The sequence below is a fragment of the Gordionus sp. m RMFG-2023 genome, chromosome 1 (genome assembly GCF_954871325.1).
Source record: "Gordionus sp. m RMFG-2023 chromosome 1, tfGorSpeb1-WG-v2, whole genome shotgun sequence".
In the NCBI taxonomy this organism is placed as follows: Eukaryota; Metazoa; Nematomorpha; class Gordioida; order Chordodea; family Parachordodidae; genus Gordionus; species Gordionus sp. m RMFG-2023.
The window spans coordinates 9392930-9465018 of NC_088775.1; the positions used below are offsets into that span (position 1 = coordinate 9392930).

Below are 72089 nucleotides of genomic sequence, written 5' to 3' on the forward strand. Positions count from 1 at the left end.
AGGTAAAACCACTTACTTAAACGCCCATAGGAAATAAAAGGAAAGGTAAAAAGCTATGCCCTATTAAATAAAAATATGATTATGGAAGCTTTATGTTAGCCATGTTAATTTTTTTAAAATTTATATTTAGCATTTATGACCATGAGAACCTAGAAATAAACTTATGATTAAATAAATAAAAATTACCATTACAAATACAATCACTTATCAATACAACTAGTTCCTAATATTATCCAATTTTAAATTTTACGTTTCTACATTCATTTGTAAAATATGAAAAGATTGATAATGATAATATTCCATAATTTTAAGATCATATAAAATTAATTATTTTCGCTAAATCGCTTATATAAAATTTTAATCACATTTTTAAAATAATTCTGGGAAAATGAAAATTTTAAAAATTTATGGATATTATTTTAATATATGAAGGGTTCAGAAAATTCTATAGGTTTACTATTATAAACATTAATGTCAGAATTTCATGAAAGTATTCGACGTATTTTTGAAGGTATAAACATATTACTTTAATTTTAAATGAAAAATTTTTTCATTTTCATTAGCATCTTCTAACTTTTAATAGATATATATTTAAAGATATACTAATAATAAATTTTATTCTTATTATTACCACCTCCTACTTTGTTAATTTCTATATTTATAATTTAAAACTATTTGGTAAATGTAAAAAATCTATTATTAAAATTAAATTTATAAGCATAAGAACTATCATAAAAAAACTATATTATCTTTATGAGTCACATTTTTTTATTAATAAATATATGGCTTAAGTATAAGTACATAGAGATATCCCATATCTAGTATCTTCATCTTGATTGCTTTATAACTAGCTTTTTTGTAAAAGTTGGGACTTTTTAATTACATTTCTAAATAGTAGTTATCTTGTAATTTTAATGATAATGATTCACAAATTAATATATCAGGGACTTATATAAAGTTTTTTTAAATTTAATTAACTAGAAATTTAAATAAAAATACTTTATTTTTTTTGTTGACAATTGAAAAGAAAAAAAATTCAGCATTACTTTACTTAATTAAATAAATAGAATTATCAAAATTATATTAATATCTTTTTACCTATAAACAATCGTAATATAATTTTTTTTGTTACAAAATTTAGATTTCTTGCCTTATTGTAAGTTTCAATTTAACATATTTAGCTAAGAAAAACTCTTAAATACAGGACCAATTCTAACCCTCTATTTATCAATAGAGATTTAACCTTATTCATAAACACATAATTTATAAAACTAATCCTTTATAATAACAACATCACCAATGATATAAAGAGATCTGCAAGGCCTGGCCCAGTCCAGTTTGGAATTTCTGTACAAGTTACTCAGCCTGGCCTGACTTTTTAATATTTTTTCCCATTCAGCTTGCAATAGTTTTTAATTCATAAACTAATTTCAACAAATAGTATAAGGTTGGGATTGAGTTTATTAATAAAAATTTTAGATCACTTAATATACAAAATATTCTATTAAATTATAAATAATAATTGTTTGATTTTTATAATACATATATAAATATATAATTAAATGTTTATAAAATAATAATTGTTAGATTTTAGTAATAGAAATAATCCAAAATTTTTATCATTAAGAGCATCTCCTTTTATCTGTAAAGAGGTTTTTAGGCAATATACTAGGGCACTTAATTGCAGTATGGTGTTATAGTTTATGAATAACAATTTTATAATGAGGTGATCTTTAAATATATACTAGAATCTTGATACTCATTTTAAAAAAAAACATTTAATTTTATGAATGTAAATTTTTTTTCATTATTCCTTTCCTAATATCTTTTGAGGTGTGCTGAAAAAAAAATCTATTAAAATATTTGTTTTTTTTCAGAGGTTCTGTTTACAATCAGTTATAAATTTTAATAGCATTAACTAATCTTTATATTAACTCTTTTTTTTAATTTTAATGTTTAATGTAGTGTAGTTAAAAGTCCAATTTGAGTCAATTTTTAAAATAGCCTGAAGATTTTAGACAAGAATAATATTACATAAGACTAGAGATTTTGCTCTGGCAGAAAAATTTGGACCTAAACCTAGATTTAAAATCTCGAGTCATGCATAATATTATTTTGGCTGGCCGTTTTTAAAAAATCAAATTGGACTTTTCAGCAAAACTAGTTCAATGAATACCTAATATTTTATTAAAAGTTTGTAAAAAAAATTATTGACCAAAATTTTGATTTTGTACTATAAATTAAATGGTTACCCAACGGGAAAATTTGATAGGTATATTATATTTATAGGGGGCTTATAATGGGATCCTATCCAACACGATTTAACAGATGGTCATTTTTTTTAATGAGATCAATGGTTTTTAGATTATCAAAATAAAATTAACCATTAATAAAGAAAAATTGATCTCATAAACAAATTTTAAAAATTGATCAGCTGTTAAATCATGTCGGTCATATCTCAGTATGAATCCAGCCTTAAAATAAAAAACTTTTTAAAATATAGTGATAGGTCTGATATTGATGAAAAAGATTGTTTATATTATCATTAATTATTTATAATTATATCCATGTTTATAATTACATTGGCGTATATATTACTTACTGAAGCTGGTTCATTTGTTTATATGCAAACGGCGTTGAATACAAATCAGCTGATGAGACGCCTTTTTGGTTTTCCGAATAATATTTTTATAGATGAAGCTTTGATTTAAAAAATCATTAAATTTTTAATATATATTGTTTTTATGAGAAATTAAAATGGCGTTTGTATTGTCACAAAACGAATGAACGGCTGTAGAAAGCACGATTCGTTTAAGAGATATGGAATTTTTTATTATATAGTACATAATCAAGCCAATAGGTATAATTTATATATACTGAGCGAAATGATGAAATCACAACTGTTTGCGTACATTTAAAAGATGTTTCGCCCTGATAAATCAGCTGTGATTTAGCTAGCTATTAATTTCCCATCGCTTGAGCAAATCGTGCTTACTATATATGCGGCCTTAGTGCCGTTTTCAGGATTTTATTTCGGAACCCATCCAAAAAACTGCAAGGGGTTCCCAGTGCTGGCAGGCACATCATTTGGTCAATAATAGGGTTACGGGATCGATATCGCGCTCTGCACTTACACTAAATTGAGTCTTATTTTTTCCTAACTGACAAGACTTTAATAAAATATTGATATATACATTAGAGATCTGCAAAAGTAGGCCCGGACCGGCCTAATATTTTTAAATAAAATTCGGGCCGAGTCGGGTCGGGCCTTGGAAATTTTTTTAAATATATTTAAATTTATCAATTTTATATTGAAATTTTTATGTAAAATAAAAATATTTGATTTTATTTATAGAACTAGACGCCATATAATATGTCTTTTATTTTGAGTAATTATAAAAATTAATTACTATATTTAAATAAGTATGGGCTGGGCCGGTAAATTTTCTTAAAAAATTATTTCGGGTTCGGGCCGGTAAAACTTTTTTTTTAAAAAAAAATTCTAGCCTGGCCGGGCCTAGCATGAAAAATTAGGCCCGATGCAGATCACTAATATACATTGCATATCACTTACACTTGAGTTAGGAAAATGTTGGCCTTAGCTCAACTCCCATTCATCCAAATTATTCAAATCAACGAGACTATACATTTGATTTTCCTCGTATTTTTACCCCTAGAATTTTTGTAGTTATGGCTAATGGCTAGATCCTAAACCGATAAACCTAAATGAACGAGTGGTGGTTCTGGTTGAAAATGTAATATGAACTTAGTTTATTACCAGAGGAAATCACACGTTATATTTTAATGGCGAGAATAATTTATAAATAAAATGAATGGGAAAGTTTTGCTAATCATTAAAATTGAAAATCTCTACATTTATAGCAACTAATTAGAGGTCAAACATCTCATCTAAAGCGGTATTCATAAGGCACATCTTGTCTCAGCATTCTTAGATTTTACTTAAATAACAAAGATATAATTCTTTTGATTGCCTTTACATTTTACAGTGTGTTACCGAAGAATACATATTCATTCTATTGAAATGGGAATTGAATTTTCTTTAAGATTTTACATTTTTAAAAGGAAAATATCAAACTAGAAATTTATATTATTCATCAATTTTAGACTAATTGCGAATTTTATTGAAATTTTTTTATTATTGGAATTTCATTCGGTAATGGTTATAAAAAATAAGCATTTGATAATTAAAATTTAATATATTTTTTTTTGCCAGTGAACTATTCAAGGGACAATTTCAATTCATAAAAATTTATTGAGAAATCATTTGCATTTAAGATAATTATTATGTATTATAATTTCTTAATTATACCTTTATAAATAAATTATATTTCATTTTTATTTTTACTTAAAAATATTTATTTTATTACAATTACAACATATCACACTATAACCCCTTTAGGCCGAATCTGCCCATATTTTATAATCATATTTTTTTTAAAATAACTTTTATTTTTGGCTTATTACAAATTTATAGATGTTGAAAAAAAAAAAATGCAATTAAAGAAAACTATAAACGAAAAGTAATAATTATTAAAAAACATCCTATGTTCTAGTAATGGCATGGATTCGTGAGATAGTAAATTAATTGCATCAATCTTCAGCTTCTATATATTTTTTGGACTTATTGATCACGTGGTTGCATCCCTTTTTATTATATACTGATATCCTTTAAAAGGGAAAAAACGAAATTACCAAGTGTTGGGGGGGGGGTGATCTAATAATTGGAATGATAATTTTAAAGTATAGAAGTATATAGAGATATTTTGAATACTTGATCTAACTAAAAAAAGGGTTATCTTTTTATTTAAATCAATTTTAAGAATATTAAAAAATTTTTCCGCCAATTTATAATTTTTTAATTAATTTTTTTGAAATAAATAATAATATTTTTTTTTATCATGTTAAAATCTTTTCTTATTTTTAATTACAAAATAACCTAAATATTAGTGGGATGGGTGATGTAAAAAGGAATATTGTGTATTAAGTCGCGTGAGTGGAGTGTGACATTTCTTGTTTTATATTTCCTTCTTTTAAAAATTCAGTTTTTTTTTTTCATTTAAATTTGAAATTTAAATCGTTTAAATTAAATAGATTATCACAGATAAATATAAATTTCCATTTTAATTTTTTTTTAAGATTTTTTTTTTAAATATAAATTATATTATTTTTTTTTTAAATTAAAAAAAATATATTTTATATAATGAAATTTTGGTTGTTTGTGTTTTGTATACTTATAAAATCATCAGAAGAAGCAATGCAATTATATTTTTTTTCCCCCCATTATAATATTCTTATTTTTTATGGGACATAAAGTTATCTTATATAAAGTAATCTCTTTGTTTTTTCCAAAAACTTTTTAATTCGCTTTTTTTGTTGTAAAAAATATTATGTTTAAAAAGTTTTATAATAATATTTAAAATTAAATTAAAAAAATATATTTTTTTATATTATATTATAAAAATACAAATCTTAAATGGATGGTTTCTCTACTTTTAATACTTAAAATATTTTAAACATAAACTTTTTTTTAAAAAAAAATTATTTTTGTGACAAATGAATCGAAAAGACTTTATTTATATATATATTTTTTTAAACAAAATGTAAAGTTAAGATTAATAAAAAGAACAAATTGAAAAGAATACATAAATAATTGAACCTTTAGGGAGGAAATATAAAATAAAGCAAAACTGTTTTTAAAATAAATTATGCATTTATTATTTTAAATAGTCTTAGTCAGAAGATTATTTAAAAATACAAAATTTTCACTTCTCGGCGTTCGTCCTTTCCTTTCTTCACCCCCCCCCCCTCCCCCACCTTCTTTTACTTAAGACCGAACTGGCGTGGACCACCCTTCCCGAACACTATTTTTTAATTAAGAAAATTTTTCCCTAGATAATGACACAAAATCAAGAAGAATGGAAGGCTAAATTTAAATTTGAGTTGCGACCGCTTAAAGTGTTAAGCCTATGTTGGCGATTTGAAAAAAATAACGATCCGGAACTTTTTTTTAAAAATGGTTTCTTAGTCATGTTTCTATCATTTTTTATTATTATTTATATATCAAAACATAGGATGATAATTTGTCGAATAAAATATTTTTTTTAAAAAAATATCTATTATATCTCAGACTAGTATCTCAGACGCCATTTAATCGTTAATGGCGTCTGAGATACTAATAATTTTTTAAAAATATATTTTATATTATGCAAAAATAATTAATTCGACAATTTATTCCTTTGTTTGGCAATACAATAATACCGGATATCGGTACTAAACCGAGACAAATCGTTTGACTAACAGTTTTCTTCTAGGAGCGCATTACGTACCGGCTATTATTTTTCAGTCCAGAAAATTTTATTAATATTTTTTTCAGTTTAATTTTACTATTCAATTCATATTCTTTTATTTATAAATAAATTTTTGCGTTTATTCTATTTTTTTTAAAGGAGCTACTTTATTTTTACTTTTCTTTTAAATTGATAAAGCGCATTCGCCCTCTCAACGTTGTTTAGACAACAGAGCTACGCTAGGTATTTCTCATTTCCATCTAATTGGATTTATACAAAAATTTAAAGGAAAAGATGAGAAGCCTTTTACACGTGTGTAGACAAGCCGTACATACTTGTATGCACAATAAACGTCTGTGGGCTGATTCAGAAGGAAAGGACCAAAATAAACAGCCCACATTCTACAGCCCTATTACATTTAAAGTAAAAGGATTAGGGGAAGGCTTTCTTGATGTCAACATTTAAAGTGTGAGTTAAAAAAAATATGATAATTTTATAAGAAATGAAATGTATTCTTGTTGAAGGTATTTGATTAGTTGAGGAGGGGAGGGAGTAAAGTGGCAAAAAAAGGAATATTATTTTAGGTAACTAGACTTAACCTTCTTTTATAAATTTTTTATTGTTATTTAGTTTAGTGAATTGTTAAGTTCAGGTCTGCCACATCTTTCAGTACTCTGTGGAACCAGAGTGTTTTATATCTACTGTACGACTTTCCTTTGCAGGTTAAGAGCCATGTTAGAGCATCATGAACTAAGTTGGAGTTGGGATGTCTCAGTATGTGAGCCAGAAATTGGATACGTTTTTTCTTTAATAGGTTGTGAATTGGAGTGTGTAATTATTTTTTCCATAATTTATCGTTAGATATTAATCTGGGGTAGAACACATCATTTATGATCCTTAAGCGCTTGTTGATAAATATCTGACATTTCCTGTTATCAACTTTGCTAATTTCCCATGTTTCACAGCCGTATAACAGCATGGGGATCACAGTAGAATTAAAGATCCGTAATCTTGTAAGGGCCGGTATCTCCCTATTCTTCCAAAGCTTGAAATGTAGAGGCCTTTTTGTATTCTTAACTTTAGTTCTTCCTTACAACCTCCTCTATTATCTAGGGTGATTCCGAGATATTTTATTTGGGTGACTACCTTAATCACTTCCGATCCAATTACAATATTCTCTATGGGAGGAGTGTGTCTAGCCAAGAGGATCATGGTCTTCTTAAAATTTATTTCTAGCCCAACTTTTAGACTTATTGATTTCAATTAGTGGATGAGTATAAGTTTTTTTCAGGCATGATCACTATATCATCCGCATAGGATATAATCCTAATCTCTAGATGATATATATTATCTGGGAATGAGTTGAGTTCTAGCAGATTTGCAGCATCTAAGGTATCTTTTAGAATTTTGTTCATTACTATGTTGAAGAGGATAGAGGAGAGGACAAAGCCCTGTTTAACTCCTTTCTTTCTAAAAGGTGGAGAGGTTTTGTTATTTATTCTACACGAGGTGAGCAGATTGTTATATTGATTCCTTAAAATCTTAATTATATTAGTATCAATTCCAACTTCTAGTAGTATTCCCCAAAGGACGTTATCAAACGCTCGTTTAAAATCAATAAAAGTGAAGAGAAAAGGTAGTTTATATCTATCACATTTTTGAACAATGATTTTAAGAGTGAGAAATAGTTCCATAATATTCTTGCCTGGACTATAAGCGCAAATATATTTTGCGACGTTTGTAGAATGCTAGTCTTGAGGAGAACCACAAAGATTTTGGACGCAGTCGAAGTGGGTGCGATTGCCCTATAATCTCGGAAATTAGTTGGGTTAGAGGTCTTCGTGAAGTTGCAAAGAGTAGATGGATTCCAGTCTTTAGGAGTCATCCCTGAAGACCATATTTTATTGAAAATGAATAGCAGGAAGCTTGGTATGGCATCTGATGTGGCTTTTAGATGTTCTCCTGTTATATTATGCTTGCCCCGAGCTTTGTGATTCTTAAGTTTCTTCAGATCAGTAGAGATTTCAATCAATGAAAATTGGGAGTCAGTCAGTGAAAATTGGGAAGTAGTTTGTTGCTCGTATGATATCCTCTCAGGTTTCCTTGATTCAAAAAATATAATAATCTATCTAAAGCGCCATCTGATCGTCCTGGTCAATTATAACTTTGTTGTTCTCCAATCGAATGGATGGAAATTTTTTAAAGATTTTTGATTTACAGAAATGTTAAAGTTTACCATAAACGTTAAAAAGGCTATTATATTTATCATATTTTTGAACTCGGACTTTAAACGTTAACTTCTAGAAAGCCTTCCCCTGTCCCTTTTACTTTAATTGCAATAGGGTTGTAGGTATGGATATGGGCTGTTTATTCTGGTCCTCCCTTTCTGAATCAACCCACAAACGTTTAAACAATAGCCCTCGGACTATTGTGCGTACAAGTACGAACGGCTTGCCCACAAACATGTAAAGGGCTTCCATCTTTTTCCACTACATTTTATATAAATCCAATCAAATGGAAATGAAAAACCTAGCGTAGCTCTGTTGTATCTACAACGTTGAGAGGGCGAATTATCACTATCACGTAATATACGTATTATTTAATTATTCCGTATTTGATTTAATATTGTTAAAATAAAATATTTTTATGTAATAAAATGAAAACAAGTATTAAATTAGGTAAAAAGACAAAATAATATTTTTAAAATTTAGACTTCGGTCTGAACCGGTCTTATATTGGAGGACCCGATAATCCGGTCCATGTGTATTGGTTCAATCCGGTTTGTGTGTATCGGCTAGCCGACCAAAGATCGGACTGTTCACTAAAAAATTGCTATAAATATTTTAAATATTTATTCTATATTTTGTGGTAACTAAAATAGATGCATTTTATAAAATATTAATTTTCGATTTTTACGAAATTTAGCATACAACTAAGGTTCGTGCTACCTATAATTTGGAACTTTTTTTAACCTCCTAACTTTTATACTTTCAGAGATATCAAGGGTAGAGCATTAAAAATTACCCTTTAACAAGTGCTGGATGCTATTTAATCAATGATTGGTTAAAATATTTTGGGGCATCTTTTCCCCAAAAGAACCTTAACATCCCTATACAATATGCTACTGCTTTAAAATAACTAATTACCATTCAAAAATATTGTTATATTCACTCCAATTTATTTATCCTGTTCCTTCCATCCTTGGTCCTTCTTCAATTCTTTCTTGCTCGTTATAGTTCCCCATTTTATGTCTTTATCCTGTCTTATTTTAGTTTCACTACTCGTCTTGTCAGTTTCTTTTTGTATTCTCTCCCCCATGCTATCGTTTTCAATTCTTTCCGCACTCGAATCTATTTGTCATTGAAATTATAGAATACTATTCTTTATTAACCTCTCCATGCGTATTTCATACACATGTTTAAACATTACTTATATTTTATATGATTAGGGTCAACTAGTTCAGATGAACATATTTATGAGCTAAAAATGGCCATGTAAATGTTTGAAACGATTATATTATTTATATTATTTTGCATCCTGTATGAATGACAATTTTACATTTTAAACGATTATAAATAATATTCTTTTCATGTATAAAGAAATAAAACATGATTTAATTCATAGTTTATATTGAAAAGCGCCTAATATTGCTTATAAAAATTAAATTCATATTTTTTTAAATTTAAAATAAAGGATATTCTTATGATGTATAATGAAATAAAACATGATTTATTTCATAGAAGTTAAATTCAAAAATTTATGAATGGCAGTTATTTCAAATTGAAATATAATACCTAATATATTACTTATAAAAGCTAAATTAATAAATTTTACGAATTTATAAAAGACATTTCAATTTTAATGTTAATAAACAATATTCTCATGTACAAAGAAATATAGCATAATTTATATTAAAATATATCTAATACTGCATGAAAAACTAAATTCAGAAATCTTAAGAATTTATAATAAATTTTACTCTCATGATAAATATAATAAAGATTATATTGAAACATATCTAATATTTATAAAGGCTAAATTCATAAATTTTAAGAATTTATGAAAGACAATTAATCAATTCTCATGATACACAAAGAAATTTTGTTTTTTGGGAATATAGTGAGTGACCATTTTTGAATAAACTTTTTAATAAGAAATATAACATGAAATTTATATTGAAATTTACCTAATATTATAAAGAGATTCATAAATTTTAAGAATTTAAAGTGAATTAATCAACTTAGTTATATTCTCATGATATACAAAATGAAATGTGGTTTTCGAGAATTTAATGGCCATTTTGGGAATCATTTTAATACGACAAAAAACCTAATTTATCAATAAAAAATGTGAACCGGGGGGACGATACCTTTTATATAATATAAAACTTACTTTGAAACAAAATGACGTATATTAAATATTTTATTTTCTAAGATGTAGAAATATTTTTGATACTCCACGTCAAACCTTTACTCGACGATTTGTCCTATGATGGTAAACTTCAAAGGCAACATATACTATCATGCATCCGCGCCCTGAAAGCGGAATACCCGGCCATCAATAATATGGGTGCTTGTCCTGAATTTATGACAGGAGAAAACAGCGATAAAACCGAAGAATCTCTCCCGCGTAACAAAAGTTCTAACAACCTCAATAATACGGATACCGGATTCTCCTCCAACTCTAACAGAGTTTTAAATATATTTTTTTTGTTTATTATACGTAATCTCCCCGATTTCTCAAATTATCGTTCAACCTAATCTAAAACGTCAAATTTCATAAAAAAATATAAATGGTGATGTACGAAAAAAAGCAGACTATCTAATCGCATTACAATTTACTATTTATTATGAAAATATGTTTATTTGCTTTTTGAAAATGTTTAAATTATTTTTTTTTTAGAGTTTTAGGGGTTGTTTATAACCACTAATAATTAATTCTTTAATAGTCAGTCTAGATAATAATAAAAATTTTACAAAATCTATTAGGCTGAATTTATAATAAACGCAATGTTCAAGCGTTGCGTTATTTAACGCTATCGAAATCACAGCTGATTCCTCATTGCGAAAATAGAGATATTTTGCATAATATTTAAGAAATATCACATACCTTTTTATTATCGAATTTGCATATTTTTTTATCATCGTGAAACACATGTTTTTTAAATTTTAGCATAACTTTATCATCATAACGCTCCATATTAAAAATTATATCAATTTTTGGCTTGAAAAGCACCATTTTAACAGAATGCATTTACTATAAATTTGGCATTAAGTTTTTTGTTTGGATTATTAGCCTTTATCCTAATAAAAGAGAATTACTGTAGGAGGTTGATAGATTAGTAGGTAATCAGTAATCACTATAACTAATTACTTTAACAACACTAGTAATCACTATTAGAAAAATGACCATTATAAGAAAATGACCACAATGAAGAAGTGCTTACGAGGTATTTAATATAAGGATATGGTCATTATAAGGAGTTACTCATCATAAGAAGATGCAAGTGGTTGTAGCTTTACTAGAGTAAGCGCATTATTATAAATTAATAGCATAAAACCAAATTATATTTGGGCAATAACAAAAAAAATGACTAATTTTTCAAAATTGATCCAAAAATTTTTTATTTAAGGTAAAAAAAATACAAAACCATTTTTTGTATTTAATACTCATGTTCTAATTATTTATACCGTAAAAAATGTTAATTTTATACTGGTTAAAATTTATAAAAAAAAATAATCGAAATTTAAATAATTCCTAAAATTAAATATTGTAAAAAAAAGTCTGATTACAGTATAACGTCCAAGTACGACAAGAAAGCTAAAAGATTTTTTAGGAAAAAGAAAAACGAGGAAACAAAAGTTCAACAACTTACTAACGCGCAAGGGGAAAATGACCAATCTGTCGCGATAAAATCCATAATGCAAGGATTAGAAAAGGATACTAATTCTCTCGTCTCTTCCAATAAAACAAGCACCAAACACTCCAAAAAGATGGATAAAATTCAGAATCGAAGCAATTTTGCCACCTTTTTCAATTTGACCTCCTTCACTTCCGCCTCCGCTTCTTCGACTAACAAAAAGAAAAGGTTTTTCTTTTCCTCTTCCTCAAAATCTTCTTCAAATTTGGCAACCGCTCTTAATAGCTGTTCCAACGATAATTTGCTAAACCTCGAATACAAATCCGATGGCAAAAATTCCCGCAATCACGATAATTTTAAGAACGAATTTTCGATCGGTGAATCATCTCTCAACTATAGCGAAGGAAATGACCTTAGTGATAATTGTAAAAAAGGCGTCATGGTTGAATGTGCCCTAAATAAGGATGGCCACGTCGGGACGTCCAATTTTAAAAGACATTACCTTAAAAAATCAATAGGCACTGATCTAGGTAACCTTGAAATCGAAATTCATTAACATAATATTAGTTCAAAGATGTACCTATACTTTTAATCTACACCAGTGGTCGATACTCTGCTAGTATCGGTAATTGGGTGTCAGTATCGGCAAAATGGTGCTTTGATATTATTTTCTTTTTTAGAATAATCTTACGATAAGATAAGTTTACAATCTTAATCAGTTTATACAATAAATTATATCTATATTATTTTCTTTTCTCCCATCTTTAACGCTCCCTCGAGGAAAATCGTTTAATCCGAAGGCCCTGTCTTCTAAAATCGAGATTGACACGATTAACCAGGCCGGTTCTACTTTTAATGATAAAATGTTCGGACCCGCATCCTCCGATCATTTTTATCGAAACCGTTCCGCCTCGATTCAAAATTTCATGGTCCCGCCTTCCGATGAAACCTCCTTCCAATCCAAGAAACGGGAAGAAGCAAGATACAATTGCGACAACTCCGATCAAAGTATTTTATCAACAGAAAGGAATCTCACTAACCGAGAGGCTACAACAGGCTTTAATTCTATATTCAACGCCGATGAAGTAAATGATAAAGATGACACGAAAATGGGAGCCAATGAAGGCACAAAAGTGATGACCAACGAGGAATTGGACATGCCCCTAGAAAAAGAAGTTATCGCCAGCGAGAAAGTTCCGAAAATTGTCGAAACATTAAAAGATGGCCAACCCAATGCCATCATCTTGTCGGAACCCCTGAATTTCGACAATATTTTGGACCAGTATTTTAGTTCGATCATTGACGTTGGTTGCGATTACATACCCGAAGAGAGCGATACCGATTCGCGCAACACACATGAGAATAACAAGAATATTGACTACAATAAAAATGTAGAAAATGGCAGCGCTAAACGTGAGCCGAACAGGATTTCGGATCGAGAAGAAAATATGTCTAGAAAAGGAGAGAATAATAGCAGCAATTCTCCTTCTAAGAGTTTTAAAAACAATCTATTTAGTATGCCATTGAACAAGGATATCGATAAAACAAAGTTTAGTTATGTTTACGAAAATGAATCGGACGATACGCCTAACGATAAAACGGAAAAGCGTGATGATTCCAATGCGAAAGATGATAGAATATCTAACGAAAGTCAACTATATATTAAAAACAACCCCTCTTTCATTTATATCATAATTTATAATATATTTTATAAAACACGATTATTGGAAGATAATTTTACAGAGTACATATTCGATCCCCTAAAATTAAACAAGAGGGCAGTTTTTATTGAAATATCCTATCTTTGATAAAATTTTTATGTTATCAAAAAATAATCACAGGCACCAACATCGAATTCGTTACTTCTTCCTCTCAAATGAGCCTACGGCCTTCCCGCCTCTCCTCCTCTATGACGCATCTGCACAATCCAATTCCTTCCATACCAAGTCAACCACCCTCAATTCCCCAGTTTACGAAAACATCTAAAATTGCCCGCAATACGACTCACCATCATCACTCATTGAACCCTAATCAATCAAATCATGTTCACAATAACACTGGTAGTACCAATCGTTTCGCCTTTCGAATGAACCACAATAATCGTAGAGGTTTTTACGCTTCGGCTCACGCCGTTTACCAGCCTCCTTCGGATAACGCGAGAGAAGAGGGGCTAATTAGTACCGAAGGCGGCGATTGCGGGTGGGCTCAAAAGTCGAGGTTTAGCAAACAACATATACCTAGCTATCAACATAGTCAACGCCACAACTTAAGTGAATATGAGGAAATCTCGAGAGAAGATTTTCAAAATCCCGTCGAATGGGTTCATACTAACGAGAAAGAGGAAACGTACAATGGCCAATGGAAAAAAATAAACAAAGAACGGTACAGAAATATGGATGCTTCAAATTCGATGCAAAGATCATCCTACGTCGGTTACGATAATAGAAAAAAAAATGAGATAGATTCGGGTAGCATCGGACCGTGGATCGATCCACCCTACATGATTGGCTCATTAGCGAAGTCCTGGCAGAATTCTATATGTACCATTGGCGGGGCCAAGAAAGGGCATCAGTATCTGATTAACTCAACCGTTAGATCCACCAAATTTCGTCCAATGCCCGCAAATTTTCGAAGAGGACATGTACGGGAATGTCACGATTTTAACGCCGACAGTTGTTGCGATGACAGCATTTTGCCGCATAAAGATAAGATACGGGCGCATCCCGCTCAATGCGTTGGGAGGCGATACGAAAATTATTACGATGATAATGATATAAATCCCGATGAAATGATGATTGGGGATTTTGGCGAACATGCGCGAGAGGTTGAAGAGGAAAACGAGGATTTTTATGAAAACGATTATAATGTGGAAAGTTCGGTTCCAGTCAAAGAAATAAAGGACAAATACAACGTTAATAAGGGATCGAAGGGTAACGGAAACTATGTGTACGAAGATAAATTGAGACCGGATCGGGGTGAACCTGTGTATATCACTAGCAAAAAATATGATAGGCTGGGGTGGTGGATGGGTGTGTCTCTTAAAACGGGGGAGAGGGGTCTAGTTCCAAAGACTCGCTTGGTACCCACGAGGCATTCATCTTGCTTCGATGGCAAATACGGTGCACACTTGGAAGCTATTGAGTTAAGGGATGGAAGGGAGATTTCAAAGAATTATTACTATATTTATTACCCGTAACCCCTCGTTCACATTTAGCGCGAATTCGCGGCGAAAAATACAATAATATGGCATAATTTATATACTTCGCCGCGAATTCGCACACTGTGAATGCGGGGTAAGTCCAGAACTTATATTTTTGTTTCTCCTTCTAGTAAATTTTGACGAACGTCAACATCCAAATAAAAACTGGGGAAAAAAGTAAACAAATAATGCACGTTTTTTAAAAAAAAAAATTTTAATTTATTTTAAACAAATTTATAATAATTTTTTTTTCTATTTAATTTTAATTTATTTGATAGTTCTTTCATGTAAGATGAATTATGAAAGTTTATAATATCAATTTTTTCTTCAAATGTCATGATCATACCCCCCCCCCCCCCTCCCCCCAATATAATTTTATAATCATATGACAAATGGCTCCTTTTAAATTATGAACTTATTATACCTTATATTATTTATTTAAATAGATTTTATATTATAAAATTAGAGTTTACCCTGACAAATAAAACTTAAATTATGTTTGTTATTTAAAAATCATATTTTTAATATTAAATCGCCATCTAACGCTGTGGATACAACAGAGTTCCGCCAGAATATTCCTCATTTTTATCAAACTGAATAAGAAATTAGGGAATATTTATATGAGGAGCCCTTTACACCTTATTGTCCAGGCCGCACTTACCTGTACGACTAACAGCCCTAAAATCGTTACTTAAACGTTAAGCTGGAGGCAAAAGATAAACCCAAAATAACACATCCCATATTCAAGAACTTCTAATTAATATGGGAAAGTGTTTGGAGGGGGGGGGTCTTTGGATGATATTAAGTTTTAAAAAACTGAAAAATTAATAAGTAAGAGGAGTGTAATGAAAATTAACTAAGATTTCATTCAGTTTCATTGGTTGTTAAATTTGGAACAATATTTCGGCCTTAGAATATAGGATAGGAAATGTGCTAGTGAGTTGATAATTTTCAAGATCCTGGATTACAAACAACAACTTATATTTAAACTAATTTAGACCTTTAATTTTTATTAAATCAATATTCCATTCCATATAACATTTTTTTTTAAAAAAACGATTTACCTTTGCTTAATTTATTTTGATATTTTGTTATAAACAATTATAAAAATACCTTGGTAAATTATTTTTCTTTTAAAATTACGGGTAGATAATAAATTGGAAAAATATTCCAGTTGGCACTTTAAGTTGACCGATATTCTTTCCGTTATTCAAAATTTTAATTCGCCACATTTTTTTTAAGCGAAATTTGTAAAAAATAAATTATTTTTTTCAGAGTTCGAAGATAACTTTTTAAAATTAAATTTTACCTATAAATGCTATTTTTATAAGGCTGTGTTTTAAATATTCAAAATATAATTCATAAACTTTCGAAACTTTAAAAAAAAGAAACTATTTTTGATAAAAAAAAACATGCTTTAAATATATTTTTAAAAAATTTTAAAAATTCCAAATTTTAACATTTATACCATTAATAGATTAAAATTTAAAACTTCTGAAAATGATTTTATTTTTGTAAATTTTTAAACCAGGTTTAGGACACGTAAATAAAATCTTCTTTTTTATTAGTATAAATATTTTGTAACTTTCATGCATAAAAAAGTTATCTTTCAAAATGAAATCACAAAATTATTTTAGTAAAATTTTTCTTCTTCAAAATTCTGTTTTTTTCATATCTGAAGTTAATCTTTATTGAAAGTTTTTACATTTAACAGATGGTTTTGAATTTTTAAAAAATAAGCTATAAAAAACTTATTTAATGAACTTTTTTTTATTTTAAAATAAATTTAAATTGAGATTTTTGACTTTTAAATATAATTATCTTTCATTTCCGCCATCTTCTCCTTTCATGACAGATTGTAAACCATTAACGATTTCTAAAAAATTAAGCTTCTAGCCCATTGCTAATTCTAATTATTTATTAACTGAAGCTTGTTAACCATTAAATATTGATACTTGTTCAACATATCTAAGGTAGTCATATTATAACATCCCACCTGAAAAATCTCTTAAACCTTACATCTTATCTCGTATTTTCTGCGATATTTTTGTCTCAAATAAAACCACGCGTTTTCTCCACAATTTCTCCCAAATTTTTTACCGCCTCTACTAAATATTTTTTCTTAATATTTACTTTAACTTTTCTGAAAACCACACATTTTATTGCACTGTTTTTACCATATTTTTTCTTAAAACAAAACTTAGGGAACATCCTAAAATATTTTTCTAACCCTTTTTTTTAGAAAAATTTCAAAAAATATTTTTCCCAACTCAATATTTTCGATCATAAATTATTTATTTTATTAGCACATCCTTAATATCACACATATCATCATCATACTAAAAAAAGTTAATGTCGCTTTTTTACTTTAAATTCAGTTATCTCTAATGATCATATGATTTAATAACTTATTTTATTTCAAGTTACCCATTTTTTTTTTGCATTAGACTCCCAGTTACTTAGAATGATCTATGATTTAATAACACTATAGTCTGATACAACTATAAAAACATAAATTTCTTTAAATAATATCTATTATGAATGCTGGCTTTCGTGAATCTTTGCCCATTATTTCTCCAAATTAATGCGACTTTCTCTATTATACATTTTTAGTTTAATGTAAAATTTGTCTGCTACCTATCTATTTTTCAAATAAAAGATGCATACTTTTCATAATGACATTGCTCAAGACAAATATCTTATATATTCTCGTAAATATTTTGAAAAACCTTTTATTGCTATTTTTCTTCCCAATTAAAACAGCTATTAATCTCTCTATGGCCTTATAAACCTGTTTCTTTCTTACAAATATTTCAAAATACCATTCTTTTAAAAAACCTATTTAGTAGTCTTCTTCATTCTCCTCACAATCTTTACTTTTTTCCATATAAGCATTTATATTTTTCTTTTCAAAATAGCATAAAAATTTTCAAGATTCTTAAAATATTTTTTTGTTCATTTATAACCTTAGTTCCAAGATCAGATCTTAATAAGTCCTTAATTAAAATATTAGTTATTTGACCAAATTCTGTGACAACCCTATTAAATAGGCAACGCGAACGATCGCTCAAATCTATCCTACCAAACTTGAATGAAAACCATCAGATTTATTGATATAGTCCATTGAATAATATATAGTCTTGACTCCACTTAGATGTATTTTGCAGGAGGCTGAACTGATGACCATTAGTGGAGTTATAAATCTTAAAGTAACTTATGATTTTACCATGTAGTCATATGATCAAAAAAATCCTCATTCAGCCATAAGCCATGACGTGTAGTGTTGTTAAACGATTCGGAGATTTCTTGTCCAAACCTTTTTGCACTCTATGAGCAAAATCTCTCGAAAATATTGGGATAAGTTGAAAAAACGTTTAATAACACTACTGTTGTGATGCTAGGATTTCTCTATATGAAATTTTTTTTTATCAGTTGGAGGTAAAACTAATTTTTCGATTAATATAGCTTCTTTAAAAATAATTTGATTTATATTTTTTTATTGCATTTTTTTTCAAAATATTGTATATATATATATATGTAAATATAGCAAAGTAATGTATAATAAATATAGCGCGCAATATTTTTGATTATCGTAAAAAATAATATACATTAACATTTTTGCTTTTTAATGTTACTTACATTATTCTATGAATAACTTATACGAGGTTGTCCATTATATTTTATTTTCAACATTTTAACTAATAAGAATAAAAATTTGTTTTTCTAAATTACAAAAATATTTTTATAAAAAAAATTTAAATATCCTTTAAAAGGGGGAACTAAATTTTTAATACATATATAATAGATTGTCTAAACTAAATATGTAATAAAGGAGCATACACTTGCTAGTACTTTGTGATAAGAATTATCCAAAAAAAATAGTACAATTTTGACAAGTTTATGCTTTTCGACTTTAAAAAAACAAAATAATTAAGAGCAAAAAAAAACTTATAATGATAATATATATATAAAATTGAGATTAATTTGATTTTTTTTGAGACATCTACTATTTGTAAATGATAATTACAAATTTTATAAAGTAATATATGAATTATTATATAATATCACATTGTTAATAATTTCAAATATTATAGTATTTTCATCAATAATTTATTAATATTATTTGATTATATAAGTTAAATAAATATATATTTTTTTAGGTGGTGTAAAATTTTTGAAACAAACATATGATTAATAAAGAGTGTGAAGATGTCAAAACGATTTGTTAATAATTAACTGTCAAACTCGAGTAAGTATTGTGTGAGTTGTTTTAGTAAGTAGTAGATTTGTGTAAATAGTGAGATGTGGCCGAATATAATTGTTATTTCTAATGATGTTAAATAAAATAAATGATTATTATGGTTAGTCAATATTAATTGAGAATTTCAAAAAAAAAACTGGAAACAATTCTATAGATGAAAGAATGCTTTGAAATATTAAATTCTACCAGAAATATTTGGCTACCCAGAGCTTATCTTAGACTTAATAATACTTTTACTATGATAACTCAACATAAAGCATCCTTTTTTTCATGGAGGACGATTAAACAAGAAATTTACTTAAAATGTGGTATAGAAAGAGAAAAAAATGATATTATTATGTTTACATAACGAGCCAGAGCATAACGTCTATCTAAATATGAATATCTATCATCCTAGTTTGTATGGATGCTCCCTATTCAAAACAATCTTTCTAAGCTTGTTTATAGCACCTATTTAAAAAATATAAATGTATATATATATATATATTGTAAAAAGAAATAAAACTTTTTTAAAAATAAACCTTAAGAAGAATCTCAATTTTCGAATTCGTAATTTATTTAAGAATATATATATAAAAAACAGTTAATTTGATTAACATAAATATATATAATTTTATATATATATAATTATAAAAAATAAATTTTGATTGTAGATGGCGTTTTCAACTTTAAAATCTGATTATCATTCTTTAAAAAGTGATTTAATAAAACAGATGGGGGGAGGGGGGTAAGAGGCTAAGACTTAAGTTTGAACAATGATAATAATATTTAAAAAAGGTAAGATCGAAAAATCTAAGATTCAATTTTTTTTCGTTAAAAAAGAATAAGTTATTATATCACATGATTTGAGTTTGAGCAATAAATAAAAAACAAATCTTTAATACAAAATATAGGATATAAAGTATATAAAAAAGGAAAATGTTTTTGCTTTTAAAATTGCAAGTTAATATATAAAAAAAAATTGTAGTTAAAATAATTTACAATTGAGATTTTCCTACTATATAATTTATAATTTTTTTTTATTATAAATTTGGAATTTGTTTTTAAAAGTTCCACTATTGCCCCGGGTCTAATTTTTAGTTGAGTACTTTTTGGTTTTTTTTATTAAAGATCATGTCTTTTTAAAAAAAAATAATATACAGGTTTATATTAAATAAATATAATAAATAATATAAAGAAATTTAAATAATTATATATGCATTATTTTAATATGATTAATTAAATTTATAATTTAAATAAATAATTTGGTTATTTTATTTTTAAATTTTGTCAAAATATAAATTATTTAAACTAAAAGTTAAAAAAAGAAAGAAGGTAATTAAGCATCACATTTCATGGTGTGGTGAGGGTAAGCAAAAAATTACTGCCATTAAAATAAATTTCGCAATAATTGCATTTATCAAAAAAAAATATATTTTGGAAAAACAAAATATTTTTTCGCACAAGATATGTGATAAGAATATCAAAAATGTAAAAATCTTAATGCAAAATGATTCGTCGGAAAAAATATAATTCCACCTCCTAACAAAATTAAATATTTTGTTCTAAAAAAATTTAACCCTTCGTAAAATAAAATGGAATAATAAAATAAAAATATCCCTTAAAAATCGAAGCGATGTTTTTATATGTAGAAGTAATATAATGATATGAATATATTATTAAATTTTATTGAAATTTGGTCAAAATCACTAAAAAAATTTTTTTATCTTCCTTTACAATTTGCTATGGAGGAGTGCAGTTACTTAATATTTGTAAATAATTTAAATGATAGTCCTTCATAGAGTTCTGATTTAAGTATTAATGAACAAACGCACCGAAATGGGCGATGGCACCTTCGAAGGGGTATTCGAATACCGCGTTACCGGTCCGAGCGTCGAAATAGGGTTGAGGTTGGGTGTGATTCAAGTGGCTCAAATGACCGTTAAGTGGATCGTAATATAAAAAATGACCGGCAGCTCCACCGGTTGCAGTTTCGATATAAGGAGTCAAGGCGAATTGCTGCGGAGCGGGATTAAGGTTGGCTATGGGAGGGAAAGGTCTGATCGAAGAGGACGAAGTAGAAGTCGAGAGAGAGGAAGAAATGGAGGAACTGTTTGTGCTTGATCCATTGCAAGAAGGAGAATGAGATGCTGTTTCATTATTCAAATGATTGAGATGGGGGTGGTGTTGATGAAAGAGGTAAGGGTGGTGAGCGGTCATAAGAGGAGGTGATCCAGGGCTGCCCGAGGGAGATAAGGCGGTTAGCACTAAACTTCCTGCCGGGATAAAAGTATGCCCCCCGTGACCCATTGGAGTACTGGTTAAACGATGAGCATGGTGATGGGACAGAGGAGTTCCGTTATTCAGGTTGTTGAGCGAATTTATACTGTTTATAGTATTCAAGGTGTTTAAAGAATTGAAAGAGTTGGCGATAATGTGGTTGATCTGTTGGGAGTTGTCTAATTTTATGATTGATAATATAGAAGATAAAGCCTAATTTAAAAGAAAAGTATCAAATATAGGATTTTTTATTAAATTTAATGATGTCTGAATTGATTATAAATATATTAATTAAAAATTTATACATAGCAAAATATGTACTTTTGCAATTAGGATCCCTGAAGGTTCCATTTAGAATGGCTAATTCCATCAATTGCATCTTTTTTAGCTCATCCTCACCTTCGGCCTGATTTATTTTTTTAAAAATCAACAATATATGATCGTAATTAACTATTCAAGTTACAAGACAAATTTTACGAACAACGTAAAAAAACATGAAACTAACCGAGTAATGTTCCACCTTGAATTTAGAAAGCGTGATTTAAAATATAAAATATAGGGTATTAAATTAGGATTAAAAAAAGAAAGAATGATTATATAAAATTATTCGAGTGAGCTTCGTTTACCGCAGGTATCAATAATCTAGCTATCTCATCCTTAGCCCTATTCATTCGCATTATAGCTCGCTCTTCGGTGTCTTCTATGGTAATCAAGACGTGCAGCTCGTCACCCAGGTGTTCCCAGTTAGGTTTGCCCTTATTTTGTTCCTCCTATAATTAATCAATATGCGTGTTGTTTAAAAGTCAAATCTAAATGACTATAACTTAAGGTGAGTTAAAAATATTTCAGCAGTGGCTAGGAAAATTATTCATTTACTATGAGCAAAAAAATATATCAAAAAGGGAAATAATAAAATAATATGTTAATAGGTTTTTAAGAAAAATCCTCTCAATTTTTTTTATTGCTTTATTATATATAATATTTTAAGTTAATAACAAAAACACACACAAACTGTAATTTCAAAAGTGTTTATCATTTTCATGAAATTTTGAGATAATATTAAACAAATTCCGATGGAAATGAAATTTAATTATATAAACTGTAATCTGATATAGAACGTTTAAAATTATGAGGAGTTCTCAAATTTTTATTCATTTATCGGCCTAAGCCAGGCGCAAAAAAATACCCAGCCCTATTTTTTTAAATAGAATTAAAAAAAAAATTTGGATGGAAAATCGTTTTTATGATATGTTCACCAGATGACGAGAATAATATAATATTTAAGGGATATAATAGAAATAAAATTTGTGCAAATATCGATCCAACCATGAATTATAATATATTTGAATTATTTTAATTTACGGGGTAAATCGCTTCTACCCGCTAAAGACTTGCTTGAAGATCAATCCAATCACTCGATTTCCGGTTACGCTCTTGCGGAAGGTTTTGACCTTCCAACAGCGGAGCCCCGAAAAAGTGAAATGAATGAATGACCCACAAGGGCCTCGACGGGGGCAACCTATACCCCTTCGGAAAAATTGAAGTGAGTCCCGTATAGCTTCCCGTTATTTCGCGGAGAAACAACGGAGACCTGAGTTTTTTAATTTTCCTTACTCATTAGTTTAAGGCGGAGGAATGGGTTATACGATAATTTCATTTATATAAAATTATTTAACTTGGGATCATAGTGTATTAATCTTATAAATTTAACTTTTATCTGGTCAGATTGATTATTCTTTTTAAAATGGGCTCTCTTTGTAAAAAAAATTTCTTTTTTGGCATAATATAGAGTTCGAATTTAAATTTTTATTATAATTTATGAGCAAAAATCTACCTTTAACCTTTATACTATTTAGCGCCATCTTATGCGAAATTATTTATTTTAAATTTATACGTTAAAAATATTTAAAAAATCTTTTCTTCTTTTTCAAAACAAAAAAATAAATAATCTATAAACAAGAAATCGGAGTGATTATGAGATAATGATTAATAAGATAAACCTTGCAAAAAGGAGAAAATTCAATCAATATCAATATGACAATTTTAAATTTATTCTTTAAAGATAAAATATGCCCAAGAGACATAATTTAATTTTTTTTTAATTACCAAATTTAACATTGAAAAATTAAATCGACTAATCCTTCCTATGATATTTAAAAAAAAGTCAAGGTGTGCATATCTTTTTCTATTATGTATCGTAAAGAGAAATTAAGGTGAGCAACGTCCGAGTTTAAAGGTAGGAGCTATAATTAAAAAAAATATTTATTCGTTGACCTTTTTCTTGTCTCTCATTGAGCCTTTGCCGCGGATCATGATTTTGCAGCCGGTTTCTTGTTCTAAATGTTTGGCTGTCATACCTCGCGGACCCAAAATTCTCCCAATAAAATTAAACTATTTTTTTTATATATAAATTAATAAAACATTTAAAACTAAAATAGATTTTACTATGAAATGATAATTATTAGTATTGTTAAAATGCCGGTCAACATATATAGCGGTAACTAGTATTGTAAAAAAATGTGACAAATGACAATAACTAGGTGCATTTGGAATGCAAAGACAAAAGTAACAAGTTATTTAATGAAAAATATGCTAATTATTTATATATATATTATATATGTATCTCGTGAGATATGAAATCCATGGGGACTCGAAACTCAATTTTATATAATTTATTGAGGGGAACGATTTTTAAATTTGTAGAATCTGATTTGACCGGAAATGTATTCCGGCATATGTAAAGTAACGATCAAAAGAATTTTATATAATTTTTACCATTACATTTTGTGTATTAATCAGTTTATATATGAAAAATCGATTATATAAAAAAAAATGTAAATTAAGTGTGATTCAAAAATTTACTACAGAATTGTCTAAAATTCATAATTGGGGTATTCTATTCTATATGTACCGGAATAAATTTCCGGTTAAATAAGATTATCCAAATTTAAAAATTCCTTATCAGTAAATTATTTAAAATTAAGATATTTTCCATATCCTAATACGACATATATATATCACACGATCTTTAATAAGAATGATTCCCCGAATTTAAAATGAACTGTAATGTCATATTTACAGTAGTATTGTTAAAACGTCTCGATTGATAAAAATGGTGAGCCCAATATTTTAGCCAAAAAGTATCATGCAAGCCTGGAGATTTTGCTCATAGATACCAGAAAGGTTTGAACATCAATTAAAGAAATTTCGAGACTTGCGTAATATTTTTTTAGCGAAAATAATGGGCTAACAGTTTTTAAAAATCGAGTCGTTTAATAAAAACTATATTTACATAAACCGCTCAGGTAAAAACGTCATTTTTAGACACCAATTCTCCATATGGTTTAAAATAAAACTTTAATTGTCCAATTTTTTTTGTTTAAAAAATAAATATTAATTTTTTTTTATTCCCCAGTGCAAATAATTTCTTTTATTTAAAATTGTATTTTTATTTAAATTCTTTTGATTAAAAAAATTTGTAAATCGCAAAATTATTTTCTTCAATAAAAAAAAAATTATAAAGTTACTTTAAAAAAAAGAAGGTATTAAGAATATTAAACTTTTAATAACACTAATCATTATGTATCATTGAATAAGGCCCACTACATATATAAAAAATAAAACATAGCTCAAGGTACAACAATAACAAAGACGAAAGCGTGTAAAATTGAATGCATAAAAATAAACCACATAAAAAATGAATTACAGTAAAAAAAAAAAGAACAAAATTAATCAAAATATAACTAATAATATTCTGACAAACTGTAAAATGTGACTGTAAATAATGAAAAAATGATTAATTATTTATAATAATTATTATAAAATAAATTCCAACATAATATGCTAATATCCTTTGTTTTTAAATCTTCAAATTTTCATTATATTTTAAAAATGCTTTTTAAATCAAATATTTTAACACATAAAAAATCACTTTTTAAATTAAATAATTTAACACTTAAATCACCAAAGATTGACTTTCTCTCCATTTTTAAAAAAGGAGACTTATATTTGAGTTATAAATGGCCGTCGATACAATTGTTTGTATAGGCTAAAATGAGTAACGGCGTAATTTCTTATATTATAAAGTTAGTTACTAACTTCGGGATAGTCCTTCGTGGGCACGTAAATTTTATCGGAGAGTGTGACCATAGAACCCGTTGGTTCAGGGAGATCCAGCGGTTCCGATTTGGTATTGCAATTAGAATTGAGCAAAAGAGCCCTGACTTTACCAATTTCTACCCAATCAAATAATATATTTTAAGAAATTTGAAAATATTACTTTTAGTATATTTAGTTAATAAACTGTAAAGAATAAAAATGATTTAGAGGCCATCCCTCCCAGGTCTCTTTTTTAAATCTAAGCATTTTTTCCAAATTATTTAAAAATTTCGAAAATATATCTAATTATCATTTATATTAAAATAACAATTAAAGTGATATACATACAATACAATACAAATATCAATTTTTGTTTCGAATTTTAAAATAACAAAAATAATAATATAAACAAATTTAATAGGTCAACCAAAACATTAACAAAAAAGTATATCTTTTTATCTGAGCCAAATAATGTTTAAATTTGATAGAAATAATAACTGATTGTCCATCCTACTTAATTCTATGTTATAAATTAAAAAGTTTGAATAAGACATCGCTAGGATTGTTATGATTTAATCCAATTGTTTAAATGAATCATGATTAAAATCAATGCTTTTTTAAAAATCACAATTTTAAGCCAATTTCCTTATTAGCTTATAATTTAAATAATTAGTTTTCAATTTTTTCAAAAAAATATTATCCTATTTTACTATATTTTGCCACAAACGATGAAATCAATTGTTAAATTTGATTAATACTGAGCTAACCGGAAATAAAAATTAAAATTTTTAATGTAATAAACTCCTTTAAAAAAAATATAAGAACAATTTACCCTTATCGATGTATATTAATATTTTGGATACAAGAAGATTTTCATAGTTTTATATAAAAAATATTAATTTTAATCCTAGTTTTTTTAATTTTATATAAAAATAAAGTATTAGTTAAATTAAAATAATCATACATTACAATAAAATTGTTTGTTAATTTATAAACTGGTGTTTTTTAGTCAATCCATTAGAGTTTAACGAATTTCGCAGAAAAACAGATGTTTAATTCAACTTAATATAATTTCTCCTCGGGGATTATATTTTATTCCAGGAAGATATACATATAAAACTTGATTTATAAAAAATAAATAGCGATTTAATTTTTTAAATAAATCAAGATTTTGGCCCCTATCCGGTGTTAGCAAGTGGGTAACGCCGTTCCTCTAGGTATTAAATAAAAATGTTAAGCGTTTAAACAAGACTTATTAAGCACAGCTTGTTAATAAGAGTTATAATATCGTGTCGGTTTTATCATTTAAAGGCGAATATTTTTTTTTCCTATTCAAGCGTGCGCTAAAAAAAACGATTTGAATTAACAAATTCAATGCAGGCGGGTGGGGTGAACGTTTGCGGCTGTTTAGTGACCGGATTCTGAGTATTCAAACATTTTATGCACCAGAAAAATGAACTAAATAGTCGCCACCCCCTTTACCAATAAAATCGGAAATTGAAATCAAGATGCTAAAAAAAATTTTTTTATCAGAAACTCTTTCATTCCTCTTTTTTTAATGAGAGAAAAGTACAAAATAAATTTGCTTTGAACAATTTTCTCTGATCAATTGAACAAAATCAATCGTCATTTTCTTAAAATTTAAGTAAGCCATAATCTCTCAAATTTCTTCCCATCGCGAATAACCGAAAAATGAAACTATATTCTGCCCCCATTCCTCTTGTTTTAAGAGAGAATTAATAACTATCTGCGTACAGGGTTGACAGGTCAAAATTTTCAAATTGAGGGAGAAATTTTATATTTTGCGGGTGAAATATAAAAATTGCTGAAAAAATTTTTTTTTGCGGGCCATAATTACTTTATATAGATATTAACAAAGTCAGTAACGTTTTATAATTGTAAAATAGGTAGCACACATATAAAATATGAATAATGTTTATTATTGGATAAAAATACATATGATTAAGGTAAGGATTGAAAGGAAAGAGCCATGTTTTTTGAATAAATAATTAAAATTTATTTTAATATAAAAATCAGAGGCCTGCAGAAGTACCATTTAAATGGCCCGGATTTTTTTAAAAAAAATTTTTTCGTTTTAAAAAATTTTCAGGTCCGGTCCAGATTTTTTTTAAATAATATTTTATTTATTTTTGATTTTTATAGCTATTAACGGCGATTTCAAATATTTGGTTTTAAAATATACGGCCCGGCCCGGATATTTTTTTTAAAAATATGTTCAGGCCAGGCCCAGTAAAAAATAAAATAGGGCCTGGCCGGATTTGCAGGTCTCTGATAAAAATAATCAATTACTGTTTCTCAAAATTATTAGCCTAATTTTTCAAGCCCGGCCCGAAATTTTTTTTAAAAAAGTTTTGCCGCCGGGCCCGAACCCGAAATTTTTTAAAAAAGTTTTGCAGGCCCGGCCCGAGCCCGATTTTTTTTTAAAAAAATTTACCGACTAGGCCCAGCCCGAATTTATTTAAATATAGAAATTATATTTATAATTACTCAAAATAAAAGACATATGTTATATGTAGTTTAGTTTCAATAAATAAAATCAAATATTTTTATTTTATATAAAAAATTTAAAATAACTTGATGAATTTAGATATATTTTTAAAAAAAATTTAAGGTCCGACCCGGCCCGATTTTTTTTAAAAAAATATTAGGCCCGGCCCGAACCCAATTATTTTAAATAGAATTAGGCCCGAGCCCCTCGGGCCGGGCCTAACTTTGCAGATCTCTAATTTATATCTTAAAAACGTTAAAATGTTTAAAAAAATTGCGTTAGTTTTGCGGGAGAGAGATGTCTGCGTGTAAAATAAAAAATCGCGGGAGTCTCCTGCTGATGAGGGGAGACCTGGCAACCCTGTCTGCGGTACCGTTCAAACTAGATTTTAGGAAATATTTTTATAAATTAAAAGAAAGAAAGAAAAAAGGAAGAAAGATTTTAATATTATAAGTAAAGTATATTTTATTTAGGTTTTTTGTTGATGTAAACAAAATAAAATATGGACATGGGGTTAGCATCCTTTCAAAATAGATTAATTATTTTTTTAAAATAATTTTAAATATCAAAATAAGCTATAAATTAAATTTGATCAGAAAAGATGGTCTCCTTTCGTTTACCCCTCTAAATAAAATCTTTTTTTTTATAAAGAGCTTCTAATGTGCCAATTCATAGATAAAGAAAAACGTTTGTTTTATTCGCTTTGCCCAAATATTTATAATAATCTTCGGCTTCCATTGTAATCCGTTTTAGTTATATTCCTTCGCTCTTTCTTTTCTTTCTATCTACGAACTTTAAACTAAAATAATCATTTAAAAATATAAAACATCGTGAGTGGTACGATAATTAAAAATAAAAATTGCACCGCCAACCCCCAAATAATTAGTGTAAATGCCTTTTATTTTTTAAAAAAAAATTTTTCGCGAAGAAAGTAAAGCAAACAGATTAAAATACAAAAAAAATTTTTTCTTGCTCTAAGCCTTATCTGCCCACCATATGCGCTCAATCTGTCATAACTCATAAGAGAATCTTCTTCTGTTTTTTTTTTATAAACTAACACGAAATTTGTAAAAATAAAAAATAAATTATAATATTATTTTTTTATTTTTGTGCCAAATGCCAATAAAATGCAAAATAATATTTTTTTTAAAAAAATTAATGTATTTCTAACGATAGAGAATGCATCGGACAACTTTGACTGCTCATGGTCTTTTTTTTAATAAAAAAATATATTTGTTTTGTGGAGCAAATTGAGCAATGAGTAAATTAGATAATGAAAGAGTTTATTTTTTTATCGGCAAAAAATAATAAAAGTGGTAAAGTGAATTAATATTCATTTTTTATATATATTTTAAAATTTATGAAGTTCTTTATATCATGTTTTATAGTTAGCGAGTCAAAGAGTAGTTTATTTTTTTTCTTTGAAGAAAACCAAATCCCACCTTTTCGACAAAGCTAAAAGTATACCAAAAGCGTTAATAGTAAATTAAAAATCGAACGTTGCAAAAATATCTTTCCGAAAAGGGATATTCAGGGCTTTTGTATTATTTATTAACGTCTGTATATTTACTTTTAGTTTTAATAAACTCCCTATTTAAAAGGGAGTAGAAATATATTTATCACCAAATATAAATTATTAACAATATATTTAAGTTTAATTTTTTATATCTAATGTAATAAACTCTAAAGATTCAATCTCATAAACTAGAATGCTGATATATGGCAAGAGCCGCATCTATGAGGAGGGGGGGATTTGGAGGCTTCACCCCCCTTCACAAAATTCCTCGCCCTCTCATGAGATATTAAATATTTTGCGTTTCAGGCAATTTTCATACACTTAGAAGTAAATTTTAGAAGAAGAAAATATATTAAAATTGCTATAAATTATCATTAATATTGCATAATTTTGGTTAATATTACATAAATTATTATTATTATTCATAATTTAGCTATTTATCAATTATTTATATTTTTCTATGATTCATTACATATTTTTATTTATTACCTAATTCATATTCTAATTTTTATTCATCATAAAAAAAGTGATCGAATTAGGCAATTTTCGTTCGAATACGATTGACATATATTACAGGTCCGACCCGGGTACATGGGCCGCTGGGCCGTACATTTTATAAACCAAATATTTAAAATCGGTCTTTCTTTCTTTCTTTCTTTCTTTCTTTCTTTCGAAGAGAAGAGAAGAGAAGAGAAGAAGAGAAGAGAAGAGAAGAGAAGAGAAGAGAAGAGAAGAGAAGAGAAGAGAAGAGAAGAGTTAGCTATAAAAATCAACAATAAATATAATATATTTTTTAAAAGTCTAAGCAGGACCTGAAATATTTTTTTCAAAAAAAAAATCCGGACCGGGCTTGGCGATGCAAATGGTACCTCTGCAGGTCTCTGATATATATATATATGCAATTTCTGATCAAAATATGCAAAAAAAAAATTAAGCCCCTGCTCCCTTCCCTACTAATTATTTTTTATTTACGGCCCCGGATATGACCTTAGTTGAGTTATCAAGGAATACATACGAAACATGAATATAATTTTTTAAACAAAGTGGAGCAAATGATAAACGCACAAAAAAAACCTACTCGGACTATCAGTACTTTGATGCAAACATTTATCGCAAATCGCAACCAAAAATTTAAGCAAAATGATTTTTTCAATAACAAAAAATGGATTTAAAATTCGATAATCAGATATGAAGAAAGAAAGGCATATTTTATCGATCAACCCCAAAAAAGACAGCTATTTTAAATGGTAGTTTTTCATTAAAAGAAAAATATTAACATTTTCCGAAAAATATTTAAAAATAAATTAATTTTTGATCTAATTTATAAAACTAGAGGAAACCTCGTTTTTACGCTTTTTTATGATTTATAAAAATAAAATATTAAATTGCAATTCATAAATAATAAAAATGCAGCATGTGAAAAGATCGTATATCGAAATTTGAATTATGAGAAACGCGTTAGATTCTAAAAAAAATTATGAATGAAATTTTAAATTTGTCACAAGGATAAATAATTCTAAGTTAATTTTTCTTTCTTAAATTTGATTCAAAAAAATTAATGATTAATATATAGTATTCTTAGAATTCAAAGATTTAGCAATATATTTTTTTATACCTTCCTTTCTCGTTCTTTCATTTATACAAATTCAAATAAAAATAGTAATTATAACATTATATTCATATGTAATAATACATTACAGTGTCTCGTTAAATCAAATCTTTAAAAGTTTGGAAATACTTATTGATAATATTAAATGTTAGTTATGTTTTCTCAACTTCAAATCTTAACATGTATCAAGTTGAGAATAAGTCCACATTAAAAAAAAACATGCATATGATTAGAGTGCACATTTTTAGAAGAATAACAAGTAACAATGATATTGCTGAGAAAAACATTTTAACAATGAGGTTATTTATTTATAATAAAGATATATTAAATCCTAGGAATAGACAAATCTATTAAACACAAATTTTGATTATTGTGTAACACTTTGTAAAGCAGTTGTTTATCTTTATATTATTTACTTTTTTTTTAAAAAAACATAATAAAATAATTTAAAATAATTAAGAGTAAATCAATTATAAAACATACAAAAAACTAAGCAGGGCTTTTTGTAAAAGAAAAATAATTTGTCATTAATCTTAACAAAATGAAAGAATTTTAATAATGTATATGAATTTTAATGTTTTTTTTATTGAATATAAGGATGTCAAATTCAAAAATCTTATGGAGCATCTGTAAGTCGATCATTTTTGACCAATCCAACCTATAGGAAGAAAATCATTTTTGGAACCTGACTCTTAAAATTTTTTCTATACCCAACCTCACACAAAATTAATTCCATATTTATCACCCAATGCAATAACAATCAAAAAATATATTTAAAAAAAATACCCAATAGATTTTTTAGTATGTTATAAGAAATAATCTAAAAATAAACAAAATTTTAAAATAATATACAATCAAAATATGATTTAGCAAAATTATTTTTAAAAAGTCTCCAAACTAGAAGCATCACCTAGAAAAAACAGACCTGACCCAAAAGAAAATCATTATAATGAACCAACCTAACCCATGGGTTTAGTATTATGGAGACCTCTAATTTGGTTAAGACTGCACCTATTGTTATATATAATTGTAAGCATATATTCTTATAAATTAGTACATATAGGTTAATAAATTTGTGTAAGCAGTTATATTAAATAGTAATTCTTAAACATTACCATCATCTAAAAGCCGGTCTAGGTGCATGAATAAATTGGGAAATGTTGTAATTTGTTTTTTATCTTTAAGCAATTGGGCCAAATATTCAGTAGTGCTGTTGTTATTAGATTTAGTATCATGCTTAGTATTGTCATTCATATTTAATTTAATCTATAATATTAATATTTTAATAAAAAATTTAAACTATTACTATTTATTTTACAAAAGATAAGTGGAATAATTTTTTACTTCTAATAAATTGTGAAGAATTTAAAGAACAATAATGAATGCCAAGATGATATGTTAGTTGGTTAGATGTTAAATAATTAATATAACCTAAATTTAATCCGAAATTAATAGTCTTACTTATTCTTTAATATTATAATAATTTTTAAAATATAATAAACATAAATTTAAAATAAAATTTAAGTAAAGGACATTTTAAATTGCGGTTCTACAATAAATTTAAGTTTAAAATAACTGCTGATATAGATTATTGATAAATATTTATAATATAATATATTATAATTATTTGCTTACTACATATGCTTGAGGCTTTAATTATTTATATTTTGATATATTGTATTGAAAACAAAATAATACATATCATTATAATAAAAAATTGGATTATTTAAGCAAATTTATATTAAATTTAAATCAATTTTTGTAACCATAGTAAAAAAAAAGAAGTTTACATCAGGTTTCAAATAATTTATTTTACACCCGTAGGGCTTATAAATAATCATATGTTGTAAACACTATTTAAAATTTTTAAGACAACGACTTTATATAAAAATATTTAAGTATTTTAAATTATTTAAAATGTATTATTATAAAAATTAATTCCTCCATTCGAAGATATAATTATTTTTAGCTTGAAAAATATTCAATAAAATAATTCATAAGGAATCTTTTTTTAATAATTTCAAAATATGTGATAGTTAAGCAAGAAACCAAAAAAAAGCTAGTTAAATAGACAAGGAAGTGTTAAATAACTTAGCCCATTTTTTAATTAATAATAAGGGATACATAATTTTGCATATTTGTCGTAAATTTATTATTTTAAATGTTAAGTGAATAAGCAGATTAACATTTAATTAATTTATGTTCTATTTAAAATATAGTGATAATATTTTCATAATTCTCTTTTTTTACATCAAAATCAAGATATAAAACTATAATTAACAAGTAAGTTTAATAAAATAAATAAGGCTCATAAAAATATATAAGTTGTTAAAGTTTTAGATCCAATAAATATGAATAATGAAATATAATATGATAAGTTATGCATATCAAATGTTAAAAAATTCAATTTGAATAAGAAACAGAATATAAGTTATTTGGCTAAATTATAAAACTTAAATAAGAAAAAAGCTAATCGTTCAAATAAAAAGAGGTTATACCTTAATTCACTAAACATGGGTCTTTTAGACACATACGAAATTTGAAAATTATGATTATATTTCCAAATACCATATGGTGCAATCTTTAAAATATAAGTATTGTTGTTATTAAAAATCTACAAAATCTTTTTATCTTAAATTACGTAGTTTTAAATAAAAATCGGTCTATTGAATCCATATGTAGTGTAAAGTTATGTTTTTAATTTTTAAGAAATAAAATTATATATTTATCATATTATTTTTATCGAAATTCCATTGAGGACCATTCTTATTAAATTTCTATTTGTGACATAGAATTTTTTTTAGAATTTGATACATAGCAGAATGACATTTATAAATTAAAATATTTCCCCTTTTATTACCTTAGTGTCACATGGACATGAATTTCCATTTTTTTGTGAATGATAATCAAAAATTATATTTTCGTGGAATCTTATTATAATATATGTTTTATTTTTGTTTAATGAAGTCATTACGATCATGGTTTATTTTATTTTATCTTTAAGATTTGATTTTAATATGTGTTTTATCAAGTAGCGCCACATCTCCTAGTTGCGATAACATCACTCGTTTCGACAGATGATCAGCGTAAACAATATATGAATGATTATAACTTTTTGACATAATCATTTTTTTCCGTCAGCCTGACGTACTTTTGTTCTGTACACAAATTCGGCTACAAATTTATAAAGTATCGTATCTTACATTTTAAATATCAATTTATTATTTGTAGATTATGCGAATTTTCTATTTCATTAAGGGCATTCGGTCTTACCCAATCGAGGCAGGTTTATGCCTGCCTGCCCAACGTTATCGTAGAAGGACTGCGGCCAGTGATATTATGTTAACTCATACGATATGTTTTAAAAACATTTCTTAAGGCATTTCCAGAATCTGGTCCTCTATCTAGCTCTATATCTTTTCTTGAGTGTAGGAATCGTTCTTTCAACTTTACCATCTGCCTATTATAAGGTGTTGATTTAATATGAATAATATTTTTTGATTGGCAAAACAACTAAAATTCTAGTGATAGGAATTGTAGACTGTTGTCGGAAACAACCTTCTAATATTTGTGTCGGCATTCGTATTTTTTTAAACGAGCTACCTCTACCCATTTTGAATAAGAATCTAACCAATAACAATAATCCAATTGTTCCGCCATATCTATGTGTAATATTTTACATCAACAATTGCACTTCTGATATTTTAGGTCTGTGAACCTATCAACCAGCACAATTATTGACATTCGCATCTATTTCACACAATCCAGGCACCAACAATTTAATAGAAAAATCGATTTCATAGCAATTATTGCCAAGACCTCGACAAATATTATCTCGTCGGAATGTTATCGGAATAACAATCCTGCCATTCCACTGAAGAATATCTCGTTACATTGCTATCTCTTTCCAGGGATAGAAATAACTTAATAGCTCGGGCTCATCAATTTAATTAAATGTTCTGCAAGTTAGTTAAATTTGATAATTTACAGGCTTGAGTTCCTTATCTATTAATGATTCTTGTCTTAATCTATCCTCTGACATCATAATATCCCTAAATCCTTAAGACAAAAATTATTGTTTAATATCGAGATTTATAGTGTCTTCCTTAATAAGATCGAAATAATGCATCAGATAAAAGTATTTTTCTCCCAAACCTTTAAGTAATATCAAAATCATATGGAGACCTATTTCAAGCCCTTATTGTTGAACGATTATTAATTTTTTTAAATTTTTTCGCCAATCAAAAGTCATAATGTCGTATGATCCGTGATTAAATTAAATCATCTCCCAAAAATAATTGGTAGGCCTCTTTAAAACAACAAAGCGCTAGTTTCGTTATCTATTGGAGCGTAATCTATGTAAATGAATCAGCATCCTGGATGCATATGCATATGGTTTTTTTATTTCATTAGGTAAATTGTATAGCAAAACTGTATCATATCAATGCATCCATTAAAAGTACAAGGGACAAATCAGCTAAATATGTCATTAATGTCTTATCAGTTGCCAATAACGTTTTATATTTTCAAAATTTGCTCTTCAGTAGCCAATGTCCAAAGAACCTCGATAATCGTCAATCAATGTATAGGAGCAAACTTTCTATGAAGATTTTAACTGAATCCTTCATTATAATTATTCAAGCCGAGAAAAGTTCTAAGCTGGTGTAGATTGTAGGCGTTGAAGCTTCCTAGGTGGCTTTGACTTTGTTTTATCTCGTATAAATTCCTGTTTTGTCAATGTTCACTTCTAAAAATGAAGTATCTTCTAAAAATTTTACTTTTAAAAATTTAATTTTTAAACCGGATTTTTATAACCGCTTTAAAAATCCTGGAAGATTAATGAGAAGCTTTTCGTCATTTTTACCTGACACAGTGACACCATCAATATAAACCCCAATCATAAGGAAATCTTTCAACAAATTATCCATATATATCTAAAAAATAGTTGGTGCACAATAAATCTCTAGTGACATCCTATGATATCGAAAGTATCCTTTGTGTATTGCATAATTAAATAATCTTGTGATATTCAATCTTCTTTTCAAGTTTGCAGCCATTAGATGAATTATTTATTGTATATTTAAGTTCATCCCGCGAGTAGATCCCCCAGAGTTGGAATAATGATGATCAAATTGATCAAGAGTGAGCTTAAAATCCGCATATAGCTTAATTTCCTCATTAGATTTGAATACATATACTGGAGGGGTATTCCATTCTCTAGTTGTATCCGGATTGGAATGTAATATTCTAGCGAATCGGTTGACGAAGCGGTAATCTCTTAGTGGAATTGTTATGGAACAGAAGAATCCTCTAAATAAATTTCCCAGCAAAATATAGAATACATCCAGGTTTATTAACAAATATCTGTATATACTAGTTAATTAATTTTTATTTTTGACTAAAATTCTTAAATTATACATATGTCTTTGTCGTATCAATGTTGTTTTCTTCAATTTCGATCAAAACCTGGTGCTGCATTTCCATGTTGAAGGATATATCCAACAATCTAATCTAATTAAAGGAGTATCGTTTGTGTTGAGTGTAATTACTGGTAATATATTTACGCTACGATTTGTGCATGAATGTTAATTTCTCCTTTAACCAAAAGGATGATTTCCATAAGCTGTGAATGGATGACTTGATACTTGTTGCCCTATTTTCTTCCAAATATCTTTCCCAACTAACGATGCCTGGGCACTAGTATTGAAATCAAAATCAACATTTAAACAATTTACCTTCCCTAATGTCCAAGCATTTCCGCTAGCCATGAGAAAATTCTTTAGGCTTACATAATGTTATTTTGGTTATAATCTTATTCTTTTCTTATTTTTATAGGATTTAATTTCTTATTTTTATATAATCTAATTTCTTATTTTTATAAATTTACTTTTATTTCCAAATAATAAACAGAATAAAAATATAATATTAAATTCTTCTTTTTCAGGGTTTTTATAACCCACATAAATAAAAAAAATAATATTGATAAAAAACAAATAATATTGATTAAAAGAAATAATATTGACAAAAAAAAATAATATTGATTAAAATATTGACAACAAAAATATTCAAAATGACTTGCTATAAAAACAAAAAAAATATTTACAACACGCCCCCCCCCCCATTAATTACAATTAAACCTGCTATATAAAGAGAAGAAGAAAAAACTAACATGAAAACACAAAAAAAATAACATTGACGCGGAAGTGAACAACACTATTGTATATATATTATCGCACATATGTTTCCCCCTTTTTTTATTTATTTTACAATTATATATTTATCTTTATTTTTTCTTATACTACAAAAAAAATCCTAGTACATATAATAAAAATCTTCTTACTGTTCTCTAAACAATTCCTCTAACTCCTCGGCCGATATATCAACTAACGGCCAATCTTCCTGCCATTCAGCGTTGTTGTTAGAATTTGGTGCTGACTCCCGCGACGGTTCCACTACCGCCACCGGTCGCTCAATCTCCAACTCACCGTAGTTGTTTGTATGTTTTCCGCTCTTGTCACCGCGGGTAACATGGTCCTAACTGGCCAGGCTCCTCATCTCCGCTCCCCACTATCACTTTCATCCCTTGCTCCTATGAAATTTCTTCTGTCATCATACCTTCTCACAAAAGCATGGCGGGGTCCACGGGGGCATCTAACTTGCAAGTGACCTCGGGCTCCACAGATGAAGCACAACCTAACATTCCTTATCGTGCGCCTGCCCGAATTATTGGGTTCGGGCAATTCGGACTCCCGCCCCCTTCCATTGATTATTTCAAATGGCGCTATTTGTCTTCTTCGCGGGGATCTGAGAATGGGTCTCGATTGGTACAAACGATTTCCCTCTGCATCTACCCTTCCCGGGAATATACTAATTCAAATTGTGATATTCTCCCGATACATACATTCATGGATGGCTGCCATTCTGAGTCCCATTATAAAAGAAAGGTATAATAAAAAAAATATATAATGTACTTTTAACTACTTCTTGAATACAAAAACAAATTTCTTTACAACTAAATTTTATTAATAATTTATTTTTTGAATGAATCTAAAATATAAAATTTTGGATAATCCTCCTTTTATTCTTTCCAATAATCCTTTTCAAAACATGTTTATTCCCCTTTTTTTACTGTCATCACCCTTCTATTCCCTCTCCAACAAGATACAATCTTGTACCAATTTTATTCATTTCCATGATTTATTAACTTGACAATTCAATATAAACTATTCTTTGGGCACCACCACATAACATTTTTTTTATACCATAAGTTATCTGATTTATGACGTTTTATGAGCCAATAATGCTATTATTTCTCTTCAAAAAAAAATGAGGGAAACATAAAAATTTTATCAATCGTATAAAAAAAAATATTATATGATTGGAACATTATTAAACTGCTCTTTAAGATACATATTATCCCAACATGGGAATTTCAACAATTTTATATATTATATCAATGAATCTATAATTAGTTTGGGTATATTAAGAATTTTTAAACAATGTTAAACATTATATCAACGAATCTATGATTAATTTGGACATACTAATTTCGATATATTAAAAAAACGTTAAATATATATATTTCACTGATTATTACAATTATATTTCCTTTCAATCCTATATAATTCTCATGGGATTTTTAACAATTTTATATGTAATATCCATGAATATATGATTAATTTGGATATACTAATTTCGATATTTTTTTAAAAAAAACGTTACATATATATGTTGTATTCCATATCAAATCAACTGTCACCCCGACCCTCTTCGATTTTTTTTAAAATTTGCATGATGGTAGTATATACACTAACTAGCAATAATATAAAATTTTAATTCTCAACTCAGCTTACTTCATGAGATATGGCCATCTTTAGAAACGCGAAAAGTTCAAAATACACCATATTTAATTTTAAATATCTCAAAAAGTAATTAAGCTAAAGGTATAATTTAAACTTTATTAAATAACTCTAGAAGAGCCCTTTAATATGATATAAAATTTATTATATTAAAACCACCCACGGATTTAACGTGACCCGAAAATCTGCGCATAAACGGAGCTTTCCATTGGCCTTTTTCACCGGTACCCTTAGTGTCGCCCATTCGCTATATTATACAGGACATACTATGCCTTCTTGCACCCATTGATCTAATTCCTTGTTCACTTCATTTCGCCATTCAAACGGTATTCGCCGTAACGCACAAAATTTTGGTACATGTATCTCCTTCAATTTGATATCTACCTCATAATCTCTTAGGCATCCCAAACTTTCTTCAAAGATTTCCTTATAATTATTCACCAATCTTTGCACTCCCTCTTGCACTTTTATTATCGCAAATTCCATTTCTTCATTTCGAAATTCCTCGTCTTTTTGTCGCCCTGTCTCTTTCTCCTTTATAATTATTTCTTGATTATATATTCTTTTGGTATTTCTTTGTTTCATACCATCATTTTCCGACCATTCTTTCTGCAATTTTGTTTCACCCTTTGGAACTTCATCTAGTTTTACTTCTTATTCTTCATTATCATTAATTTATTCCTTCCTTTCAGAATCCTCTCTTCCCTCTTTTCTCCTAAAGTCGCGACAATCCCTATAATTCCCCCCGATACCTCCCCTATAATTCCCCCCGATATCTCCCCTAGAATTCCCCCCGATATCTCCCCTATAATTCCCCCCTAGAATTTCCCGCGATATCTCCCCTAGAATTCCCTCCGATATCTCCCCTAGAATTCCCTCCGATATCTCCTCTAAAATTCCCTCCGATATCTCCCCTATAATTCCCCCCGATTTCTCCTCTAAAATTCCCCCCGATTTCTCCTCTTCCACCCCCCCCCCCCAAAAAAAAGGTCTCAATTCCAGGTAATTTATCTCTATACCAATAATTCATATATTGATTTCCCTCATCTCTTTCAACAGGTACAAATATACCGCACCAAGCAAATATACCCCAAAAATTACAATCTGGACCTATCCGCGTGATCCAGTCCCATCCCAATACGGTCTCTATTCTTCGATTAATTATCCATAAATCCAATATCTCCACTCTATTGTCCAACATTTTCCATCACGGCTACTTCTGATCCATCCAACTGCCGGATCTTGATGTCTTCGCTTTTAATCATTCCCTCGACCAAATACTCCGAAATTTATCAAATCCCATCACAGAGATAGCAGCCCCGGTGTCAAATAACATGCAAACCATATTCCCATTCAAATTAATCCATACTCTAGGGCAAGGATCATGCACTATTTCCTCTTGGAACATATTTATACATTTCGACTTCTCCCTTTTATTCCCATAATTAAATTTTTCCAGTTCTTTGACCCACCGCTTCTCGACCTCTGTGGTATATCTTTTGCTATCATATAGTCACAAATACTGACATTCTCTCGCCACATATCCTTCCTTGCGGCATCGAAAACATATATTATTTAAACTTTTATTCTCCGTTAAATTGGATATTTTTATATCCTTATTTTTCCCTCTTTCAAGAATTCTTACATTTGGAGCAATTTGAGCCATATCTCTTTGTGGAAAACCGCCCCTTGTATTGAAATTGGCAACATTGCATTCTTCCCTATTATGACCAAATCGTCCACAACCCGCACAACGTAATTTATCAGGTTTTCCCGGGCAATAAGGAGCTATATGTCCATATTTTCCACATTCGAAACATTTCGTTTTTTGGCAATCTCTTACCATATGGCCCTGTTTTCCACAATTATAACAATTTAGATTTTCTCTTCACCGTGGATTAAAACCTGGCCTTATTTCCATTCGTCTACCCTGCGAATTTTCTCTTGACCATCTATATGGCCCCAATTGCTTGTTATATCCCGACCCTCTAAAACGGTCTCTTTTTTATATGTTATCAATCCTATCATTTATATTCAAATCTCCTAGGCTACTATCAGTCCATCCTTTGATCAATTCCTGTACAGGTAACCAGGTTACCTTACCCATCACATCTTCTTCCCCATTATGTACTTCGATGGTCAATGTTTGGCCCTTAATCCTTACATTCCTACTCCTTCTAATTCTTCTTCCAAAAATTAAACTACATACATATTATTAAAATGACAAGTGCTCCAAGAATATTATACTGGATCTCCCAGTATTTTATGAATTTCAAACTTTTCATAATCAATTCACAAGAAATTAACTATAACTTTTATAATAAAAATTTTTATCACCTGGAGAGTTAAGAGATAAGATGTAATTAGGACTGTGAATATTCCTATAAAGCACATATACATAAATATAATGGCCACAACTTATATATCACTAATATTCTTTGTATAATATTTTAAATTAAAAACACTATTCTGTGTTTACTCTGTTTTAAATAATTAATTTACGAAAATTAATGTAAAATTCGTTTTAAATTTCAGCAATTTAACTCATAATTTTACACTACTGGTATAATTTTTGTAATATCGTTTTACTTGCTCTGATAATATTTACAAATATCAAGCCACTTATTCGCTTTATATTTTTTTTAAATAGCGCTTTACTCGCTTTAAAAAAATAATCTCCCGCTTTTTATTCGTTTCAATTTCCTTTGTAACAGCGCTTTACTAGTTTTAAAAATCTTTACAAATCTGCAGCGTTTTATTCGCTTTAATCTTATTTGTACTAGCGCTTTTTTCGCTTTACTAATTCTTGTAAATTTCACAACCGTTACTCACTTCAATTTTATTTGTTTTAACCCTCTTTCCGCCTTACTAATTTTTGTAAATTTCACAGCGGTTATCTTCACTTCTATTTGTATTAGCGCTTTTTTCGCTTTGACAATATCTGAAAATTTATCAACGCTTTACCGTTTTAAATTATTGTGTTAGCGCTTTTTTCGCTTTGACAATATCTGAAAATTTATCAACGCTTTACCGTTTTAACTTATTGTGTTAGCGCTTTTTTCGCTTTGACAATATCTGAAAATTTATAAACGCCTTACCGTTTTAACTTATTGTGTTAGTGCTTTTTTCGCTTTGACAATGTCTGAAAATTTATAAACACCTTACCGTTTTAACTTATTGTGTTAGCGCTTTTTTCGCTTTGACAATATCTGAAAATTTATCAACGCTTTACCGTTTTAACTTATTGTGTTAGCGCTTTTTTCGCTGACAATATCTAAAAATTTATCAACGCCTTACCGTTTTAACTTATTGTGTTAGTGCTTTTTTCGCTTTGACAATATCTGAAAATTTATAAACACCTTACCGTTTTAACTTATTGTGTTAGTGCTTTTTTCACTTTGACAATATCTGAAAATTTATCAACGCTTTACCGTTTTAACTTATTGCGTTAGCGCTTTTTTCGCTTAAATATATGTAAATCTCTCCGCGATTAACCTACAGGTTCTAGTGTTCTACACGGCACCAATTTCTTATATTTATATGATTTAATTTCTTATTTTTATATAATCTAATTTCTTATTTTTATAAATTTACTTTTATTTCCAAATAATAAACAGAATAAAAATATAATATTAAATTCTTCTTTTTCAGGGTTTTTATAACCCACATAAATAAAAAAAATAATATTGATTAAAAGAAATAATATTGACAAAAAAAAATAATATTGATTAAAATATTGACAACAAAAATATTCAAAATGACTTGCTATAAAAACAAAAAAATATTTACAACAATTCTGACATTTTTTATTAATTGACCTGAATGGGGGTAGCAACACTAATAATACCAATATAGCAACCAGATTATTATTTTAAAACTTAGCTATTGTGTTTAACTTTCTTTTGTTATAAATAAAATAGAATATATAATTCTATAATATTTATAGATAATATACACTATATTAGACTTTCTATGCTAAAATGAAAGCAATCTCGATATTTAACGGAATTATCTAACCTCAACTAAAACGTAAATTAATTATAAAACTTTAAAAATAAACTTACATTAAGATTTATATATATTTAAGGTGGTGTTTCGAGTAGTATTGTTAAACGGCTCAATTTGCGATTTTTAAAAACGGCTAACTTAATGTTTTACTCGGAAAAATATAATGCAAGCCTTCAGACTTTGCTTATAGGTGGCACAAGTATTTGGACATCTATTAACGAAATCTCGAAGCTTAGACAATATTTTTCTGGCTAAAATATCGAGAAAGCTGTTTTTAAAAATCGGCTCAAATCGAGCCGCTTAACAACCGCTAAAGCTAGTGTTAAACAGTATTAACTTTAAAAAATTGTTTTTTTTTATCCTTAAGCCATTTATGGTGTAACTTAAAATATTTCAAATGTAATAAGAATTGTTTCTTTCTTTTTGTTAAAAACAACTTTTATATTTTAAATCAATTTGTTTATAAACTAATATTAAATTTTATATTTTATAAATCAATTTACTTAATAAACTAATGTTCAAATTTTTATTTTTAACTTTTAAAAAAAGATCAATTTATTATAAATTACATTAAATAATTGTCAATATATATAGGAAACTATTTTGAATATGTGATCATTATATTTTTTTAATTTAAATATCAATAAATTTACGTAATATACGCATATAACATTTATTTTCTGCCTTTGATTTCTGCAACCTTTTCATGGTGGCAGTAAAATTTTCTAAAATATTAAATATAAATTAACTTCTTAAAATTTTTATAAAATCCAATACTATAAAATAGAAAAATTCAAGGATATTGTAAATTATAAATTATGAAACAGACCTCAAATAATAATGTTAATATTAATATTGAATTTTCAACATACACAGGTAATGGCGATGTTTTTCTAAGTCGTTTCGAAGACATATTCAACGATGCTCAGATCTCTGATATCGAAAAAGCAGGATCCTTCACAAGAAGACTACCAGACGAAGAATACATCAAGCTCAAATCGATATGTTCACCTACCGATTTCATCAATCCATCGATATTGATTGAAAAATTTAGGTTATTACACCCGAGGAAATCTACAAGTTCGAAATTGTTATTATTCAATGCAGCTGTACAAGGTAAAAATGAAAGTTACATCAATTGGGTAAGTAGATTATGTATTTTACAAAATGAATGTTCGTTAAGCGATAGAAAGTCATTGAAAAAGTAAAAATTTCATCAAATAGCAGAAGTATCAGGCAGAAAATTACGTTGAAAGAGAATATTACATTAGCAGAAGTCTTTAGTTTAAGAGATGATTTTAAGGAGACAGAATTAAAAGAAAATATAATAGCTAAAGTTGAAAACATTTCATTAAATGAAAAGACTGAAGAAGAAACAAGTGTAAAACATTTGGAAAGACAAAGAGGCATAAAATTTGAAGAAAACAAACAGGTGGTCAGATACGACGATAGACATAATCCACGATCGAATAACGATAACAGACAACGATGGACAGCAAGAGGCCATGACTTTCAAAGAAATATTTATCAAGGAAATAGTTATAACCCCAGTTACCAAGGAAATAATTACAACCCTAGATATCAGAATTATAACGCGAATTATTACAACGTCAGAGCAAACTATCCAGAATCGTACAATAATTCTTCGAGATTTGATAATAGAGCTAGTTATAATAAAAATGACTATAATAATAATAGATTTAATAATGATTATAATTACAGATATAACAGACATTATAACGATTCAAGATGTATTCAAAGATATAACGATAATCATAATATTGGAAATCGAGGAACTAATCAAGTATGCAATTGTAAATATCATAACAACGACAATAATCAATCACGATATACAAATAAAGTAAACACTGTAAATATAGAAGAGATAAAAGAAGATGATAATGACAAACTAGAAAGAAAAGAATATAATTTATACAATTTAGACATAAACAATATGGATACCGATAATAATTACACAGCTAACGATGCTTATAAGGTCACGGTATATTTGAACGACGTGCCTATTTTGATGCAGATCGACACCGGGTCAAAATATAGTATTCTACCGATTCATATCGCGAAAAAGATTGGAGTAAAAATCTTAAATAAATCAGATATTAAATTAACTGGTTATGATGGAAACACAATAAATGTTTTAGGAACTACCAAAGTCAAGGCAAAATTCGAAGACAAAAGTCAAATCTTAACTGCTTATGTAGTCCAGAGTGATAAGATTGCACTGTTAGGAAGGACCTGGATAGCAGTCTTTAGAAATATACTAGATAGATTTGTAAACTTAGTCGAAGAAGATTATGACAATACTATTCAAGAACTGATCAAACAATGCGAGTCAAAACTTAGCAAGAAACCAATACTACGCAATTATGTCAAACTACATCTAAAACAAGGTGCTACACCGAAAATCATACCTCCCAGGCGTGTACCTTATTCAAGAATTGACTTGGTTACAAAAGAACTACAGAAGTGGATAAGCGACAAAATAATCGAACCTGTTGAAGAGGTAAGATGGGCCAGTCCTCTCACTCCTGTTGTCAAGAGCGATGGTTCAATTCGGCTATGTGTTGACTTCAAGAATACTATTAATCCTGCGTTAGAGGATTTCAAGTACCCAATTCCACGCATCAATGACCTTATGGCAAAGTTATCGAAAGGCAAGAAATTTACAAAGATCGACTTTAAAAATGCATTTCTTCAAGTTCCAATACACAAAGAATCAAGAGATTTTCTCACTATTTCAACTCATAAAGGCTATTTCAGGTTTACAAGACTTCCGTTTGGATTAAAAACTTCGTCAGCAATATTCCAACAAACCATGGATAATATTTTCGGGAACATGAAAGACGTCGTGTTTTATATTGATGACTTATTGATTACTGGGGAGGATGATGAAGCTCACGTGAACAACATAAAAATGGTATTTGACAAAATATCAAAGTATGGGCTTACACCAAACTTCACAAAGAGTATATTTTTTAAAAAAAAACTACGGTTTCTAGGTCACGATATAGACGACAATGGAATCCATCCGAACGCAGATAAAATAAAGGCTATTTCTAATATGCCGGAACCTAAGACAAAAGAAGAGTTGGCAACTTTTTTGGGGATGGCGAGCTATTATCGAAAATTTCTGTGCAATTTTGCTGACATCGCCGATCACTTATACAAAATAGTAAATAAAGACAAGTGGTCATGGGATAGTACACATCAAGAAAGCTTTGATTACCTAAAAAAAACTCATAAGCACTCCGCCTACGTTAAATTTTTATAACCCGGATCTACCAGAGGGCATTGCAACTGATGCTTCAAAGAAAGGTTTAGGCGCAGTCTTATTTCATATTGAGGGTGATGGCAAAGAAAAACAGATCGCTTTCGTGTCAAGAGCACTATTGAAATCAGAGTTAAATTATACCAATATCGAAAGAGAAGCTTTGTCGGTTATTTACGCGGTTAAAAAATTCCAGGAGTATTTAATAGGCACAAGATTTGTAATAATTACCGACCACAAGCCACTCGTGTATATATTTACGAAGGGACTCAAGGATAATTCTTCCATATCAATGCGACTCCAAAAATGGAACTTGGCTATGGGAGCGCATGACTTTACGATAGTTCACAGACCCGGGAAACGAAATATTGTACCAGACTGTTTGTCCAGATTACCACTAATGAATACAGAAAAGATGGTACAAAAGTCAGATGACGAAATAATTGATGACAATTTTTGGGACACACCAATAAATTTTAAAAGAATAGTTAAAGAAACTAATATTGATCAAGAACTAATGGAAGTAATCAACGATATAAGGAATCATGAGCAGATAAAGAACAAAACGTATAAAAATATGGTATTGGAATTGAGTTTAATCAAAGGTTGCCTTTTTAAAGAGAATAGGATCATAATACCGAAAGGTATGAAAAAAGAGATTTTGCAAGAGTTGCATAATGGGCATCTCGGTGCTGGAAAAACAAAATCATTAGCGAGAGAGTATCTGTGGTGGCCTGGTTTAAATGCAGAAATAGATCAGGAGGTAATTGCGATGCTTGCAATAAATACGCAGACAATCCTCATAATATTCAAAACCCATGGGAAACAGCAACGAAAGTATTCGAGCGCGTACACATAGACTTTGCAGAGTTCAAAGATAATAATTTTATGGTATGTGTTGACGCCTTCAGCAAATTTCCTATTATTAGGAGAATGAGAAACACAACTACGGAATCAACGATTAAAGAATTGATGAAAATAATAAGTTTATTTGGTATACCTAATAGAATAGTCAGTGATAATGGAACTAACTTTACCAGTAAATTATTTAAGAAATTTTGCGAAGATCACGAAATCGAACACTTGCTCACCGCACCTCACCACCAACAGTCCAATGGCCAATGTGAGCGTATGATTAGATCAATGAAAATGAATATGAAAAGGAATATAGAAAATAATAATAAAATAGACGTAGACATAGAGAAAAGTTTCTTTTTAATTATCGTAATACACCCAACGCAACGACCAACAAAATACCAAGCGAAGTAATGTTCTCCAGAATGATTAGGACAAAATGGGAGTTGATAAAACCGAGGGATGAGAGATCATATACTAAATCGCAAGATATCAATAGATAGGGATATAGAAATAGGAGACAGCATATGGTATAAAACTTTTAAAGATAATAATTGGGAAAAAGGTACAATAATGCGCAAAAACGGAAATTTGTTGTATGATATAGATACTGGGAACAAAATTATAAAAAGACACTTGGACCAAATAAAAAAAAGATCAACTAATGTAGAACTTTCTTCTAATGGTGCAACAGTTTTTAAAGCGAATGTTAATAATAATGCATCACCTTATACATTGAATTTTAGAAGGGGAGGTGATGAACCAAGAAACCAAAATGTACAAGTAAATGATCAGAATCGCAACGTTCAAAGACCAGTTAGAAATAGTGTGTTGCCTAGAAAATTTGAAAATTTTATAATGAATTAAATTTGATAATAATTTTTTTTTTCTCTTCCTTATATTAAAACAAAATTAGTTTTTTTGTGTGTGGAACTAAATTGATAAAACGTACAACAAAAAAAGATCAACGAAGAGGTTAACGAGCAAGAATGACAAACGACAAAAATTAAAAAAAAAAAAAAAGTGTGAAATGTTAAACAGTATTAACTTTAAAAAATTGTTTTTTTTTATCCTTAAGCCATTTATGGCGTAACTTAAAATATTTCAAATGTAATAAGAATTGTTTCTTTCTTTTTGTTAAAAACAACTTTTATATTTTAAATCAATTTGTTTATAAACTAATATTAAATTTTATATTTTATAAATCAGTTTCTTTCTTTTTGTTAAAAACAACTTTTATATTTTAAATCAATTTGTTTATAAACTAATATTAAATTTTATATTTTATAAATCAATTTACTTAATAAACTAATGTTCAAATTTTTATTTTTAACTTTTAAAAAAAGATCAATTTATTATAAATTACATTAAATTAAATTGTCAATATATATAGGAAACTATTTTGAATACGTGATCATTATATTTTTTTAATTTAAATATCAATAAATTTACGTAATATACGCATATAACATTTATTTTCTGCCTTTGATTTCTGAAACCTTTTCAGCTAGATTCTCCCCTTTTTTGGTAGTAGTGATAGATCATGTCATCCAACGTTTCCTATCTTTTCTTAATTTAATGCCATTTTTAAAAATTTATATTAAATTCAAATGAGTGATTTAATCATATATAAAAAAATTGATATATTGTTTGATTTTTATAAAAGTTTGCATAAGCCTGATTTTTTCATTCTTGATATGAGTCTAGTTTAGTATTTCCTCGACATCCAATATCAATTTTTCAACAAGAAAAAATTGAACTAAAATTAATATTTTCGTTTTTCAGTAAATACTATTTATATTTATATCTATTTAATATATCTCCGGTTAGAGATTAGTTATATACAACAATGTGCCGATGAGATTTTAAATTTTTAAAAGTATTCGTTCATTTTTTTAAACGATTAACATGCGACATTCATGTATAATATATTGTTGTAATAATATACGTGTAAGATATGCTCCAAGCCCTACAGGGTTAATGCATTTAGGAAACATACGCATTGCCCTTTATAATTATATATTTTCTAAGGCAAATAAAGGAAAGTTTATTTTAAGAATCGAAGATACAGACAGGGTAATTAGGAGAATTTATCACTTTAAACATTCAAATTAGAGTAGATTTTCTGAAGCTTCCTTGTATAATATTCATGAAATATTAGAATCTACGGGTCTTGTACCCGATGAGGGCCCCAAATATGGTGGAGAATATGGGCCTTACATACAATCTAAAAGGTATTTTTATAATCAAAATAAATATTTAGAAAATTTATTATTTATAAAGATTAAATATATATAAAGAATACACAAATAAGCTAATAGCAATGGGAAATGCATATAGATGTTTTTGTACTGATGAAAGATTACATTTAATAAAAAAGAATAATGATTTTCCAGATATTTCAAAGTATGATGGCAGATGTCAAAATTTAGATCAAGTTATTATAGATGATAATATTAAAAAAGGCCTTAATTATTGTGTTAGGTATACTATGTCCAGCTCTTCATTTTAATAAAACAATTTTAGATTCAAATTAAATCCAAGAATTACTTATTTTAATGATCTAATTTATGGAAGAATCAGCAGGGATGTATCAGATATTGAAGGAGATTTTATTATATTAAAAACTGACAAGTTTGTATTTTTTTATTTCAAGATTAATAAACAACATCTTATAAAGCAAAAAATAATAAAATTAATAAAAAATTATATTATAATAATTTTAGAATCTTTAATTCTCTTTTTAATATCCTTCCAATTAATTCCTCCATTTTTTAAAATTATTGGTGATTTGAAAACTCAATTTAAAAAAAATAATTGAATTGGGCCTAATATTTTTTTTATTATATTTGGATCAAACCTAGGGTTACTCATTCTTTTTTGAGATGTCTGAAAATTTGTCCAGTATTTGTTTTAATATATCATCTTTGTTAAAAATAATTTTTTTTTTGCATACTATTATAGACAAAATATTTTTATTGCATCATAACAAGTTTTGTTTCTCTTCAATTTGATAAAATGTAAAATAATTTATTAAATGTGTAAAGGTATATCCTTTAACATTTTGTAGCTAGTAGGAAATAGGAATAGTTAATAAATGTTTATATAAAATTGATAAATTAGAAACGCAGAAAAATTAGAAAGTAAATAGGTAAAATAAATGAATAGTTTTTCCAATTAGAATCATAATATTCAGAATCATCATCAAATAAGAAGCAAAATGTATAAATATTTTAATAAAATAAATTTATAATTCTCAGTTTGACAAGCCCAATTCTTAGATCTCATGGTCATGTGTAATAATTATATATTTCACAACCTAGACATTCCTTTTAAAACTTGACTCAGATTTAAATGTTAAAATTCATCCATAACAAATGTTTTTTCTGCTCCTTCTGGAGAAAAAATGATGTTTAATTTAAAAATTTCATTGATCCTTCATTAAACTGCATTATTACCAAATCAAGTGCAGCATTAAACATATTGGGTTTAAAGCTAAAATAAAATATTATATATTTAATAATTAAAGTACATATAACTTTCCTTTTATGATTGTAATGTTTGAAGCCTAGAACTTTCAAAATCAAAAGATAAATTTCTTCCCTTCATAAAATAACTTTGATAAAACATTCAAAATATCAGTGTCATTATCTAATAAGACTGAAAAATGATACAAGATAATATTTTAAAATATACTTCAAATTAATCAAGCAATTTGCCAATTGAAATTAACTTGGTTTACAATTTTGTACAAGCCAAGCTTGCTAACAATATTCAAAACACAAAGTGGAAAAGTAGAATTAAATTTTCTAAAAACTATATCATTAGCCATGGTAGAGGTGACAGGATCTTCAGAATCCTTTAAATCTGTCATAGTAGCCCAAACCCTTTCTTCATTACATAGAATAAAAAACTATCTCAAACGTACAACATCTTAAAATCGATTGTATGAACTAGTTTTATTTAATATACATCGAAATTTAAACCCCAACACAGAACAAATTATTAAAAAATTGGCGCAATCGCAAAGAAGATTAAATTTCATTTAATAAACGATATTTTTATTAACTTTAAGTCATTATTAAATGTTTAATTTTATAATTTATTGTATACCGGTTTATATAGCTATAATATTTTTTAACAATTTTATATTCGCTCTTAAATATTTTGTACTTTCCAATATTTTATTATTTATGTTCGACATTATCATATTTTCAAATTAATAAATGTTGATGATTAGTAAAAAAAATCGTTTAAATATAAAAATATTATCCCCCCCCCCTTTGTATAAAATTTCTGGCTACGCGCCTGTCATGGGGGTACAATAATTTCTAAAAATAAATTTTCAAAAAAAAGTACACCCTTATAAATTTTAAGAAACAGTTGCTTCGTACCACCACCACCCCGTTATAGGGACCACTGTTTATAAGTTATAAGAATTTAATTCGCTTTTAATTATTTTATGTTATTTATATCAGAGACCTGCAGGGGTATCATTTCGACCCAGATTTTTTTAAAAAAATTTCTCGCGACCTGTATGCCTTTAAGCCCGGTCTGATCCCGGATTATTTTAAAATAAAAATTTTCAGGCCCGACCCCGAGTTTTTTAAAATTATATTTATTTTTTTAATTTTTATAGATAATGGCGGTTTAAAATATTCGACACGGCCCTGGTATATTAGCCCGTGTATCAAGGCTTATGCTGGGCCAGTAGGTCTCTGATTTATATATAAATGCAATAAAAAATATATGGCAGCTTAAAAATTAATTAATTTTTTTAAAATTCATTTTATATGTCTTATTTAAATATATAAAAAAATATTCTCTTTTCCACTAAGCAAGATTTCTAGTGAATGTCGCTGTCCGTGTTTGGCCCAGACCGATATGCAGACCAATATGGTCCGGATTTTTGCCCTGGGCCGATACGGTCTTTAAAAAGATCGATTCAGACCTTACCGATCTATTTTTTTTGTTATTTTAAAAGTATTTTCGTTTTTACCCAATTTAATTTTTGTTTATTAGGACTATAAGTAAAATGCGTCTTTGACAAACCTATGGTTTTCTTATTGCAAAATAAAAAATGAACTAAAAATTCACATAAATCTAATATCTCCTCTAGAAAAATAAAATATAATAATTGAATACTAAAAGCAAACTTAAATATCAATAAGGTTCGGACCACCGTAAAAATAAAATCCGGCTCATACTGTGGTCCCTAGAAAAGATCGGGCCTACTTCGGTTCTAAGACCGACCTGACCCTTCACTACCTGTAATCATGGGTTAAATTTAGTGTAAAAAAATTCTGCGGAATCCAACCATACCAGACTAATTTTTTTTAAAAAATTCTTTGGACTTAAAAATTATACCGAATACAGATCTTTACTTATTATTATTTATTTCTTTTTTTTATGAATTCATTTTTATACAATTTTTGTCATAATTTTCTTTGCATCCAATTATAACAGATATCCAACCTATCATTTAGCCAACGTTGTTGATGATCACTTAATGCATATAAGCCACGTGATAAGAGGAAGTGAATGGATAAGCTCAACAACCAAACATATTATGCTTTACTCAGCCTTTGAATGGAAACCACCATTGTTTGCTCATCTACCTCTCATTTATACATCAGATGGTGTTAAATTGTCTAAACGAAATCAAGATTTACAAGTAATTATAACAGAGTTGAACGCTCCTTTTTAAAAGTAGCTAGCTCCCGCTCCTGTCTTCTCAAAAGGAGCTAGCTCCCACTCCCGCTATTACATTTTTAAAAGGAGTTAGCTCTTAGCTCCCGCTCCAATTATTGGAGTGTCACTCCATAACCACTCCTTTGATTTTCATTTTTTAGAAGGTAAACGAAACGAAATCATATTTTTTTTTATAAAAAAGCTTTATTTATATTAAAAGATCTATCAAAATATTGATAATTTTTTATTAGCTTTTAAAAGTAATAAATTTTCTAAATTAGAATCTAATAAACATCCACACCTCTCCTCTAAGATCTGTTTTGCAATACTAAATAGGCACTCCATAGGAGCACTAGAGGGAAGCGGGATATTGTATCTTATAAAGATATTTTTTAATTCAGGGAATTTATCAAAAATTGTAATTTTGGTATCATTATTTAAAAACCAATATATTATCTTCCTGATGACCAATTTCATGGAATCCAAAAAAATCTTCCAAATTAATTTGTATTTAAAAGAAAGATTTTTTACTTTTAGTTGCATTTTTAGATTGAAGCTGCTTACTTTTTAAAATTAAATAGTTTTATTTAAACACAAAAGACATTTTGCCTTTAAATTTGTTTGATTATTTGGATCAACATCTTTTAGAAGTTTAAAATATTTTTTGTATGATGGAAATGGAAATTCTATTTCTTCATCTATGATCTCTAAAACCATAATACTAAACCTATTTTTTATTATATATCTTTAAAATGAATATAATATGAATTACAAGATTTTCCAAAAAATTTTCAATATAAAAAGGAAATTTGATGTTTAATATTTAAAATGATTAGATGAAAAACCAATATAAAACTCGGTTAAACATTTAATAATGGATAAATTTAAATTAAATAAAATTTCATTTTTATTGAATTTTAATTAATAAATATTATTAATATTTAAAAAATAATTTAATTTATACATTAAATTTAAAGGAGCGGTGGAGCGGCTCTCCTCCACTCTAGCCCTAAAAGGAGCTAGCTACCGCTCCCGCTTCCCAATTTTAAAAAAGGTGTTTTTAAAAAAATGTAGCGGCGCTCCAGGAGTGCTGCTCCTTAACAACTCTGAATTATAATAATAGATTAAATTCTATCTATCAAGGTTGGACAATAATTAATTACACAATTGCAATTCCTTTATTTAATTGGTAACTATAATTAACTCCACTTTAAAAAAAATAAGTTAGTAATTATAATTAATTACATTTTTTCCGATATGTAATTTGTTGGAATTAGCAGTTATCTTTCCTTTTCTTTTTCCTTTTCTTATTTAATTAATTTTTATGAAAATGCTGAATATTTGCAATATTTTATTCATAATTAATATTGAACCAAATCAGCTTGTAACGCCATTTTAGTTTCTTATATGATGTAAATAAGGTTAGGGTTCACCATTTCGTATGAACATTTATGAAAAAAAGTAAAATGACCTAAAATGGCCACATATATATTTGAAGCGAGTATAATATTTGTATAATTTTGAAATGATGTAACAGATTAGACAAATAAATTAAAATATACTTTTTATTTTAAATAAAATTAAATATAAATATAAATTGCTAAATGGTAATTAATATAGATTATATACAATTAATATTATAATTAGGGATGTACCGATATTTTATATCGGATCGGATCGGGCCGATATTTCGCCCATTTTAAAATATCGGTTATCGGCAAATATTATAAAATTTTCCGATCCGATATAAAATGGCGCTTTTAACAAAATTTAAAAAAAGTTATATCTAAAAATCCATTTATTTTTATAAATAAAATCGGAATATATTTTTATGCTTAATTATTTTAATAGTAATAATTAGTTAATAAACATTCTGCAATATAGTTATTTTTTTTCGCATTCTGTTTAAAAAAGTGTTCATTAATCTCTTCAGAATCTGTTTTTAGTGATACTAGTGATATTAACAGTCCCCATCACCGCAGACCAATCTCTGATAAATTGGAAATTTTGGTATTTCTAAAAAGAAATCTTCGATAAATTAATTTTATATATTAATTTCAAATTTCAATATATTTGTTTATTACTAATTATGTAAATAGATTAATGTTATTACTTATTATATAAATAATTGCAATTGAATTGAATATAAACTATAACTGATCATTATAATATATTTAAATGACATATGTTATGGTATAGTAAAATTATAGATGTTGTACTAATAAAAAGAATATTAAAAATTAAAACCGGTATCTTTACAGAATACAAAATTAGATATGATATCGGATCGGTTATCGGCCGATATCAATTAAATATCTGGAATATCGGATTGGATCGGCCTCCAAAAAGTGGTATCGGTACACCCCTAATTATAATAATTGTATATAAAATATATGATCATATTTTATATTAATAATAGAAAAGAATATATTAAAAAATTTAATTAATTAAGATAATATATTATAAATTGCAGATAATTTACAATATTTTAGAAAACTCTTCTAGATCTATTAATATATAACAGACAGCACGATTATACTATAAATATATCTTTGAATCAGTGACGAAGCAAAATAAAAAAATGCTTATTTTTTTTATTATATTTTTTTTCCTTACTTAATTAATGTTTAATAATTGTAATTATGTTATTGAAAATTTATTATGATTATCAGAGTTGTATAAAAAGTATATGCATCTATATACTATTTCAGAGGTATCTGTTTATAGATACTTTTTAAGATACATTTTGATATAATTTTATTTAACGCCTTTTTATCTAAAAAATAAAAATATTTAGATGCAAATTTTATGTTATATGTATGAGCATATAATTTAAATAAATATATATTATAAAAATATTAAGACTAATATAATAAAAAAATATATATATAATATTAAACTCATATATAGAAAAAGATATAAATATCATTTTTTTCCCCATTATCTATAGATATCAGTTCAAGATTGTGAAAGATATTCTTATCATGCAAAGGAATTTATAAATCCTTGCTTAGACATGACGCCTATTAATTATAAACAATACCCAGAGTTGGGCAGGTCATCCGGAAAAAGAATCTAGATACAGATACAGATTCTTTGTGAAAAAATGAATCTTAGATATAGATACTAATATCTTTTTCAAAATATCAAAAAGATACGTGTATCTTTTGCCAAATTAGAGTATCTTAAATACAAGATACTTCTAAATTATCATTACCAATTAAATTAGAATAGTTTGTAAAATACAGTTTTTATTATTTATTTGTGAAGAACATAACATACATATAATAAGAATGAATATTTACAATAATTAATAAAATATTTAATGATGAGTTGATTATAATAATCAGGTATTTTAATATTAGTATTAGCCCATTCTTAGCATAGATGAAGGGAGACTAGTATTTTTAATGGGAGTTGAAATATTAATTTGCAAAAGAGTATTTAAAATAAATTCATTATTTTATAAGATAATCAAATTTTTCAAATATTTATAATTGGACCTTTGCCGTTTCGGCGTACTTAACATTGTGCCAAAACTAAATAACCTTTCAATTGGAGCTGATGAAGGTATTGCAGTATTATATTTATAAAAAATTTCCTTAATGGAAGGGTAATTATTAAGCATTTATAATGTATTTCGACTTTCTTTAATATAATTTAAAACCCCCAGTTCAATGTTATTTATATTATTGAACTCCGCAACCTTTGTTTTACCAAAAGAAAAATAATATGGATGTGATATTGATATCAAAAAAGCCTCATTATATTCAAATCATAACTAGTATCTTATTAAAAATTTTAAAAAGATACTGAGTACAAGATAAAAATATTTTTGACTTCGATCGAAAAAAAGTTATTAAAAAATTTAAAATCTAGCAATAACTATTATAATTCTGTGTTTGATCATTTTACTCAAAAACAAAGACGAATTATACTTATTTATATATTTTAATCTTTTTCTGGTTTGACTAAAAATAAAAATTCTATTGCTTCCATAGTAGTGAATTTGACGCTTCGTCACTGCTTTGAAACTATATAAATATTGAAGTTTATCATAAGTACTTTTGTGGGTTAATACATAAATCCTTTATCATATAATTAAATTTTTTTATGTTAATATTTAAAGTTTTATCTTGAGGTAATATTAGTTCAAAAATGTATTTTTCTGTAAATGTTTAATTAATCTATATACCTACCCTATTATCCAATATTGTTACATTAATATATAACCCATATTAAGATAGTTGATTTTCTTAACTATATCATATCTTTGTCATCTTTCCTAACTATTCAAAAGTCTGACTTTTAAAACTTTTTCTAAAATTTAAGTGGCACGCTTTTACCTGGTCAGAAAATTGAACTTATTCAAGAATGAACATAAAGTAGTAATAATATTTTTAGGGATTTATTTATTATTTATGTCATAGAAAATTTTAAATATATAATATACCAACAATATTAAAAATAATATATTTCCATTGCGATTATTATAATAAGATTACATATTAGTATTGCGCTATATAAATATGATTAAAAGATTGTATGGTAAATTATTAAAAATGGTTTAGTGCGTGTTAACTATATAAATAAAATATCAATGACTAAACAATATAAGGTATATGTAAAAAAAAATTTAATAACTATAAATTTTGAAAATGATGTATACCACCTCTGTCAAACCCGACTATAAATACTCGGATTAATAGTAATGTTATCCTTTATTGACAATATAAAACAATATAGTTAGACAATGGCAGAAAAATTAGAGTGATTTGATTTTTTTGAATATAAAAATTTTGATATTTTCTCCAAATATTTTATAGGGGTAAAAATACCTCCACAGTATAGTATTATATTTTCATTAATTTTATCATCTAATATACAGTATTTTTTTTTCTTTCCGTAACCTTTCTGCCATCATCTAATTGGATTAATTTCAAGTCCATATCTTGTTTTATAATTTTTATGGTGTCAATAAAGAGATAAATATTAGGGTGCGAATAAGGAATGTATTCCTTTAATGAGCGATGAAACCCTTCTACATGGTTATTCGTCCTCACACCCCTAATATCAAATGTATTCCATATTTGATATTTCAATTTTGCATTAATTAATCCAAATATTTTCAAAATAGTTTAAAAAATCATGTATTGAATTTATTCTAAAAACTTTAGCTTGTCGGCTCAGATCGTTAATTAAATATTGCACATCCCTTTCTAACAAAAAAGGAATGGCCATTATAATTCGAAAAAAATTTTTTAGTTCAATATTTTGTCTAAATAGTCGGGTTAGATGACTATCTTGAATGCGCCTAATAACGCACTGACAGTAGTGGAAATAACATCCCTTAACTATAATAGTGCGAAAAACTGCTTTAAGGGCTAAGTATACGCCAATTTCAAAATCAATAGTGGCAAAACGGGGGGAAAAAAAATAACCCTAAAGATAAAGAATGATTTTTTAATAATAAAAACATATTTAAATAAGTATTTTTATATTTATCTGGCAATAAAATGTATGCACAAATAATTAGAGTATGATTAATTAAAATAGGAATAGTATAAAATTGTTTAAATAATTTAGGAGAGGCATTAAAAGTACCGTCTAAAAAAATTTTTCAGCCAAACATAGGCGTGATAAAAGTTTATATGTTGTAAAAATAAATAATTTATTATCTTCACTATTAAAAAATTAAAACTTTCTCCGATCTACTGTTATTTTATGTTCCTCACGTAAAATAATACTTGAGTTATTTAGAGGGAATGGAGGTCTAGTTGACTGAACAACTCGACCCATTATAGATTTGACCGCCAAAAAAGTTGGCAAAGTCGTTGGGTGATTTATACAATATAAATCCAATTTTCTACTTCTCATGACTTTTTGATAAATCTTTAAAATACTCTAATTAATGTCTATATTTATTTGGTCTTTTAGTTTATTTATTGTGACAAGAAGATTGTAATATTCTTCATCATCCAGGTGGTTATGTGTTTGGGTCACAGTAAAATGTGACTCAAATTTACCCCTACCCTTACAATTATTCTTTCTGCATTTGTAATATAGGTCGCCGAAATTATGAACGTATTTATAATATATCATGTTTTTGTTGTGTTTGGATTTTATGAAACTATGATTGTTTTGAATGATAGCTATGTCCAGAAAAATAGTGACTTATAAAATTTAGTAAAAATAACAGAAACATTGTAAACTTTATTTTACTATATTTAGCTCTTAACAAATAAAAATATTTTATCATTATATTAGAATATAAGCGAATTACTTTGATATCTTACAAAATCGAGATGTTTTATTCTTAACTTTGCCAGTGCATCGCAACTTTCATTTAATAAAGCTATTTTACCTATGATTACATCTTCTTATTTAATAATCCAACAAACAAAAATAAATATTCTCAACATATATATTATCATATTATATACATTATCTATTATTAAAAAAAATTAAAAATATGCTGGTAAAAATTTTAAAATTATTACATAAAATGGAGTACACTCTACAGGCGCGTAACCAATGGCATCGCAAATTTGACTATTTTCATAAATATCATTTTAAGCTAATAAAAATTTTACCCCCACCCCCCAGACCCCCCCCCCCACCAATCAAAATTTTACAAATATTTGAATATCAATTTTCCAACATATTATTCAAAAATATTAATAAAATGGAAAAATATTTAGTCAAAGAGATTGAAATCAAACGATAATTTATAAATAAGGCTGAGCATGAAAAAAAGTAATGTGTCTTTCGCAGCGATATCATTATTGAATTCAATTGATCAATCAGAGTTTATCATTGCTGCTAGTTGCATCAATAAATTATTTTTAGCTCACTACTTTGTAGAAATTTACAAAAACCAAATTTAGATTTGGTTCAGGTTATTGATTTGGCGGAAAATATACATGAACAAGTAGATACAATAAGAATGAATGTAGATAAATATTTTCATAATATTTATCTAGACGTTGAATCGAAGGCTAAATTTTATGATATAATACTAATTAAACCTCGTCTAGCACCTAGGCCATTATTGAGATGAAAATAAATATTGGCTCAACTGAAGAATATTATAAAATATCCATTTTCATCCCATTCTTAGATACTTTTTTATCGCAAATAAAAGTACGGGTTTTAGATAAAAAACAAGTCTTTAGCAATCTTCAAGTTTTATTACCCAAAGATCCTTCTTCATTTTCTAATGCCACTATTGGTAAAATTAAATATTTAGAAAAATTTTATTCCTATGAGATTGATACTGAAATAAATTTAATCAGTGAATTCGAATTGTGGTACAAATATTTATACGTTTAGCTATTTTACCTGAGCATGCTATTGATGCGCTCAATCGGTGTAAAGAAACCTTGGCTCAATTTCCTAATATTTCGAAGTTGTTTTATATTCTTGCATGTTTGCCTATTACAACATGTACGAATGAAAGGACTTTTTCTAACTTGAGAAGGTTGAAAACATATTTACGAAGTACTGAATCTCGGCTAAATGGGTTAGCTCTGTTAAATATACACAGAGATTTGGTTCCAACGACAAACAAAATAATTAAAAATCTTGTATTTGATAAGAAGTTAAAAAAACTTGTTAATTTAATTATTTTCTAGTCAATATTTTAAACTACTATTAGTATTTTCAATAAAAAAAGTATATTCTACTTATATTGTATGAGAATTTAAGCTGAGGCTAGTTTTTAAAGCAAATTTTATTAAAAAAATGACATTACACTTTATTTCAACTTTACATTTAAAAAAACCTTTACATTTAAAAAAACTTTATTAAATATAATATACCTAACTTGAAATAATAAAAAAGAGGCTTGTAATATCCTATCCATAAGCACGAATTAGTAAATAATAGTTAAAAATAGAAATATAATTATTATTAAATTATTCATAATTTAATAGAATAGCTAAATAAGACCCGGCCGAAGGCCGGGGAAAAGCTGGCCGAAGGCCAGGTAAAAAAGGTTTGGGGGCGAAGCCCCCAAAAAATTATTTCCCTTCCTATAAGAAAATCCTGGATACGCCACTGACACTCTAAAATATAACAAGATGGATTCCACGCAAAATAATCACCAAAAAATGTTTTTATATTGAAAATAAGAAAAAATTATGTTTATGTTTTTAATAATTGGCATGATTTTTATATTTAATTTAATATACATTTATATATGTTATTTTTAATATATTTTTTAATAAAAATTTAATATATATTTTTTTTTATTGAATCCTGAACCCTAAATTTTAAAAAATGGTTCGAGTTCAATAAAATATTGAGGGTTCGAAGAGTTCTAGTTCACAGCCCTGATAAAAAGTAAAATAATTTTCGATAAAAACTCATTAGCTTTGTTTTTTCGGTTATTGTTCGGAGTGGTCAAAAAAAAGCTTGAAAAGATAATATCAATAATTTTATTTTTATGCATTTACTATGTATTATAATCATAAAAATGTAAAAAGCGCTAATTTATAGTGTCTGAAATGATACATTTTAAAATTGTTGTGGATTTTAATATATGCAATTTTAAAGTTATAAAATCACTTAAGATATACCCCTATTATTTCTCCATTTTTTCAAATTGAAATATAGTATGACGCCTTCTTTGAACTTGTATAAATTTAATTTTCACATAATTTGGATTATATTTTTAACTACAAATTTTAATAAATGTATTATTAATTTATAACTATTTTTTATTATTTTTTTAAAAATATTTATAATAAAAAATTGTACCAAAAATATCACAATAAAATATTAAAAAATTCAATAAAAAAATCGTGAAATAAGGGTTGAATCTGATTTTCTTTTATAAAAATCAACAAAAAATTTTTTTTCGACCAATATTTTTTTGTAATTAAAGCTGGGTCCAAAATAGAAAAGTTACGATTCGCAAACTTTGAAATTTATAGAAAAAAATATATGAGCTAATTTAAATAAGAAATCATTTTTTTTCGATTTTTCAAAATTTTTTAAAGTTTTAAAAATCTCAAAAATTTTGAAACTAAATCATTTTTTAATGGCTGATGATGAATATGTATAATTATGTACATTATATAATTATATTATAAAACATTTTTAATAAAGGTTTTGAGACTTCAATGAAGATGAACAAGTATTAAAAATTTGTTGAAGATTAGTATTGGTAAGGAGAATGTGAGATGAATATTGATAAATATTGTTTAGACAAATCTTAATCTAAAATGGATTATTTATAGAAAAATTTGGTACTAAGCCCACCAAGACAGAAGCATAACTAGGGGGTTTGAAAATGTTAGCTAAAAAATGTCATTTAAAAAATATTTTTGAGCACACTCCTGCACCAAGATAGATTTATTAGTTACCATTTCAAATATAGAAAAGTAATAACAAATCTAAAGACAAAATAAACTAAAAAATTTATATTTTAGTAAGCTGAAAACAGCTATTAAAATCAATATTAGTTATATGTTAATTGTGATTATTAAAATTATAATTTTTAAAAGTGTGTGTTATATCTTAATTCGATAGTTTACCAAATGGCGATGGTTTAAGCAGTAACCTTGAATATTGATACATCTCAATATTAAAGTTATTCAAGATGATGCTAATAAGGAAAATAGGATTTCAACTTTTTTAGCGTTTGAGAAATTAAACATTTAATAATTATATATTCATCTATTACCTTAAAATATGGAATTATAATTAAGGCATAATAAACGATCAGGCAGTGCACGCTATCAAAATCACAGCTGATTCTTTACAGCGATATTAATTTTTAATATACGTCGCAAGACATATTTTGCAAATTTTATCATAACGTTTTTCGCTCCATATTTAATAACCTATTTATTGGTTTGATTTTAATTAACGCAGCGTTTATTTATCGCACTGCTTGAAAATAACGACGCATTTACTATAAATTCAGCTTAAGGCGCCATTTATTGTATAGGCGTTATGTTCAAGCTTTGCGTTATTTAACGCTATCAAAATCAAGACTGATTCTTTATAACGTTATCATCAAACGCTCCATATATACAAATTATACTTATTTTATTGGCTTGATTTTGTAAATAACGCACCTCTTGAAAATAACGCTTTTACTATAAAAAGGCCTAAATACAATTAGTAGGCAGACGATAATATTATTCAATGTGCAAACGAGTTTGAAATATCTAAAATTTAAGAATTGATTTCGAAAGGATCGATTTTTGGCTTTTTATCATTATTTGCTGACTCTCTGGTCTTCAGCAGGGTTGTAGAGTATGGGCAGCACACCGAATCCCACAAGTATCATCTAAAAATTAGCTTCGGATTTGCTCTCTGGCAAGGATATTTTGTCTTGGCCTCTCATTACGGTACAGACACTTTCTAAAATAATAATCCACTAAGAATAACTGATATAATTTATATAAGGATATTGTTGATATTAGGAATTTTATGATGAGGAATAATTTTATCTTATTTATTTAAAAAATGCTTGTTTATTAAAATAACTTCCATCTCCTATGCCGGTTCAACATATTTTCACTGGTCTAAACCCTTGATCAGATCAGGCCTGATCAAATTGGGTCTAATTTTAATAATATGGTATTTTTTTCTTCAAGAGTAACGTTTTATATTAAAGTATTTTTTAAAAAATTCTTTATCATTTTTCAATTTATAAAGGTAAAGCACTTGTTAGTGAACAAAAACTATTTTCCAGAAACGCTATTCAATTTTGTCATTTTGGGATCCGGCGGCTTCAGAAAATTCGCTCAAGATAATACTAAAGACCATCTTTTAAATTTAAACACCGTTACTACAACTAGAAAGAATTTTTTAAGCTTCGACACCAAAAACAACCCTGGTAAAAACGCCTTAAATAATGAAAACAATAATATAAATGTAAACGAGATCAATAATAATAATATCCCTAAGCTAAGCGGAGATTACTACGAGATGGACGACTTGATCGAACAATTCAAGGGTCTTAAACACGTGGAAACTCTCCCCATCAAAATGAACCTGAATCTCATGAGAGATATCAATAAAAGAATATTGGGCCGAAAGATAGAAAAGCTTATTATGAGCTCGTCCGACGTTGATAGCGACTCCAATAAGTTATGCAATCAAGATAATATTTTGGTACAGCAATTACGGACTCTCTTGGCCAGCAGGTTAGTTCGATAATTAAATTTTCTACGTTTTATGCTTTGATTGATTTATTAGATTAGTCAATGCCCTAAATTACTTATTGTCCTACATTAATATACGGGTAAGAGATGCGACTAATCTAGTAATAAATAAGATGAAATACAAAAGAATGAAAATTAGTATACAACTTTTATGGATCTTTTTTTTGAAACCATTAGATACGGCAAAACTATTTCTGATAAATTCGATTCTCATTATCTGTCAAAAGTTTTGACATGGGGTAAACACCGAATTTCTACTCTTCGAGATTTCATCGAGCCTGAACTCGATTCGTTCGAATATCTATGGCTTCCGCCTAGTTTAGATGATGACATTGTAGAAGAGATATCTCCTGTTTTTGGTAAATCATTTTTATACTTATCAAAAATATTATTTTATTTTGCTTTGTTAATGGGCAACACTTTTATATAATATAGTATATCTTATTAATTTTAATATAAAATTTGTCGTTAAGTCTGAATAAATAAACGTTTGACGCAAAGAATAAAGAGTTAAAAATTTTTTAGCTGGTGGCCAAAATATTTGATTCCACAAAGTTCCAAAAAACAAAATTACCTTGGAACTAACTGTCATCGCTGTGCTTATTTTATAAATAATCATATACATTTTTATGTAAAATGCCAATCAACAATGTAGGAAATATTTTTATTAAGAAATTAAACAGCAATCATTTGTTTTGTTGAATAATTTTCATTACAAGAAATCATTAATTTTTAGGAATCACTTTTTGAAATAATATTTTTTTAAAAAAAATTAAACTTTTTTGAAAATTATATCTTTAAATAAAAAACTATTTTTTAGAAATATATTTTTTTAATATAAAAATTATCTTGATATTTCCTAAAATTATTAACTCTATAATTTTAAATAAAATTAAAGTAGCCCTTGCAGTTAAGAGGTTAAGATAACTTTATTAAAGAGTCAAGAATCTCGTAAGTTGTCACTAACCTAGATGATTACCGTTTTGGAAGAATTAAAAAAAAATTCAAAATAATTCCCATTTTCACTTAACCATTAAATTATTCTGATCTGTCCTGGAAAATATTTACACAGAATCACGATTAGTTTATCGAATTAAATTTATCTTGGGGGCGAAAACTATCACCTCAGCCTCGATTATTTTTCAAAATATAGTTCAATAAAGAAAACATAGAAATTAGTATATTTTTATTATTCATTACCCAACTATACACGAATGTTGTTTTTTTCCTTTGCAAAGAAAGATAATTTTTCAATGCTTACTTTTTCCTATAGTCTTGATTTAAAATAAATAATATTATCAGTCGAGACATTGGAAAGACTGGTCCAGGAAATGGAAAAAAGCATCTCACATCCTTCTTACGATTTCAAAGACATCAACTCTCGAATCAAATCAATACTAAACTTCCTAATCGCGGATATCAAAGCCAACAATGCTACCATACCCATTAAAGACGTTGCGTTGACATTTTCTTCTTGCATGCAGAATTTTAGGTGGATCATCACCGGAAATAAAGTTATTTTAAAAGTTTATATCTTTTACGATGTTTTAATAAAAGAAGGTGGTCAATAAGTATTTTTTTTAAAAAAATCTAATTACTTTTATGTCAACATTTCTTTATCGACTTTTTAATTTAGGCTTATTTAAAACTAGAGAGGCATCAATACCACTTCTTTTTAGGCGATAAAGTTCAAAATCGATAACACATAACACCGGAATTAACAAGCGGTGGCGTAACAACTTTTCTTTGAAGCCATGCTGTAAAAATGATTCTATGGACCATTTCTCCCTAATTATTATTTTTTCCATAATGATATAGTTTATTTATTTGTTCATCAAATAAGACACATTTTGCGCAGAAGTAGTTCTGTTAAACGGCTGCCCAAATATTTTAGCAAAAATAATATTACGTGAACCTGGACATCCTATATTGTGGAAAGGTTTGGATATTCTATTAACGAAATCTCGAATTTTGCGTTATATTATTTAATTAAAAATCGGTAATCTAGCTGTTTGACATTACGTAGAAGTACACTTTATTTCATCAAATTTAAAAATTATTGCAAATATATAAAATACAATACACAATTCAACTGAGTTATTTGTTCATTCTTTTTTTCTATCTCTTCTTCATCATGTTTATCTCAAATTCCATAACGGCTTTGGGCCAATATTTTAAACTGAATCATAGGTTTATAACTAATTTTTTTCCCCTTAGTCAAAGTTTTAAATCGATTCCTGTTTTCTTTGTATGAATATTACTGTAAACGTATAAATTTCTATAAGAATGGGTTGAACTTAGAAGGGTTACTGTGACATTTACCACTTCCCAACAGGGCAATGTCCATTTCACAAGCTAGATGTTGGCATATGATTAATGTTTATGGGTTCTGCCTTATTCCACATATTTTGCTTATCAAAGATACCCATAGTTTTTTTAATATTATTACTATATAACAATCTTCATCTAATTCATTATTCGTATATAAATTGGTAGCCTTGGAGCTTTGTTTTTATACTTTATTAAATGCATATTTTATAAAATATTTTCTTCTTCAGTCGGAGAAGATACTGGAGCACTAATTGAATATGCTGTTATAAAGATGGATCTTAATCCTGCCTGGAGATAATAGTAATTATAAATGATATAGTCTGTTGATTTTTATAGTGTGATAATGCAGCACTTGGTAATAGTGATCTGCATCGGGTCTAATTTTTCAAGCCCGGCCCAGCCCGATTTTTTTTGTTAAAAATAGAACTCGCGATTTATTTTTAAAAAGGACTTCAAAATTTGGGACCCTCAAGCGCTGGTGGTATGCGCGTGTTCCGCCACCGCTAACACGGTATTGGTGCATTTCTGTTTAAAACGGCAACCATATATTATAAATCGAATATAATTTATTAATTCACTCAGTAATAATACGATTTTAAAAAAATTGATTACAAAATTTGTAGAAAGGTCCATCTATCCCTGAATTATTCGAAATTTTGGGTATTCGAGAAATAAGTTCAAGGTTCCAAAATTTCAAAACAAAATCAGAATCTTTTCATGATTGCAAAATCAAATCTACGCTATTATGAACGCAAATATTATATTTACATGCACTATAAACAGCACCAAAAATTATTTATAAAAAATCTGTCAATTGTGATCGTATGTTTTATTTATCATTGCATGACATATATATATCCTCCTTTAAATATAGTTTATAGAAAAATGTTTGCAACCTTTTATAATTTTTAAAAATATAAAACTAATCGTTGTTAAGAGACTGCCCATATTTAGTTTACCAATATATAATATAACCAATCATAAAAATTATTCTTGCCCAACGTCTAGATGAGTAAAAATCAACATAACAGTCTAGATTTACTTCCCCCCCTCTGTTTATCTAGATACTTCTCTAGCCATTTCGTATTGTTGTTAAAAGGTTTGAATTTTGAAAGCGGTTAAACAAATTTAGCCAAAAAATATTATGTAAACCTGGATATTTTGCTCATAGGTGGCAGAAAGGTTTGTACCATTAACGGAATCCCGAGGCTTATGTATTTTATTTGGTTAAAATCGGCTAAAACGAGCTTTTTAACAACACTGGTATAGATTAACCATAGCCCCCATCAAACTTAAGCTCATATTTAGTTTAGAAAGGGATTGAAACCTCTTAGATTCAGTTAAAATAAGCGTTTGAATTGGGTATAAATATTAACCTGAATAATTTCTTCTCCCATATAAGTTGTTTTAAAAGTGATTATTTAATTACCACTGTAAATCAAATTTCATAATGATAAACTGAAGCAAATAACATTGGGATCCTAACGGAGTATTACATCAGCAACTTTTTATACCTCGAAGTCTCGCTCTAATTACATGAGCTTTCGTGTGGGGTGGGGGATTGCATTTCAATTTTGCAAGTATTTTTATATTTGGATTCAGGAAAGAAATAGTAAAAAAATGAGATAAATTTTATTTTAAAAATATTATCTTATTAAATGTAAGGTTATATCATAAATATTCGTTTTGAGATCTTATTTTTTATAAATATACAGGAAATGCCAAATAAATTTTTAAGGCCCTAAATATAACAACATATCTTCCATTTTTATGCGTGCGTCCTTTAAAAAATATCATTTTTACTGTTTAAAAAAATAATTATCTTTAGGCGTCCTATATGTGCATCTTATTAATTCTTAAGATCAGTATTTTTCAAAAACGCTTAGGCGGCCCATAGTTCATCTTTTTATATAATTTTAAATGGCCGTTTGAATAGAAATGGAATTTTTATTTATGGTTTTACTTCTTTCATTTAAATATGTACTTATTCTTGAATAAGCATATTTTAGAAGTCATCACTTTAGGTCTTTTTTTAAAGGGGGGGTAGGGGGGTTGTAGTTATAATGACCCGATTAAGATTTTAGTCAAAATTATATTGTGTAAGCCTGAAGATTTTGCTCATAGATGGCAAAAAGGTTTTGAAACTATTCGCCATATCTCGAGGTATACATATTATTTTGGTTAAAATCTTAATCGGGCAGTTTTAAAAAATCAACCCGAATCAGGTTTTTTAACAACCCTTATTAAGTCATTACTATGAGATAAAATTTTAATATACGTTCCTAATTATTTTATGTTCTGTGGCATTTCACAAATGTATAAAAATATATACATATATACACTGTAATCAAATATATTTGTATTATAAAGATATAAAAACAACATTTTTTTTAAAGAGTTGTGTTAAATAATATAGTGCGACAAGTAAAGTTAGATATATTGATTAATACCATTTGAGAAGTTTTATGGAACTCTGGAACATTTATGAGTAACACTTTTTGGCCATCATCTCCTTTTTATGTATTAAAAAAAATAATAATAATATTTAAAAAAAAATCATTTATATAAATCTAGTTAAGTAGAACTCTAGGGCTGATTTAGGTCTTTTAAAAGTATTTTCGGCCGATTTTTAATAAACTTGGCCAATCTGAACTTCTGATTATCCAAAGTCATTTCGGATCCTGTTGCGGCCTAATTTTTAAAGATAATAAACTCAATTTTTTTAAGGATGAAATATATATAAAAAACTGGTACTTTATGGTAAGGAGTGTGATTAAAGATGAGTAGTGTTAAAAGGCCCGATTAAGATTTTAGTCAAAATAATATTAGAGATTTTGCTCATTATCAGAAAGATTTGGATCTCTATTTGTTAAGTCTCGAGGCTCACATAATTTTATTTTGACAAATAACTTCCGGCCATTTCCGTTTAACAATACTATTGAGAGAGAAATGGGTAATGGTTAAGTAAAGGTTTGGAAATCTGAGCCATGGTTAATATAATACTAAAAATGATTTTTAATAAAATTTAATCATTTTTGTCGATAACCTGTCAAATCTGTTAGGCCATTTTATTATAGAGTCTAATAGAAAATTAAATTAATCAGCTGTGGTAATGGCAATTTATTTTAGTTGGACCTATATATTTTTTATATACCCCACAAGGGGAGCTTTACTTTTTTAAATCTCAATTCACAGCCTAAAAATATTAGGCTCTTGTAGGGCTCCATATAAATGCTTAATAATAGTAATAAATTCAATAATATCATTTACCCTGATAATGTTTCCACTTAAATTCCGCTTGATTCCCGGCAAAATAGATATGAGGACATTCTTTCATGACAAATGGCTCGTTGTTAAAGAATGGATAACAGGCTATTCAATGATGTTATATATATATAATATAGATAAGATAGTGTTGTTAAAAAACCTTGATTTAGCCGATAAACAACTAAATCAAGATACTAACCGAAAATAATGTTATCCAAACCTCAAAATTTCACCAAAAGATGGCAGAAAGGTTTGGTCATATTCTCGCAAAAATTAAATGCTGTGGTATAAGCTGAAGCCGAGGGTTTTAACAACACTTATATAATAGACCATAGATTTGATTTATTTTTAACAAGATATAATTTATTCCTATATAAGTAATAATTGCATCGATAGCACTTTTAGTAATTACAGAGACCACTGAACCCGTGTGATTTAGGCTCAGAATTTTTCTTCAATTAGGTTTGGCAAACGGTTTCTTGAAAAAAGGTGTCTAGACTTACCCTAATTTATTTAAAATGAATGTGAGACATACTAAATTTTTTTTAAATATTAAAATAATAATAAAAAATATATTTACATTGAACAAATTCCATATAAACGAAAATAATAATTATTTAAATTTTTTTCTACCGGGTGCGAAAATTGTAAAGATTTAAAAGCTATCTTTTTTTTAAAAAAATAAAAATTTAATATAAGTTTGTAAAAAAAATGAATTAAGGACTAAGAAGCAAGAGCCTAAGAACTAACTGAATTTAATTTTTTTAGATTCTGTTTCTTATTTCTAATATTTTTAAAGTTCTTGCCAGATTCTCCGGTTCCTGTCTCTGATAATAACTAAACTATTATGCCATGCCAAACGCTCAGATTATTTTTTTGAAAACTTATTTCGGATTAGTCTAGGAGCTACTATGGACATTCCCATTCTGGCGTATTTTAAGTTTGCACATTAAATAAATATCACTTTGTTTGCATAGTTTTTCGGTACAAAAACAGACGTTGAAGATCATAATACCTTCTTTCCTTTTAGGTTGTTTAGAGGAAGTAAAAACGGCCAAACAGATGACTGTTTAGAAATAAACAGAGCATTGAGACGGAAAATTATGAGTACCCGTCAAAATTTTTTCACGGTGTCAAAAAAATAATTTATTGCTAAAAATTTTTCAAATTTTCGTTTATAAAATTTTATGCTTCTTAAAGTGCGACGCGATCTAATTGAACGTTTGCGTTTTTAGTTATGAAAAACGCAAACCATGCATTTTAAATGGTATTATGAAAATTGATCACAATATATAAACAAATAAAAACGCATTGCTTTTTTCGAAAACGCTCAATTAGGTCGCACTACTAAGCTTTATTTTTTATATTAAATAGCATGTTAGAAGCAATGTGTTATTTTTTTTTAAAAACTTAAATCATTTTTTAGGCGCGTTTTTTAAAATTTAAAGATCTGATTTTATCGGAAATATATTCTACCATATTTAAAATACCTTTGAAAAAAAAATAATACATGTCGGAAAAAAACACATTACCGCTATACAAATATAAATTAATATTTTAGGATCCGTAAAAATACTAAGAGGGCTAAACGTCCGTTTAGGAGGTAGAATATTAGGGTCTTTGATACGCGTCTGTCCGAGATATAGCGTCATATTTTTGGATGATTTTTCTAAAAAAGAAGTTTAACATCGTTTGTGATTGGACGAGTTATTCCCAAATAGATTGTCTTCAAAATGCATCATATCCTGAAATAATGGTCAGGACAGACGTTTGACCCCCTTTTAAATCATAAAGATTCGTTCTTGCACTCTCAAAGATTACAACGATATATTTATAATATAAATCGATTAACAAAAAAACAATTTATAAATAACTATTTACGTAAAGAATCGGGACACGTCGGTGCCATATGGGTCCATTTTAGGGTGTTCTCTAAAATTTCCAACCTATCATCGAAATCTGTATATTTATAAATATCGTCAATGTTTTGACC

General features: G+C 27.5%; 4 protein-coding genes across 6 annotated transcripts in view; 2 read left to right on the forward strand and 2 right to left on the reverse strand.

Annotated features, from left to right (window-relative positions):
• The first annotated feature begins 404 nt into the window (after positions 1–404).
• Positions 405–15747, forward strand: LOC135929312 (uncharacterized protein DDB_G0283357-like). The gene is made up of 5 exons (XM_065465843.1): positions 405–511; positions 10743–10999; positions 12092–12698; positions 12949–13818; positions 14010–15747. The coding sequence occupies exons 1-5, from the start codon at positions 472–474 to the stop codon at positions 15362–15364; spliced, it is 3129 nt and encodes a 1042-aa protein (XP_065321915.1). The 5' UTR covers positions 405–471; the 3' UTR covers positions 15365–15747.
• Positions 15748–19522: 3775 nt separating this feature from the next.
• Positions 19523–33407, reverse strand: LOC135922957 (KH domain-containing RNA-binding protein QKI-like). Of its 3 annotated transcripts, none has more exons than XM_065457508.1 (8): positions 32735–32885; positions 25986–26122; positions 24162–24278; positions 22514–22657; positions 22209–22293; positions 21443–22066; positions 19974–20078; positions 19523–19694 (listed from the first exon to the last, which is right to left on the reverse strand). In XM_065457508.1, the coding sequence occupies exons 1-7, from the start codon at positions 32871–32873 to the stop codon at positions 20017–20019; spliced, it is 1308 nt and encodes a 435-aa protein (XP_065313580.1). In that variant the 5' UTR covers positions 32874–32885; the 3' UTR covers positions 19523–19694; positions 19974–20016. The 3 variants fall into 3 exon arrangements, with proteins under 3 accessions (XP_065313580.1, XP_065313581.1, XP_065313582.1); XM_065457509.1 differs by lacking the exon at positions 32735–32885 and adding an exon at positions 33255–33407 and having other exon boundaries at positions 19526–19694; XM_065457510.1 differs by lacking the exon at positions 32735–32885 and adding an exon at positions 32964–33110 and having other exon boundaries at positions 19526–19694.
• Positions 33408–49522: 16115 nt separating this feature from the next.
• LOC135931309 (nondiscriminating glutamyl-tRNA synthetase EARS2, mitochondrial-like) lies at positions 49523–67578 on the forward strand. The gene is made up of 9 exons (XM_065468338.1): positions 49523–49703; positions 49743–49861; positions 49911–50111; positions 50154–50261; positions 53094–53301; positions 63990–64480; positions 64676–64857; positions 65801–66012; positions 67453–67578. The coding sequence occupies exons 1-9, from the start codon at positions 49536–49538 to the stop codon at positions 67576–67578; spliced, it is 1815 nt and encodes a 604-aa protein (XP_065324410.1). The 5' UTR covers positions 49523–49535.
• A 1641-nt stretch (positions 67579–69219) lies between these two features.
• LOC135931316 (DNA polymerase delta subunit 2-like) overlaps positions 69220–72089 on the reverse strand; it is a 9682-nt gene continuing 6812 nt past the window's right edge. The window contains exons 7-9 of the mRNA XM_065468350.1: positions 71978–72089; positions 70100–70201; positions 69220–69341 (exon numbers count right to left, since the gene is read on the reverse strand). The exon at positions 71978–72089 is cut by the window's right edge and continues 16 nt beyond it. Coding sequence (XP_065324422.1) covers positions 69220–69341; positions 70100–70201; positions 71978–72089 — 336 coding nt within the window. The remainder of the gene's footprint in view (positions 69342–70099; positions 70202–71977) is intronic.

Excerpts from the sequence above, each read along its gene's own strand:
- LOC135929312 (XM_065465843.1), top strand. The coding sequence starts at position 472 with ATGTCAGAATTTCATGAAAGTATTCGACGTATTTTTGAAG. Across the intron at positions 12,699-12,948 it reads ATCAATAGGCACTGATCTAG|GAAAATCGTTTAATCCGAAG; the intron begins GTAACCTTGAAA and ends CGCTCCCTCGAG. Across the intron at positions 13,819-14,009 it reads TGATAGAATATCTAACGAAA|GCACCAACATCGAATTCGTT; the intron begins GTCAACTATATA and ends AAATAATCACAG.
- LOC135931309 (XM_065468338.1), top strand. The coding sequence starts at position 49,536 with ATGCGACATTCATGTATAATATATTGTTGTAATAATATACGTGTAAGA. Across the intron at positions 53,302-63,989 it reads AACGAAATCAAGATTTACAA|GTAAAGCACTTGTTAGTGAA; the intron begins GTAATTATAACA and ends CAATTTATAAAG. Across the intron at positions 64,858-65,800 it reads AGAGATATCTCCTGTTTTTG|TCGAGACATTGGAAAGACTG; the intron begins GTAAATCATTTT and ends TAATATTATCAG.
- LOC135922957 (XM_065457508.1), bottom strand. The coding sequence starts at position 32,873 with ATGAATGACAATACTAAGCATGATACTAAATCTAATAACAACAGCACT. Across the intron at positions 22,658-24,161 it reads CAATGAGAGACAAGAAAAAG|GAGGAACAAAATAAGGGCAA; the intron begins GTCAACGAATAA and ends GATTAATTATAG. Across the intron at positions 22,294-22,513 it reads CTAGATTATTGATACCTGCG|GCCGAAGGTGAGGATGAGCT; the intron begins GTAAACGAAGCT and ends AAAATAAATCAG.